The 58,710-nt window shown below is 54.2% G+C and overlaps 1 protein-coding gene across 1 annotated transcript; it reads left to right on the forward strand.

Annotated features, from left to right (window-relative positions):
- Positions 1-48,666: 48,666 nt before the first annotated feature.
- AMIGO1 (adhesion molecule with Ig like domain 1) lies at positions 48,667-56,139 on the forward strand. Its single transcript, XM_034767792.1, has one exon. It carries the CDS (start codon positions 49,523-49,525, stop codon positions 51,029-51,031), a length of 1,509 nt encoding a protein of 502 aa, XP_034623683.1. The 5' UTR covers positions 48,667-49,522; the 3' UTR covers positions 51,032-56,139.
- The last annotated feature ends 2,571 nt before the right edge of the window (positions 56,140-58,710 follow it).

Raw genomic sequence — 58,710 nt, forward strand, 5'->3', positions numbered from 1 at the left:
GGGGCGGGGCCAGGGCCCCATGGAGTGTCCTCCTTTTGGAGGCACAAAATATGGTAACCCTACTGGAGAGCCACACAGGCCAAGTGGGTTCGCCACTGGGGCTCACTGTGGGCAGCTCAGCTAGCTACAGGCAGGGCCGGCTGTAGGCATCAGCAAAGCAAGCAGGTGCTTGGGGCGGCAAATTTGCAGGGGCACAAGAATCCAGAGTGAGAGCTGAGAACCAACAGGGAGCCCTGGGAGCTGTAGTTCCTTGGTTAGCTCCCTGCCTATAGAGCCAGCCCTGGAGCAGGGAAAGAACTACATTTCCCAGCATTCCTTTGGCCACAATTAACAGGAAAGGGAGGGGGAAGGAATGTAGAACTGAAACCTCATGCTGCAGTTTGCTGTAAATGGTAGGAACAGAGCCAGCTCTATGTTTTTTGCCACCCCCCACCGCAGCCCTGGGCTCCTCCCGCACCCCTGTGTTGCCCCAGCCCTGGACTCTCCCCTGCCCACACCCCCTGCTGCCCCAGCTGTGGCCCCCACCTGCACCCCCCTGCAGCCCCAGCCCTGGGTTCTCCCCCCACCTGCATCTCCTGCCACCCCAGCCCTGGGCTCTCCCCCCACCCACACCCCCCTGCCGCCCCAGCCCTGGGCTCTTCCCCCGACACACACACACCCCGTGCCGCCCCAGCCCTGGGCTCTTCCCCCCACCTGCACCTCCTGTTACCCCAGCCTGGGTTCTTTCCCCCCCCCCCCCGCACCCCCTGCTGCCCCAGCCCTGGGCTCTCCCCCAAAGAAAGAATTGAGTGGACTAAATGGACATTGCACCTCTCTATCTGAAGCCTAGCAAGGCAGGTACGTGGATCCCACTAGAATTTAAAATGAAAAGTAAGGGAGGGGAGGCTCTACTAGACTGGGCAGCTTTAGATACAGTACCAGGCACGTAGGAGGATTTACACTTCTGAGCCATGGAAGCAGAAATTGACTTTTCTTTTCCAGATTTAGCTAATATTCAGAAAGGAAATCCAGCACCTGCCTTCCAGATTTGAACACCCTCAAAATTCAGGAGTGCTCAAGCTCAATTTGGGCAGCTGTTACTTCATTTCTCCCAAATCAAATATACTGATCCACTGTAACTTGCTGTAGGAAAAAGTAGAATAAATTGAGCAAGAAATGCTTCCCAGTGTGATTAGGACTGGAATTGCTATTTTCAACAGCCATTGCTTTTTTTTTATTATGATTATTATTTTTAAGTTTTAGTTTTATTTGTTTAAAAGGAAGACAGTGATATTGCATTGGCAAATTCCCCATAGAAACAAAGAATGGAAGAAAAGAATAATAAAGGCACCTCAACTTTTTCTCATTTGTGTAGGACAGTTTTATAATAGGCATCCAGATATCCTTCAATCACACAAGCTGAAAATTGTTCCACTTTACTGCAGTTCTGTAACCATATGGGAACCAATCCTGTCTGTGTTCTGTGCACATCCAAAATTCCTGCTGAATGACCCGCCCTGGGAGCGAGTTACCAGTGACCCAGGGCTGGGGCAGCAGGAGGGTGCGGGGGGGTGGGCAGCCAAAATTTTTTTTGCTTGGAGCAGCAAAAAACCTAGAGCCGGCCCTGGCTACAGGTCCCTGCTCTCCAGTGCTACCTACAATGGGAGGAAGGCCTGTAAGAACTGACTCAAGTGCTCCATGAGCTTCCAAATCTGCGGCGCACCCCTGGCCAATGCTGGGCCAGGGAGCGCTTTCTGCAGATACTAGATCATGGCTGTGTGATCATGGCTCAATCCCTGGGAAGGTTCCTTGCCACCCCTGCAGACACCGGCCTCCTTACTACTCCTGCTTCGGTGCCTGATCCCGCTCCCATTCCACGACGTGGAACCAGATGGGCTTCACAGGGCATGAGGAAGAGCCCAGGTTTATAGAGGTGGTACTAGCTAGTGATTAGAGCAGCAGAGCTGGGAGCGAGGACTCCTGGGTTCTATTCCCAGCTGTGGGAGGGAAGTGGGGTCTAGTGGTTAGAACAGTGGGGGCTGGGTGTCAGGACTCCTGGGTTCTATTCCTAGCTGTGGGAGGGGAGAGGGGACTAGTGGCTATAATAAAGGAAGGAGCTGGTAGTCAGGACACCATCCGACCTTGGGCAGTTCACTGCCCCACTCTTGGCCTCAGTTTCCCCATTTGGATATGGGGGTGATACTGATGTGATAAGAGGGTTAACTAGCTAATGGCCAGGATTCCCAGCCAGAAGGTGCCAGAGGAGGACACAGCGTTGGTGTTTATGGGGAGGGTACGTCACCATCGGCTATGCATATGGCTCTGAACCCTGTGCCAGCTGAGAACACCCACAGTCTGCACACATCCCCAGAGCAAGCGCTGCACCCCACCACCCCATCCTGCTCAGAAAAGCCAGCCAGGGAGAGAGACAGAAACAAGGCCCCTCAGGGTTCAGAGAGAGGGAACCTGCCCCTGCAATTTATCCAGAAACAAAACCTCTCCACCCAGTGCTCTGTGCAACCACCCACCAGGGGAGGGGTTTGAAACTGGGTTCTGCAGGGTCTCATTTCCCTGAGCCTGCCCCACACTCCGGCCACCTCTCAGAGCTTGATTCTCTGCCCCACTTCTACTCCCCTACCTGCAGCCCCCACTCCATTCCTCTGCATGATTCCCCCCATGCCACGCCTGTCCCTCCATCGCACCTCTACCATGTCACTGCTCTCTGGGCCCAATTCACTGTGCACCCCCCTCGCTGCTCCCCTGAGCCCATCCCTCCCCCTGGTTTCCATAGCTTCCATCCTGTTGCTGCCCACGGAGCACGCTGGCACCAGCACTGCAACTGATCATTAAATAACAAGCTGTGCGGCTGTTCTCAGGCACGGCTTTAAACAGAGCTCGGGAGCAGCTCTTGCAGTAATCAGATCTCGACGGGCCTGGCTCTCTGAAATGCCAAACACCTGGTGCTCCAGCTGGCCCTTAAGCCCCCTTGGCACCATTCCCACCCCACCGCTGCCTGTGTGCAAATGGGCAAGCACCGCAGCAAAGAAAGGGCTAGATCCTTAGCTGGTATAAATGGGCTAGGCTGCAGGTTGCGCTTACCTCAGGCAGCTCTGAGAAGGGTCTGGCATGTCCAGCTCCTAGGTGCAGGGGGCCACATGTAAATGGGCCAGATCCTTAGCTGGTGTAAATGGGAGTAGCTCCATTGCCATCAACAGAGCGGCACCCATTTACACCTGCTGAATATCTGGCCCAAAGTGTCTTCCTGCTGGGGGACCTTGGGTGAGTCACTTCACCGCTCTGTGCCTCAGTTTCCCTATCTGTATAATGAATCTGACCTCCTTTGTAAAGGGCCTGTAGGCTGATCAAAAATGCTATATAAAAGCTAGGCATTATTAGTGTTTCTCACTGATTGTAAAGTCACCCAAACTATTTCCATTAGGGAAGGATACAGTGTGGTCTGTTCTGAGGGAGTGTGGTCTAGTAACTAGAGCCCTAGTCCCAGCTTTGCCTCTGAGTGACTTCACTTCCCCTTTCTGTGCTTCAGTTTCACCAGGATAGCTGGGTTCTAGTCCTGGCTCTGCCCACTGGGTGATGCTCGACAAGGCTCTGGGCCTCAGTTTCCCCATCTGTGAAATGGGTATAGTGATACTGGCCTCCTTTGTAAAAGGCTTTGAGATCTATGGATAAGAAAGCTAAATAGGAGTTAGGTGGTGGTGGGCTAGAGAAGCAGAACTACTGTGAGCTTTGATTTGCACCCAGGATTTGCACCCTAGTTCCAAAGAGCAGGGAAAGGAAAGCAAATCCCTGTTCAGTGTGGTTTGGCCCATCTACATTAGTTGACTGTAGTTACACCACTACAGCGGGCTGCTGAAAGTGCAGACTTGAGCACACCCACTCTTGGACACACCATCTGCTGGTGGACAGGCTGGGCTTGGTCATCTCACAAGCATCAGGATAGGCCTAGCTCCAATCACCCCGTGCCGCTTCCTGGCTGAACCACCACAGGACAGTTAATTAATGATGGCCAGATACTGCCAGCTAACAATGGGCCAAGTGTCGGTATCAAACTCTGATTCAGACCATTTCCCAAAATAATCCTTTGTTCCTAGAGCATCTTTGACCCAAGGACATTAAGAAACATTCTGTACATTGGTGACTGTGGCCCCACACCTCTGGTGCTCCATCGGGATTGGTATCCCTGTTTTACAAATGGGGAAACTGAGGCACATGAAAGTGAGATGGCTTTCCCCGGGTTCTGTTCTCTACCTGTTCTTATACCACATTCGTCACTGCTGTGTCTGAGCATTACGTGACATGACGACCCAGCTGTCACGCACTTGTTTTCTCTCCTCTCCCCAGGGGGAGAAGTGTGGATTGAAGCATCTCCACTGGATAGGGTGCTGGGGTGGGGCGTTTGTTTTTTAGATACACTTGTTGCTCTGTATTGATGCAAGAAGAGGGAGGTCAGAGAAACATGCCTCACACTTGGAGCGGAGGTGGGGAGGTTTGGGATGGCCCTTTGTTCTGGGTGGTTCGTTCCACAGCCTGGGACTGGCCCCCAAGGAAGCTGTGTCTCCTGCACAGACGAGCTTTACCTCCATTGTGGAGAGTTCAGTTGGGCCAGAGGAGCAGAGTTGTCAACTGTGGTCTGTGTCCTGGAGCTGTAGATACTCTGGACCCAGGCCACGGAGCGCCTTGAACAGAGACCATGAACTGGATTTATATTCAATGGCACACCAGCGTAGGGAGCAGAGGACAGGTGTGATGTACTCACGGCAGCCCCAGGCTGCTGAGGAGATGCCTTGCAATGTTCTGTACCCGTTGGAGTTCCTCAAGCGCTGAAGGCTTCATGCCCAGGTCTGTCACACCGCTGTACTCCAGCCAAGAAGTAACGACAGCATGAATCATTGAGGTCGGTCGTCATCCACCAGGGGAGAGTGGGACAGTCTCCTAGCAGCTGGAGATGACAGAAAGCAGATGTTGCTACAGGAGAGCTCAGCGTCAGCAAGGAACCCTAGGGTCCCCCTACCTGGGGACCGAACTGATAATGGTGGCTGGGCCGACTGAGTCAGTGACAAGAACGGAGAACAGCTTCCTGAGGCTCGGTCCTGGCCTTTAACCACTAGACCACGCTCTCTCTCCCCACCCCCCAGAGAAGATTTTACAAATCTGACTGAATTCTTACCAGCAATCATTGACTGGAACATGTGTGAACCCAGCCTTCTCCTGCACTGTCACGGTTACATATCAGCTTTGAGAAACGGACGTCGGGGTTTGGTTGGTTCCTGCCACTATCCCATCAATAATTCAATATGTTCTCAGATCGGGCTCCAGAGCACAACCCCGGATCTGCTATTAATTCCTAGTGTCCCCCAGAGACACGCTGTAGTCAGGGCTGCCCTTCTGTTTGCTTGTTTCCTTTGAGAAGGTGCGGGGGGTGGGAGAGGGGATAGCCTCAGAGACTCAGCTACAGGCCTTAGCCACAAGGAACCTCCAGCAGCACAACGCCCCCTAGCAGCGAGTTGGGGCATGGACTTGATACCGACAGAGCAAAGAGCACTTCCCACAGAGTGGGTCATCAGCTCCAATTCCTACAGCACCATGCCCCTTTGCACCGTGCTGGGGCACGGAACTCACTGGTCACCAACACAGCTGTAATACAGTTCCTCAGAGGAAGTCTGTGCATGTTTGTGGATCTCTGTAACTCACACTCAGGGCTCAGTAATGCTGACGGAGGTAAGGTTACTAAATAGTTTCCATTCTAAGCCCCTAGTTTGGAATTTTCCAATGCTTCTGGGTTGAAATTTCCCAAAAAAGATCATGAGGGCTATGATGATTTGCACTGCAGTAGGTCCTACAGGACCCAATCAGGGTTCTTGGCCCCATTGTGCAAGGTGCTGTACATACATATAACAAAGAGATGGACCCAGCCTCAAAGAGCCTTTTATCCTTGAGTCATATTGAAGCCCTTGGTAGAAGCAGCATGGAGACATCACTTGTTATGGAAATTGTAAAGAATAAGAATCCCAGCGAGAAAGGAAGGATGGCCCAGTGGCTAGGGTGCTAGCCTAGGACACGGAGATGTAGGTTCAAGTCCCTGCTCTACCACAGACTGTGTGATGCTGGTAGGTCACTTAGTCCCAGGATCTCCACTGGCATTTACAGCAGGGGTCACACTCGGCTTCTCTATCCTGTTGGCAGAGGAGGTACAGAAGGCTAGGCCACCCTAGAGCAGTTCTTCTGGCTCAGCTGGAGGGGTAAGCACCAAGTCCGTGTGATCCAGGGAAAAGACATATACACGTGGATCTGGGGCACAAAGCCTGCCACTGCAGCTCCCCAAACTTCTATTATGAGAGCTCAAGGAGGCCTCTCCTGAGGGACACCATAATAGGTCCATTATCCTGTCTATGGACCCAGCCACTAGAGGGCAACATCTCTCTCTCTGGCACACCCACAACGTCAGTACAGTACATCTCCCTTGCTGTCAGCCCTCTCTCCCTGACATCTGCAGATAGAAGGCTCCTGTTCTAACTCCCACCCTCTCCCAGCATGGATCCACCTTTGGGAAATGGGCCCATGAATTATTCTGGGTGAGCAGAGGACATTTGTAAGCCTTGTAGCCCTCCTACAGACAATCCTCTTTCTTAGGTGCCTGGCTGGTGGGTCTGGCTCACATGTTCAAAGCATAACTGATTGCCAGGTTTGGGGTTGGGAAGGAATTTTCCCCAAGGTCCTGCCAATGTGACCTTCCTCTGCTTCCTAGGGCATGGATTATCTGCTGGGACCATCTGGGCATCTCTCAATTCCCTGCCATTGCAAGGGCCTTGGTGGCAGCTCGATCTCTCCTGCTCTCTGCCTGTGGCCAGGTTTGTCTCCTGAGAAGAGAAATGCTTTGGACTAACCCAAGTTACTGGGCTCCATAGAGGGGCACCTGGGCGCGATTCAATGGCTGGTGCTACACAGGAGCTCAGACTGGTCCCTTCTGGCCTAGCACTATGAAATCCCAACTGCCCTTCTCACCGCTGGGGTGGGGGGGTGATTATCTCAAAAGCAGTAGTACCTACTGGTGAGATCATAAGATCTGACAGCTCACTGAGTCTCCTCCGTCCCAGATCATAGCCCCGGTGCTGGAAAACCTAACCCTCACCTCATGAGAGCTGTCATCTTCATTCAAGCCAGCTCCCTGCTCAGAGGAGCAGTGTTGTCTCAGCTTCCCCCCATGTCCGTTGCCAGCACGCAGTAATCTGAAATGCAGAGAAGAACCTACCAGCTGTCTCCCTCCGCCCACCTGCACCACACTGCAGTCTCAGCCACCCATTCTCTCCAGGGAGATCACCGCCTGCCATCTGCTACAGCCAGCAGGGTTTCAAAAACCACCCACCCCCAGGAGTAGAATCCGGAGTGCACTGGGGTCCTCCGGCCAAACTCTGTGAGGCATCAACTCTCCAAGAGGAGTGCTGCACCGGCCCATGCCGCCAGCACACAGGGCTTTCCCTGGCTTCTTTGGGCACCTACCCCCAGCCATGGCCAGCAGGGTGGTTCTACCCCGCACTCGGAGAACCCCAGGAGAGCTGAACTCTCATGCAGTGGGGGGCAGGGCGTGCCGTTAAACATATATTCCAAGGAATGAACCATCTCCTTCAAATAGTCCATGCTGACCCTCATGTGTAGGGAGAGCTCCAAGGAGCCAGGTTACATGCTCACTAACACAGGAAGCTGACAAGCCGCCTAGGAGGGGCCAGATCCAAATCTCACAAGCGTGACATATCACCCACCCAACAGCAAAGCCAAGCACTGCATGGGCTGTGGTGAATAGCTCCGCGCTCCCCCTTAGATGGGGTCCCACCCGTCAGAGCAGCTGCAGGGAAAGATCCCCCTGCTGGAGCTGTTCTGCAGATACACAGAGGACTCAGGGTGAGAGGTGGGGCTCCCTGAAGCCAATGGGAGTTTTGTCCTGTTCAAACGGGGCCAGAATGTCCCCTCAGCCACCAGGGGGCTTGGTCGGGCATCTCTGGCCAGCTCTCACATCCACTAGCCGGTGAAGGAAGAGAAAGAAAAACAGCTAGCACCAGCCCTGAGCTGATGGCTGCCAACTCCGAGACCTGCACACACAAAGGCTCGGGCCCATTCTCCTCTCACCCCACAGGCAGGGCCGCCCAGATGAGGGGCAAAAGGGGCAGTTTGCCCCAGGCCCCTGTCTCATAGGGCTCCCAAACCCAACAGTGTTATGACCTGACACATGGGGCCATAGAAATGCTCAGGTTCAGCCCCATGGCCCTCGGAGCGGGGTGCTGCGACCCCGTGCACCATATCGCAAGGTCCGGGGTGGTGAGCCAGGCCCAGCCCTGTGGGACAGCAGCTGCCACTGCGGGGCGAGTGTGGGGCAGGCTCACTCTCCACCCCCACCACCCTGGGGCCTCCCCTAAGTGGTTTTTTTTTGGAAGAGTGGGGGGGTTGGGTTCAGATTTTGCCCTAGGCCTCCAAAACCTCTGTGCAGCCCCGTCCACAGAAACTCCATTGACTTCAACATAGCTACCCCGGACTACAGCACAGCCAGTGAGAGGGGACAGGTCACTCCTGACTTACACCACGGGGAGGGAAAGGGGAATCAGGCTCAGTGGGATCACTCCTGATTTACACCAGGGGGAGGGAAAGGGGAATCAGGCCCAGTGGGATCACTCCTGATTTAGACCCACATCAGTAGCATCGAACTCATTGACTTTAGTGACAGCACAAGTTGAACTGCGCTTGCCGCTCTTGGCTCCGAGTCCCTGCAGCCACGGCTCTGGCTCCCCGCACGTTGGCTGAAGCCCCGTCGTCCTCTATCCATGCAGCAGATTTCGGCTCCTTGCACACTGGCCAGGCCGTAGGGACTGGCCCTCCCTGCCTCTGGGTGATACACAGGGGCCGCACCAAGAACGGTTACATGCACCCTTTGGAGGGCCTGCGGCTGGCCGGGGTTTCAGAGCCAGGCTCTGCCGGCTGATGGGGAAGAACCATTAGGAATAAAACATGGTGAAGATGGCTCTGTGACAGAAGGAGAATGGTCTAATGCTTAGCGCGGGGGAGCCTGAGTATTTATGGGCTTACGCACACCCAGAGCCTTGCTTAGCCACTGGGAGTCAGAAAACCTCATTTCTGCCCTTGAGTCTGACCCATCCCATGCCTCAGTTTCCCCATCTGTCAAATGGGGTCAATGGGCATGGCTGCCCTCTGTAAAATGCTTTGCCATCTATCGGCAATAATAGCTCAGCATTACTGGTATTAAAATAGCTGAACACTCTCCACTGTGAGAGCTGGGTGATGAATGCAGAGCGCCCCGAAGGAGGAGGGAGATAGTGCTTGGTCCATCCGAACCACTCATATGAGCGGTGCTGACTGGGGCCCACCTTTCATAGTATATTACCTCCAAAAGCGACATTAAAAGAAGCCTAAGGGTGCAAAGCCAGGCATTCAAAGGTTAGGGAATGCCAGAATTCAGGTTGCCTGAGATTTTTCAAAGACTTATACCTCGGCCAGATTTGGGCAGATTTTCCCCAGGATGGCAAAAGGCGCATCCCTGACACAAAGGTGGCCCCCTTCCCTTGCAAAATCTCAAGTCTCCGCTCCAAAGCGGCGGGGGGGGGGGGGGGGCACTACAGCTTTCCAAAGAAAAGATCATTAGACATTTTTAAACACAGGCCAAGCAACGTAGCATCCCCTGGCCTGGTTCTGGGAAATGGCTGACCCAGTTAAAAAAAAAAGGAAAAACAACGAGGAGTACTTGAGGCACCTTAGAGACTAACAAATTTATTTGGGCATAAGCTTTCATGGGCTAAAACCCACTTCATCGGATGCATGGAGTGGAAAATACAGTAGGAAGATATATATATAGATATATCTATCTATCTATATATATCTATATAACAGTACATGAAAAGATGGGAGTTGCCTTACCAAGTAGGGGGTCAGTTCTAATGAGACAATTCAATTAAAGTGGGCTATTATCAACAGGATGAACAATCACTTTTGTAGTGGTAATCAGGGTGGCTCATTTCAAACAGTTGACAAGAAGGTGTGAGTAACAGTTGGGGGAAATTAATTTTTAGTTTTTGTAATGACCCATCCACTCCCAGTCTTTATTCAGGCCTAATTTGATGGTGTCCAATTTGCAAATTAATTCCAGTTCTGCAGTTTCTCATTGGAGTCTGTTTTTGAAGTTTTGTTGTTGAAGAATTGCCACTTTTAAGTCTGTCATTGAGTGTCCAGGGAGGTTGAAGTGTTCTCCGACTGGTTTTTGAATGTTATAATTCTTGACATCTGATTTGTGTCCATTTATTATTTTGCATAAAGACTGTCTGGTTTGGCCAATGTACATGGCAGAGGGGCATTGCTGGCACATGAGGGCATATACATTGGTAGATGTGCTGGTGTGGTGCGCTCAGAGGCTGCCTACCCCATGGTACAGACTAACACGGCTATTACGCTTAAAAAAAAGGGAAAGTTTCATCCTGAGGCCGACAGCCAGCATAGAAAATTGCAGCCCAAATCAGTTAAAGTTTGACCAACCCCTCCTAGACCACTCGCCTGTGGCATGATCAGTGCCCCTGCCTCTTTTCCCTGGGTCCAGCCCAGAGAGGAACAGTCTCTCTCTCGCTGCCCAAGTCCAAAGCCCGGCTTTAGGTGTAGTTTACTCCTGTACGTGAACAGTTCACAGAAACCTCAGGCTCAATCCATTCCCCCCAAACCGCAGCAGGTTCAGGGCAGTTTTCCATGCCCCCTGCTGGGACATCATTTCCGGTTCCCCACCCCTCTGGAGGGCGTTCGCAGCCCTGTTCCAGGGCACCAATCTCCAGGCCACTACCTGAGAGCTCCCAAATCCATTTCTCTCCCACAACCCTTCTCTGGGAGCCCTGGGTGAGGTCAGGTCCCAGCAGTGCTCCAATCCCTCAGGCCTCCCTTGGAGTCCTGCCCCTCTGCCCACATCCACCCTCCAACAGCCACTCTCTTATTTCAGGCTCAGTTTCCCCACACCTGGCTGGTTCCCCCACTCATTCCGTGGGGCCCTGCCTGAGCTTGCCTGTAACTCAGCAGTTGTTCCAGCCCTGGTGGCAGAGCCCTGCAAATCTGCAGGTATCCACTTATATCCGTGGACCATTTCTGTGGATAGCAGTGCGACTGCACATACAAATGTTGTATCTGCGCAGGGCTCCGACGGTAAGAGCCGGGTGGGCAGCTGTGAGGAACCGCAGCGCGGAGCCTCCACCTGCCCTGGGTGGAGATCTGGGGGGCAGGAGCTGTTCGGGCCCCCCACCCAGGGCAGGTGGAGGGTCCACCACGTGGCTCCCCACAGCTGCCTGTCTGGCTCTTACCGTGGCCAGGCTGCAGCTCCGAGCCAGCCCCCTCCCCCGATGGAGCCAGGTTGGGGAGAGCTGCACAGGCAGCTTTGGGGAGCCTGGGTCCCTCCACCTACCCTTGGCGGGGGACCTGGGGGGCAGGAGAGGACCCTCATCCTGCCCTGGGTGGGGGGCCTGAGCAGCCCCCGGGCAGGTCAACCCCCTCCCCCCCAGCCAGGCCAGCGTGGAGCCCAGCCGGGGAGCTGCGGGGGCCCCTCCACCTGCCTGCAGTGCATGCATGGGGGGGAGGGGGGGCTGAGAGCAGCCCTGGCCATGTCCCCACCTCCCAGGCTCCCCGCTAGGTAGAGGGCAGGTGGAGGGTCCACAACTCCAGGAGGGCTCCCCACAGCTGCCCACAAGGCTCTCCCCGACCGGGCTCCAGCGGGGGGTGCGGTACCTCAGAGCCTGAGCCCGGCCCCAGTGTAGAGCCCTGCAAAGCCGCGGCTCAGATGCGGATACACTTTTTTGTATCCACACAGGGCTCTACCTGGCAGGTCCTCCCCAGGAATGTTCTTCACCTCTTGCTCTTCCCAGTGGCTCTCAGCAGCAGCAGCAATCCCCAGCAGCCCTTCCCTGCACCTCTCACAGCTACCCCTTTCCTGATTTCCCCCATTCATATGACCAGGTGTCTTCTCTTCAGCTCCAGCTGAGAGGCAGCTGATGAGTCATGGGTACATTGGACTACCCCTCCACTCCCCTTAAAGGGGCCAGTCACCCTGGGACAAAGTGAAAACAAGATCTTGTAATGGGACGTGTCGGACAACCTTAATAAAAGGCAGGGCTGGTACCCCCCATGCCTCCCTCCCGCCCCCTCCTTGCCGGAATTCACTCATAGCTGCCTTAGCCCCGCTGTGCAATGGGAGCACCTGAACCTCAGCTGACAAAAGGCTCTTCCTTGAAAAGAATCTTTATCCACTGACTATCAGCCAAAAGCTCCAGCGTCCCTCCCCATGCAGATCTCTCCCCACTCCCCTGACACACTCTCACTTCAACATGTGGCCTCGCTCGCTTCCCTATCACAGTGTCAAGCCTCTGGGGTGTGATTGTCAAGTTGCAGGGATCCATCCATCAGCGTTGTTGTCAGTTCACCCAGGACAAGCGACCTTCCCCTGGACGCCGAGCTAGCCCCAGTGACACGCCCTGTGGTTCTTGCCTCCTAAACGTACCCTGGTTTGCACAGACAACAGCTTTCTCTGCTGGGCTACTCCGTGCCACTAACACTGCTGGGGCCAAGGAGCCATCTACATTCGGCTCCCAACAGTGCTAGCCCCAGGCGAGCTTCATGCTATTAGCAATGGGGAGGTTTTCAAGGTTTAACTCACCAGTTTGATCCCCTCCAGGTTGGTGACAATCGAACCCAATTGCTGGGATAGTTTGGATCCAGATCTGGTTCACCCAAACCCCTTGGCTAAATGGTCCAGGGATCACCACCTGATGGCCATTCAGAGGCTCATGTGAAGTGAGTTTTCTGGGTCTCCATCTAGTGCTTTGTGGACAGGTGTCCCAGTCACAAAGGGTACTACCTCCCTCCCTCCAAGGTATGACCCACGTCCAGGCTGCTTGGCCTTCTGTCCCGCTCTGGTGGTGGCAGGGCCATGTATCAAGCTGCTGAGCTTTATACAGGCTGGGCTGACAGAGGTGTATCTTTCAGCTCAGGTAGTGGCAGCTCATGTGTTTAGAACCAGAAGTCCCAGGTTCAGTTCTTACTGCTGTCAATGTACCTGGGCTGCGGCAGGGCAGAGGCAGTCTGAGTGCTGTTGTCACTGTTCACTGCCGCTGGTGCCAGCAACACTGTGATAAGCACTTTCCAACAGAACACCAGCCCTGGCCTCTGCTCCAAAGAGACTACAACCTAACCTAGACTCAGCTGCCATCTTGTCCTTGGAATGGTGATCCCTGGGGCAGGGTGAGCTCCACCAGCTGGAAATGCAAACTGAGAGTCAGGCGGGTGATCCTCCATCTCTTGGAGTCTATAATCTGCAATCGGACGGCTCTGCAAGCCCTGCTCTAGCTCGGCGACAAGCTCTGGGTTGGATGCAGGAACCCCTGGGGGCCGGGCTCTGGCCTGCACTATGCACTATGTCCTGTGCCTCCCTGAGAATCACAGCGTGGTGCTCACGGCAGCCTTGCAGGGGCCTGCCGCAGCCTTTAAAGGAGAGCTCCGTCTTTGCAGATCAAAGCAAGGCATGTTGCTTTAAGAGGTCCCCCCTCCCCCAGCTGCATCCCTCTATTAGCTTTGACCTTCATTCAGCATGCATCCTTGCCTTCCAAAAACAAGTCAGCATGAGCTGTCAGCCCGGGCTCAGGTCCCCACAGCCACCCCCATGGCCTTTTCTTCTCATTTATGCTACTTTGCGGCCTGTACCCGCGATGGGGGGAATTCCGGGCTGCAGATGCAGCAGGCTTGGGCCCAGGCATGATGCTCTGTTCCTTGGCTCTGCCCTCGCCCCCACAGCTTTGCTCTCTTGACAGCTTTCCTCACAGCTCTGCCAGCACTTCCCGCCTGGCCAGGTTGCCCAACCCCCCGGAGGCTGGGTTTCCCAGCAGCTGCAGCTGGTAGATCGTTTGAAGCCCAGGCATCCCCCCATCCCAGCTGGGAGCACAGTCCTTGCAGCTCTCTGAGGGAGGGCAGCCTAGCTCGGGGAATGGGGCCCAGCACAGCATTTCTGGGTGGGCAGCATGCTTAGCTTGGCTGAATTACTGTTTATTAGTTAGGGTTACCATATTCAAACATTTAAAAAAGAGGACACTCCACGGGGCCCCGGCTCAACCCCAACTCCGCCCTTCCCTGTCCCCAGCCCTGCCCCAACCCCACCCCTTCTCCGCCCCCATTCCAACCCCTTCCCCAAAGTCCCTGCCCCAACTTTGCCCCCTCCTCTGAGCACCCCGCATTCCCCCTCCTCCCTCCCGCTCTGATCTTGGTTGGGGGTTGCTAAGTGCTTCCCTGCTCCCCACTCGCCCCACAGCCCCTATGCCCTTGCCTGCCCTGCTTCTCCTCACCCTGCAGCCTCTGCACCCCCCCGCCCCTGCAGCCTCTGTGCCCCTCTGCTCCCCACTCGCCCTGCAGCCTCTGTGCCCCCCCGCTCCCCACTTGCCCTGCAGCCTCTGCACCCCCCGCCCCTGCAGCCTCTGTGCCCCCTGCTCCCCACTCGCCCTGCAGCCTCTGCGCCCCCTGCCCCTGCAGCCTCTATACACACACACACACCCTGCCACCTGCCCTGCTCCCCCCCCGCTCACCCGGGAGAGGGAGAAATGCAGGCTTCACGTGGAATCAAACACAGCCACACTGCTCTGTGGGGGAGGAGGGGAAGGGGGAGGGACTCTGGCTGCTAGAGGCCCTAGTGGCTGTGAGCGGTTTTCAATCAGGCCAGGCGTCCAATCAGCCGCGCCGCACTCTGCATGAGGGGAAGGGGGAAATCCCGGACATTTCTACTTGATTAGAAATCCCCCCCGGACGGCCATTTAACGCTGAAAAACCCGGACAGATGGTAACCCTATATTAGTAGTGCAGCAATCACACTCAGGAGGCCTCCGTAAGGGATCAGGGCCCTGTTGTGTCATGTGGCTCCCAGTTCCCCAAGACAAAAGAGAGGATCAGGGTAGGGGCAGTCGGGCCCTGTTTAGTTTCCCTTTCACGAGTGTGAACCCAGGGGAGCCCACCTCCCCGCTCTGAAGATCACAGCGGAAGTCACCTTTGACCTACTCTGCTGAGAAACAACATGCTCAGCCCCATGGCTTGCAGCAGCAGCTGGGGAAAGGTGAGGTGAGCAGAGCTGGGATGGACCCTAATGCCCCTTGCCAGGGCTGGAGACTCTATTTAATTAGCAGGGCTGGCTCCAGGCACCAGCGCAGCAAACTGGTGCTTGGGGAGGCACATCTGGGTCGGAGGGAAAGACCGGCCACAGAATTGCCACTGAAGAATGAAGCGGCGCAGTAGAATAGCCGCTGAAGTGCTGCTGATCGCGGCTTTTCTTTTCTTTCTTCTCTTCGCAGCTTGGGGCGGCAAAAAAGCGGTCCTGTTCATTAGAATCCAGTAACCGGCACTAATCAGCCCCTGAGCTCATTATGTCATAGCTGGGTGACATCTGGCTAGCTCACCCCCTCAGCTCTGGTGGCTCAAGTTCCTGTACTGGGCTTTGTCAGCGTCTCTTGTGGTGCTGGGTGTTTGCGCCTGGGCACAGTTGTGTGTTAACAATGCTGCGGCTACCTGGGAGGAAGAAGAGCAGTAGCCAGTGTGGCACAGCTGAGCCTTACTGCGGGCGGGTGGGTGCTGGTCTTCAGTGGCCAGACCTCCAGCTCTGCAGTCCCCTCCTGATAGTATGGCAAGGCTGTATTTTACCCTCTGGGCTAATAGGAGAGGGGATGTGGGAGTCAGGGAGAGAAGGGGTTAATGGGGAGGGGATGTGGCCTAGTGGTTAGAGCAGGGGACGTGGGAGTCAGGGCTGCAGGATTCACTCCCCTTGTGTGATCTTGGCCAAGTCCCAGGACTTTCCCATGCCTTAGATGGGCCCAGGACAACTCTCGGGGTGTTACCGGGTGGGGTGAATGTGGAGCACTGAGTTATTATTTCACAGAGCAGGTCTGACCCAAACACCGGATCTGAACGCCGCCCGTGGACATTAGCAGTGCCAGGTTCTGAGCCAGAGACTGCAGCTCGGGCCCATCTCTACCAATCTTGGCGGAGTGGAATCACCATTCATTGAATTCAGGGTTAATGCATATGCTACCACTCACCAGCCCCAGCCTTGCCCAGCAGAGAGACGAGCCTGGACTCCATCCTCCTGCTGGGAGCCGAGTGTGGAGCGCAGTCTCCTAGTCCATCCACTGGTAGCTGGCTTTACACTGCTACCTGGAGAGCCTCCTTGACACAGGGTGACCTGTCCACAGGACCCCTGGGTTCTCCATGTAAAACAAATCAGCCTGATGAGAGCAGGGGACACTGGAAGGAAAGAGCCCTCCCACCCTACACACTTGTTAAATGTTCACCATTCACCCTCTGGATGTGCTCTCTCCTGGCGTCGTCCTGGGCTCAGTCAGTAAGGGAGCATCTTCCCCTGCAGAGAAAACCCAGTCCTGCCTCTATGTTTATAGCAATTCTGGGCTCCATCTGCACTGATCAGCTGACGGATCCTCTTCCTAAGCGTCCTTCATCCCTCCTACGCCTTCCCTGGGAAGGCAAATGGAAGCCCAGCCCCTCGAGAAGGGATGAGTGGGTGGGAGCGGGGGAGGCATGGTAAATGTTAGCTGGGATGGATGATTGCTGATTGCTGTTGGGAAAGGAGAAAGGAAGCAGGCGAGAGGGTGGGGTGCTTGGCTTCAGCCATCACCTGCACAAGTGCTGAGCGCCCAGAGGGCACCCCAGCCATTCTGTTTGCCCAGCGTATGTCAGCAGGGAGACTGACAGCTGTGTTTGCTAAAGTGGCTCAGTGCCAGGGTGGATGTGCAGGCCCCACAACAAGAGAGTGAACAAAGTGGGGAGGAGAACGAACATTATCAAGAGCTGCTAGGGCTCCTTGGAACTCGCAGCATGGTCTGGTGGTTAGAGAAGAGGAACCGGCAGTCAGAAGTCAGGGAGGGAAGTGTTTTCTATTGGTTCAAGCAGGGCACAGGGGGTCAGCACCCCAGGATCTGTCCTCAGCTCTGTCACTGTGGGCTAGCTCCACAAAGGGATCAAGGCATCCACCTGCCTCTGCCAAACATTAAAATCCTCGCCCCCCCGTTCAGCTCCTGCCTCACCTCTCAGGGCTAATTTCTACAGCACCATCCACGACTTTCCAGCTGGTGGCGCACACCCAAAGCTGCTCAGAGCCTCACCTGGCGCAGGACCCTCAGGCCACACGTCCCCGCACCTGTGCGGCCTGACCCTGGGGGTGGTTTTGGAGGCCACCTCCTGAATCTGGCTCCACACCAGCAGGGCTGCAGGAGGAGGCTGTGCTTAGAGCACCCCCAGGGGATGCAGATGGCCTAGATTCAGCTCTCCCCTCTGCCCGACCCGGAGCAGGGACTTACATCCTGGTTTCCATCTAATCCCGGGATTATGGGGGGCTGCTGCTGCCTCCTTTTTTATATGTGATTTTGAGCAGGGGCTGACCCGCCTCGGCGCTGACTCCAAGAGCGGGTTCGCGACTGAGCATCCCAAGTAGAGATAGGTGCCTAACTCCCATTGGGGCAGGGCTTAGCCCCCCTCCCCCTCCTGGGCATGTCCTCTTGGCTGGCTTAGGCGGTTCTCCACTCAGCGGGCTGGCATCTGGGAATCCCTCCCATAGGTGCCAGGCTCTCCTCCATGTTGTACCGGGAGCCTGGGGACACCTATCGTTAGGCACAGCAATGCTCAGCCTGTGTCCCCACTGTGGCCTTGGGCAAATTACTTCACCTCCCTGAGTGTCAGCGTCCCCCCAGCAGAGAGATCCCGCCGGGGTGGTGAGGCTAGATTCCGGTGAGAGCCGAGGGAGGGAGGACAGAGTATCGGTACTGCGGGACAAGGGCAGAGCTGGGTCTGCAGGGCTGTCTTGCCAGCATGGCCTGTGTCTTTAAAGGGTTCACCCATCCTCCAAGGGTGGCAACAAGTGCCCACCAATCACACACCAGCTCTTCTCTGGGCAGCCGGGTGACGCTGTGGTGAGAGGGTGTGAGGAGTGCAGATCCGGGGTGGCCAGGAGGTGTGCCAGCATTGACCAACCTCCAGCCCCGTCCGCCCCCTGGGCCAGGCAGTCTTGAGCAGTCTCAGCCAGCAGTGCAGCATGTACTAACCAGCTCCTGCATGGGTCACTGGGCCGAGCCAGTGTCTGCACTCTGCAGGGAAAGCTCTGGCGCCTGGACAGTTCTTAACAGCTTCTAATTCTGATACAGCGCTTTTCATCATAGATCTCAGAGTCCTTCACAGGAGGGTCGGTACCATTGTCCCCATTTTATAGGAGGGTAAACTGAGGCATGGAGCAGGGAAGCGACTTGTCACCAGCAGGCCAGAGTCAGGAATAGAAGGCAGGGCTTTCACCTCCCAGTCCACTAGGTCACACCACCTCCCAATGAATTCAATGTACAATCACCCCAGCAGCATTCAGTACTAATATACACACTAAAGGTACCCCCGCTAGCCAGCGGCCTTCAGTACCCAGTGCTAACAATAGACCTCAGTCAGCAGACAATCAAAATGGAAAATCTTCTCATCCACATCATCCTTCCCAAAAATGGTAGGAGGCTGCTGGGTGACCTTGGGCAAGACACTGCCCTTCTCTCTCTACCTCAGTTTCCCCATCTCTAAAGTGGGGGGTAATGCTAGTGCTCTGTTTTGAGCTCTCCAGCTGAAAAATGCTATCTGAGAGCTAGGTGCTATTAATGAATCATGTTGGGAGAGCATCAGAGTTGGGCTGTTTTACACCAAGGGCTGGGGAGCAAGTTCCAGACTTTTGGTGGTGCCATGGGGGATGCACACCCACTTCCCTAGACAGCGCGGTCGCTCTGGTCGCTGCCGGTAGCCACCACAGCAGAACTGCCAAGAGCCAGATTCCAGAGCCTTCTGCAGCGCAGAAAATGAGAACTCGGGCTCTGCAGCCAAGGCAATGGGCTACGCTCAAATCTGCCTTTTTTGTGGAGAGACGCCAGCTGCTTCCAGCAGCCCTGATCTGTCTCCAGGAAGGCTCAAAGAAGTCAGAGCCGCAAAGTGTTCTTATCTCAGCAGCAACATCTGGATTTTGGTTTTTAACCCTGGAGTTTGTAGCAGCCACTCTCTGGTCTCCAGCTCTAAGGTCTAGGGACTCACATACTCTGCAGAGAACAAACCCATTGGACACAACACACCTCCAGAGAAGGGCAAAATGGTGCAGGAAAGAGCAGCATTGCCCACTGGCACAGTCACATCTCACATGGAAGAGGGCAATGGGGCTCCAGAGCAGGACAATCAGTCACATGGCGAGATCTCCTGTTGGTGTCAATCCCTGAGCCCACACTGACTTCAGGGCAAGGAGTGCAGCAAGACCAGCAATGTCAGGAGGTCTCTCTGCGCTGCACCATGCACCTTCTGCGACCTCTTCCAGATTCTCGATGTGCAGGTTACACCAGTGTAGGTTTCTTTACACCCCCCACCACACTGCTGAGTGGGCGTAAGTAGCTCTGGGGGATCTAGACTGGCTTAAGGTCATTACTAATTTTGACCTTTGTTTTCCCTATTTTTCGCCAGAGCCGTACCAGAAGCTGACTGGGATCACATGACTGAAAAGTAAGTTATTGAATTGAACAGCGTTAATGGCGGTGAGCCTGGGAGCCAGATATGGGCCCCTCCCCCCTGCACAGAGATACATAGGCACCTAAGTGACGGGTTTAAGCATCAGAACCCCACTGTGCTCCACAAAACTCCCTCTGAACCTTGTAGGTGCCTAAACTCACTTGTGCATGGCTGGCTCTCTCCAGGTGTTCAGATGCCTGTCTCCCACCTAAGCCCCAGGGCGAGCCACACTGGGGAAGATGGGCCTTCCGCTGCCTAATGCAGATCCCCGTGGGGTAGGCAGCCTCAGGGCACAGCCCCCAGAGCAGGGCTCAGGCAGTATCTGGCAGGAGGAGGTGCCACGCACCCACCCCACCCTTATAACTTTTAACCCAGTGGTTAGAGCCAATTTGGACAGTGATTTCCTGTCTCTCAAGGGATGGATGCCCTAACCAGTGAGCTATGGGATCTTCTGATGCAGGGTCCCTCAGTTTCTTCTGTTGACACCATTCCCCTGGGGATAAATAATGAAAGAGCCCTTGGAGCAGGTGGACTAGCCCCGGGTCTCCCCAACCACCATGCTACAGAGTCATTCCCACTTGTCTCTTCTCTGGCCCAATGCCTAGTTACATAGCTAGCCACAGTGGAACAGTCAGCAGGCCAGACAGAGCACCATAGGCAGTGACTCCGTGGGTGCTCTGGGGCTGGGGCACCCACGGAAAAAAAATAGTGGGTGCTCAGCACCCACTGGCAGCCCCATGGATCAGCTCCTCCCCCTTAGCGGTGATCAGCTGTTCAGCAGTCTACAGGAGGCACAAGGAAAGGGGTGGAGCCTGGGGCACAGCAGGGGTCCAGCACCCACAGGGAAATCACAAAGTCAGCCCCTCCGCAGAGCACACATGAGAATGGCTCATCCCAGTGGGTAGAGCAGCCATCTGAGAAGAGGGAAACCCAGGATCCAGCCTCCTTGAGTTAATCCACTATCATTATTTAGCCAGTGGAACAGGAGAGACTGAAGGAGCCCTACCTCCGAATATCCCCTAGCCCAGTGGCTAGCACACCTATCCCTAGAGGTCGGAGACCCTGGTGCCAATTGTTTCTTTCCCCCTAGCAGCATGGGAACTTGAACCTGGGTCGCCATCCTCCCAGTTGAGTGCTCTAACATGGGGCTAAGAGTTAGAAGGTAGGTGGCAGCAGCGGCTCCTCTGGTCATTTTGTGTAGAGCGAGGCAGGCGCCTAACTCACTGCAGGAAGAAATGACGTAGGTGCCTGGAGCAGCCTGAGCTGGGTGGCAGGTTCCCCTTTGTAGATTGTGTAAGCACAGCTAGGTGCTGTCCTGCAGCCCAGCCATAGGCACCTATCTCCTAAAGAGGGGCAGGGCTCTCCTTGGTAGAGCCCTGTGTGGATACAAATGTGTACCCGCGGATGTGGGTATCCGCAGACATAAATCGGTATCCACAGAACCAGACGGCTCTCCCGGGAACTGCAGTGGCGAAAGGAACAGAACATAGGGCTGCTGCTCCCAGGAGCCAGCGCCCAGAGCCAGCAGCTCCTCTGGTGCAGCTGTACTGGCCCCAGCCCCACCCCTGTCCCTTCCACGCAGTGTCTGCATCTTCTGTCTGGGGACGTGCACACTGCTTGAACACAAGAGTGCCGGTGAGCCTGGTGCTCCACTGCCTGCCCCAGTGGATGGGGTTGGTACAGCCACACTGGAGGAGCTGCCAGCGTGGGGCTGGGAGCAGCGGCCCTCTGTTCTGCTCCTTTCGCCACTGCAGTTCCCAGAAGAGTCCTGCAGTTCCACGGATACCGATTTATATCCACAGATATCCGCATTCGCGGGTATAAATTTGTATTCACGTAGTGCTCTACTTCTCGGTATCACCCACTGGCTACCTAAAGCAGCTCCCTGTCCCGTGGGTCCCATTCCAAGCGCCTAGCTCTCCCATTCATTGCTTCAGAGCCTGGGCACCTGACTCAAGGTCTGTGGATCGCAGTGTTGTTCTGGTGAATTTCTAGGTGCCTAAAAGTTAGATGTTGTGACCAGCAGGGCCGGCGCAACCCATTAGGCGACATAGGCGGTCGCCTAGGGCACTACAATTTGGGGGGCGGCGACCGCGGTGGTACCTTCCGCCGCCTCTGTGGGGGGGCGGCATTTGGGGTGGGACCTTCCGCTGCCTAGGGCAGCAGAAAAGCTGGTGGCGCTCCTGGTGACCAGTGCTGAATTTGGAATGAAAGAGGTGCCGAAGCTCAAGAAATTCTTTTACATTCATAACTGATGCAGCAAGCCCAGAGGTGCTGGGGAGGGCGGGGGGCTCAACCCTGGCACAAATTAAGTTCTGGTTGTGACACTTCTGGGAAGGCCTTGCTGCAACTCATCTCAGAAGGTCATCTAGTCCAACCCCCTGCTCAAAGCAGGACCAATCCCCAGACAGATTTTTGTCTCAGATTCCTAAGTGGCCCCTTCAAGGATTGGGCTCACAACCCTGGGTTTAGCAGGCCAATGCTCAAACTACTGAGCTATCCCTCCACCAACTGCTAGCTAATGCTCGTGGGGTCTCCTCTATTTCATGGAAGAACTCCTGGTCTGTGGCGGTCAGGTTGCTGGCACCTCTTTGATCTGTCCTCTCCTTCCAGCCTGGAAGCTTTGCAGCTGGGCCTGTCAACCTGGCTGGAGTTGTTGCTCCAACAGAGACTTAACCTCCGCCTACAAGGAACCCACCAGTGCTGCTTTAGTTCCTTTAGTGAAACCTCCAGGTCTTGTTTTAAATTCTTTTGTGTCATCTCCAGCTCCTATTTCAAGTCTGATGTGAAAGCCCATTGGCCATTTCTCATTTCTGCAAGCACCTCCATTAGGTGTTCCCCCTGGGCTCAACAGAACAACCAGCTCACAACCTCTCCCCGTGGAAACCGGGTCCTGCTCCTCACCTCAGCATGGCCCCTTTTTAATCTCACTGGGTCGTCAAAGTTTGGGGCCCTGAGGATGTGCCAACTGGAAGCAGCAATTGATGGAGTCTGGTACTGACTTTGCTGGAATCTGGTTTATTTACAAGGAACGTACCACAGCCCATGTCTCTGAACGCAGAAGAAATCAAGAACCAAAGGAGCCAACATCAGAGCCCAAAAGCTCTCTCTGGCTTTTTCCAGGGTCACACTGTGCTGATAGGCTCCTGCTGTGCTTTCCTGCCTCTCCCTCCCTGACTGGGCCTTTGTCTGTTCTCAGTTTCTGTGATCTCTCTTCACATACACACACACCCCTCTGCCCAAAGCAATACTAAGCCAAAAGCTCTTGGGCAGGTTCACTCCCACTTTTCATCTTCAGTGGGGTCTTATTCGGACCCGCATCACCTCAACGGTTTGATCTCGAGCTCTGCGCAAAACAAACGAAAAACCCCAAAATAAAAACAAAAAACACCTAGAAACTTGTTGAAAAAATGGCTATTTTTTTCTCCTGGGTTTCTCCTGGGTTCCACAACCCAAATGACACCCAAATTGAGTTCCTTCCCTGCACCCTTCCGAGGCACACCAAATTTCAAAGGAAATCTACTAAGTGCATCGATTTCAGAGGTTAGAAGAGGTTGAACTTTAACTAGAAGTTGTGATGCTGCCACGCTGCTATAAAATACACACTTTAGTAAGTTCAAACAGGAATAATTTCAGGGCAGTTCTCTGGCCTGCATGCCTCAGGAGATAATGCTAGATGATCACAATGTTCCCTTCTGACTCCAAAGACACCATCTGACTAGGAGTGGCAGTGTGAAACCTGAGGAAGAGCTCTTTGAAAGCTTGTCTCTTTCATGAGCAGAAGTTGGTCCAATAGAAGATATCACCTCACCCACTTTGTCTCGCTAAGAAAACCAAGTAAGTTACAGATTGGAACAAAAATTGGAACAAGAAAATCAAACATAAGGGTTGGCCTCTGAGAACAGGTCATGTCTACGCTTCAGAACAGAAGGAGTAGTTTGAGTTTTGGAAGCAAGTCAAGGGTTATGGCTGGTCCAACTCAAAAGAGAAAGGGCATAACTTTGCACCTTCAGCTCCCCAACGCATGCAAGTGACTCTCCATTAGGATTACTTCAGCCCTTGTGCTGTACCAAAGCATCATGTTCCTGATCGCTGAGGATCTGGATTAACAAGTGCTGGTGATCTGCTGATCTGGGGGGGAAATGGTCAGGGATGCAACCCCATGCTCTGGGTGTCCCTAGCCTGTGGTTGCCAGAAGCTGGGAATGGGCGACAGGGGATGGATCACTTGAAGTTGCTGTGTTCATTGCCTCTGAAGCACCTGGCACCAGGTCCCTGTCGGAAGACTAGATGAACCCTGACCCAATATGGCCGTTCTTATGTTAACTCAACATACTGAATATTCACATTGCATAGCACATAGGGGCCGAATCACAGATCGGGGCCTTCTCATGCCAGGCGCTGTTCACGTGTATAACAAAGAGATGGCCCCTGCCCCAAAGAGCTGACAGATAAGGGCATCATTATGAGTTAATGGTCTGAATTCAGCCAAGCTTCATGGAACCTGCAGGAGAAGGTGGGAGCTGGGGCATGCAGCTCTGACCAGGACTGCTCCCTGCTCAACAGCTCCAAGAGGAAAAGTGACAATACACTCATTCAATGAAACTCAAGCATTCTGTCATCAGAACAAACTCCCATTGGCTGATTCTGACGGGCATGTGGCTGATTAACCCTTCTGTGATTCCTCACCGTCAGCTGGCTCCACCTCACAACAGAGGATGAAGTTGAGAGGGACGGTCCTGATCCCAGGTGAACAATCCCTGATTAGGGGAAGAACTGCCGAGTCCTCACACTAGATGGGCCCCAGCGTGAACCATTTCTACAATGCTCCAGGCATCGGGCCCAGCTCTTCAAGGTGTCAGTGTAGCCCTGTTCACAGGCAGTGTCCTGAGCTTTGGTGTCTGCTCCCTGTGGGTGGAGGCAGTGTGCTCAGCTCCCAGCGTGGAGAGGGAGCTTGAACTGTGGTCAGCTGGCCAGGGCTGCGCTGGCTGCAGGAGAACTGCAGGTCTGCCCCTGCCACAGCACCGGCCACTGCAGCAGGGACAGGGCCTCGCTGCCTCTGCAGGGGTTGAGCGGCAGCAACGCAAAGCAAAAGGGGACTGTGTGGCTTGTTGTGACTCAGTCTAACCCCATCTCCTGCTGCCTGTGATCCCTGACTAGCCCCCACTGAACGGGGTTGTCCCGGGAGCTCTACTCACCACTGGAGCATGGGGATTAGCTCTGCCAGGTGCATGCTCCATTTCTCTCTCTCTCCCTTGGGACTCAACTGCTCCAGCTTCATGGCTTGGCCCACCAGCCAGCTCACCGTATTTTTCCCCTTCTGCCCAAAGTCTCTCCATACCCAACTGTCTCAGGCAATTTTCCAATTCACTGCCCCTCAATGGTGTCACTTCCCCAGTAGCTGGTAGGGGAACCCGGCCCTGCCGTCGTCTCCAGGTTCCAGCCCAGGGACCCTACAACCAGTGGCCAAGGTCTGCACTGTCCTGCACCTTGCTGCTGTTTCCATGGACTGCTTCCTACACTGCCTCTATCAGGCTGCTTCTCCACCCGCTCCAGGTATACTCTTCCCTTCAGCCCAGCTCCCTTCTCTCCAGAGCCTCAGAGAGAGGGACTGCAGCCCCCTTCTGCCCTCAGCTACCCGGCATTATACCAGCCAGCCTGTGTCTGTCCTGGTCAGTGTCATCATGAATTAGTCTTCATGCTTCCTGGCTCCTCCAGGTGCAGCCTAGGTGGTTAATTGGCCCACCTGGCCACCTTAACAGGGGCAGGTGCGGAGTGAACACAGACAAATGGCCGTGTTGTAAAGCTGCTGAAGCTTAGAGGGGCAGAACACAGATGGACACACACTTCCCCCCACAAACACGGGCACCACACACATAGCTACACCTTCTCCCACACACAGACAGGCCAAAAGACATGCACCCAAACTCCCACACAATGACAAACCCACCTACAGACAGAGCCAGGCCCTGCCCCTCTTGGAGAGGCTCTGGTAGAAGGGATCTTAGGCCAGAGAATGACCCTGAAAGAATCCCCAGAGCAGAGCTTTGAGAAAAACAGCCAGTCTGGATTGAACAATTTCCCAGGGATGACGAATCCACCATGAGTCTTGGAAAGTTGCTCCAGTAGTTAAGTAAAATTCACTGTTATTTCCGCCTTATTTCCAATCTGAATGTCTGTGGCTTCCACTTCCAACCACTGGATCTTGTTATGCCTTTGTCTGCCAGACTGTCCAGGACAGAGGGGCTAACTCAGCCTCGGTGCGCCCAGGGAGCCAGCCTGTAACTAGACTTAGAGATTTAACTGGATGCAGGGCTGGCTCCAGGCACCAGCTTAACAAGCAGGTGCTTGGGGCAGCCAAGGGAAAGGGGCGGCACCTGCGGCAATTCGGGGGCGGCAGGTCCCTCACTCCCTCTAGGAGCAAAGGACCTGCCGCTGAACTGCCGCTGCCGATCGCGGCTTTTTTTTTTTTTTTTTTTTTTGCTTGGGGCAGCAGAAATGCTGGAGCCAGCCCTGACTGGGTGAGTGACCTTTTGGAGCCACCCAGCTCCTTGGGGGCACAGGGGGTGGTAGACAGGGTCCCACTCCAGGGCCCCATGTACATATCCTCTTGTACTCTCTAGGGCTCAGACACCTCTGATCCCCAATGGGAGAGGAAAGTGGTGGTGGTCAATGGAAAGACATTCCTGAGGTGGAGACATTCCTGGGACAGAGAGAACTCTTGTCAGACTGTGTGTGGTGCAAGCCCATTAAATGGTGAGGTGATGAGTCACTTGAGTGAAGGTCTCAAATATGAAGCCATTTACCCTGCCTATGGCTCAGATCCCTGCACAGATTGGGGTGGCTAGTAGCTGGGGTCCTCCAAGATACCAGCACTGATGTCCTTTTGGGAAATGACTGTGGGTATGTCTACACTACGGGATTAATCCGAATTTAGATAATTCGGATTTGAGAAACAGGTTGTATAAAGTCGAAATGAGTGCGGCCACACTAGCACAGTAATTCGGTGGTGTGCGTCCAAGTACCGGGGCTAGCGTCGATTTCTGCACCGTTGCACTGTGGGTAGCAAATCCATAGCTATCCCATAGTTCCCGCAGTCTCCCGCGCCCATTGGGATTGTGGGTTAAGATCCCAGTGCCTGATGGGACAAAAAACATCGTCGCAGGTGGTTCTGGGTACAGTCTCACTTCCTCCCTCCCTCCCTCCCTGCATGAAAGCAACGGACGGCAGACAACCATTTTCGCGCCCTTTTTCCTGGGTGGGTGAACACTGCAGACTCCATACCACGGCAAGCATGGAGCCCGCTGAGGTCAAGACAGCACTCATGAATATTGCAAACACCTCGCGCGTTCTCGTGGAGTTTATGCTCAGCCAGGACCAGAAAAACGAGGAGAGGAGGCAGCGGCGGCGGCAGCATGATGAGGACATGGACACAGACACGGATACAGAATTCAGTGAAACCACAGGCCCCGGTGCTTTGGAGATCATGTTGTTAATGGGGCAGATTCTATCCATGGAACGCCGATTCTGGGCCCGGGAGACAAGCACAGACTGGTGGGACCGCATAGTGTTGCAGGTCTGGGACGATTCCCAGTGGCTGCGGAACTTTCGCATGCGTAAGGGCACTTTCATGGAACTTTGTGACTTGCTGTCCCCTGCCCTGAAACGCCAGAATACCAAGATGAGAGCAGCCCTCACAGTTGAGAAGCGCGTGGCGATAGCCCTGTGGAAGCTTGCAACGCCAGACAGCTACCGGTCAGTCGGGAATCAATTTGGAGTGGGCAAATCTACTGTGGGGGCTGCTGTGATGCAAGTAGCCAAAGCAATCACTCAGGTGCTGCTACGAAAGTTAGTGACTCTGGGAAATGTGCAGGCTATAGTGGATGGTTTTGCTGCAATGGGATTCCCTAACTGTGGTGGGGCAATAGACGGAACCCATATCCCTATCTTGGCACCGGAGCACCAAGCCACCGAGTACATAAACCGCAAGGGGTACTTTTCAATGGTGCTGCAAGCACTTGTGGATCACAAGGGACGTTTCACCAACATCAACGCGGGCTGGGCGGGAAGGGTTCATGACGCTCGCGTCTTCAGGAACACTACTCTGTTTAAAGGGCTGCAGCAAGGGACTTACTTTCCGGACCAGAAAATAACCGTTGGGGATGTTGAAATGCCCATAGTTATTCTTGGGGACCCAGCCTACCCCTTAATGCCATGGCTTATGAAGCCATACACAGGCAGCCTGGACAGGAGTCAGGAGCTGTTTAACTACAGGCTAAGCAAGTGCAGAATGGTGGTAGAATGTGCATTTGGCCGTTTAAAAGGCCGCTGGCGTTCATTATTGACTCGCTCTGACCTCAGCCAAAGAAATCTCCCCATTGTTATTTCTGCTTGCTGTGTGCTCCACAATCTCTGTGAAAGTAAGGGGGAGACCTTTATGGCGGGGTGGGAGGCTGAGGCAAATCGCCTGGCTGCTGATTACGCGCAGCCAGACACCAGGGCGATTAGAAGATCACACCATGAAGCGCTGTGCATCAGAGAAGCTTTGAAAACCAGTTTCATGGCTGGCCAGGCTACCGTGTGAAATATCTGTTTTTCTCCTTCATGAAAACCCGCCCCCTTTATTGACTGATTTTCTGTAAGGAACCCACCCTGCCCCTTCCCCCAGCTTTCTTTCAAACCAAATAAAGTCACTATCATTTAAAAATCATTTATTCTTTATTAATAGATTAGAAAAAGAGGGAGGGAACCCGGGTGGTATTTGGGAGGAGGATTGCTGGGAAGGAAAAAGCCACAAAGAAAAGGTTAAAAAAATGACAGCCTTTTGCTTGGGCTGTCTACTGGGGTGGAATGGGAAGGTGTACGGAGCCTCCCCCCCCGTGTTCTTACACGTCTGGGTGAGGAGGATACGGAACATGGGGAGGGGGGAGGGTGGAACAGGGGCTGAAGCGGCAGTCTGTTTTCCAGCAGCCGTTCCTGAACCTCCACCAGACGCCGGAGCAGCCCCAGCGTTGCATCCTTCATCCTCTGGTCTTCCTGCCGCCATCTCTCATCTCGATCGTCTCTCCTCTCCTCACGTTGGTCCCTCCTCTCCTCACGTTGGTCCCTCCTCTCCTCACGTTCACTGACTTCTTTCCTATACTTTGAAACTGTTTCCTTCCACTCATTCAGATGAGCTCTGTCACTCCTGCTGGATTGCATAATTTCAGAAAACATGTCCTCCCGCGTCTTCTTCTTACGACGCCTTATCTGTGATAACCTTCGGGATGGAGGAGGGAGGCTTGAGGAATTTGCAGCTGCTGTAGGGAGGGGAAAAAAGAGAGAATTGTTTTAAAAGCTACATTTTGCAGAACAATGCTTATACTCTTTCACGGTGACCAACACTGTTCACATTACATAGCACATGTGATTTCTGTGCAAGGTCGCATTTTGCCTCTTAATGCTGAGTGCCTGTGACTTTGCTGCTAGAGATCAATCACAGGTCTGGGCAACAGAGGTTCACGTTCCAGCAACAGAATTCGGCTTGCATGCGGCCATGGTAAGCTTCAGCGCCGTCCGTGCTTTCCAACATACCAAGCATAGCTTGTAGAGTGCTGCAGAAGCCTGGCCAATCTCGGCCAGTTGGGGGGGGGGGGCAGTGTGGTGGTGCTTGTCTGGGCCCCTTCAGGCAAGTAGAGTGCTGCGGTTTTTCTGTTAACATTCAGCAGCACCAGAAAACAAACTAACCCTGCAGGAAGATCCCTGCAGGCACCAAACTACCCCCCCCCCCCGCCGCCGCCCCCCCCCCTCTCCATGAATTCTCTGGGATGATCACGGTACCCTCCCCCCACCGCGTGGCTGGTAACAGGGAAGATCCCTGCTAGCCAAACGCGAAAAACTCAGGGCCAATTTCCCATCTGCGCTTGGCTAACTGCAGGGAAGGATTTATTTTCCGCCACAGGCAAACAGCCCAGTAGGAATGGCCACCTCTGTCCCCTTAATTAAGTTCCCGTATTTCAACCAGGTTACCAGGAGTGATATCACTCTCCTGAGGATTACACAACAAGATAAAGAACGGATGTTGCTTGAATGCCAGCAAACACCGGGACCATACGCTGCCAGGCTTTGTCAGGCAATGATACCAGATTACTTGCTGCAAGCATGGCGTGGTCAAGTGTCCTACCATGGAGGAGGGAATAAAGATGCACTGCCCAGAAACCTTCTGGCAAGGCTTTCGGAGTACCTCCAGGAGAGCTTCATTGAGATGTCCCTGGAGGATTTCCGCTCCATCCCCATACACGTTAACAGACTTTTCCAGTAGCTACAGACTTTTCCAGTAGCTGAACTGACCGCGAATGCAAAGTCAGGCAAAGTAATCATTAAAAACCGTTTGCTTTTAAAACAAGTTTTATATTTTAAAAGGTAAACTCACCTGAGGTCCCTTCCATGGGGTCAGAGTCTTGGGTACTGGCTTGGGAGGGTTGGGAGGGTACTTCAGTCAGGGTGAGAAAAAGATCCTGGCTGTTGGGGAGAAGGGAGTGCTGTGTGCTCTCTGCAAGCTCATCCTCCTCCTCCTCCTCCTCCTCCTCTACCCCCTCGGCAGAATCCTCAGGCGTCGAGACTATCCCCGACCCAGAATCCACGAACAAAGGTGGGGTAGTGGTGGCAGCCCCCCCTAGAATTGCATGCAGCTCGGCGTAGTAGCGGCATGTCCGTGGCTCTGACCCGGAGCGACCGTTTGCCTCCTTTGTTTTTTGATAGGCTTGTCTGAGCTCCTTGACCTTCACGCGGCACTGCTCAGAGTCCCTATTGTGGCCTCTCTCCATCATGCCCTTGGAGATTTTTTCAAAAGTTTTTGCATTTCGTCTTTTAGAACGAAGTTCTGCAAGCACTGAATCCTCTCCCCATACAGCGATCAGATCCAGTACCTCCCTCACGGTCCATGCTGGTGCTCTTTTTCGATTATCAGCCTGCATGGTTACCTGTGCTGATGAGGTATCTGTGGTCACCTGTGCTCTCCACGCTGGGCAAACAGGAAATGAAGTTCAAATGTTCGCGGGGCTTTTCCTGTCTACCTGGCCAGTGCATCCGAGTTCGGATTGCTGTCCAGAGCGGTCACAATGATGCACTGTGGGATAGCTCCCGGAGGCCAATACCATCGAATTGCGGCCACACTAACCCTAATTCGAATTGCTAAAATCGATTTTGGCGCTACTCCGCTCGTTGGGGTGGAGTACAGAAATCGATTTAAAGGGCCCTTTACATCGAATTAAATGGCGTCGTTGTGTGGACGGTTACAGGGTTAATTCGAATTAAAGCTGATAAATCCGAATTAAAGTCGTAGTGTAGACCAGGCCTGTATCTCTCTGAGTAATGGCCCAGGATTTGAATCCAGGGAGTCTGCAGGCTGAGGATACAGGTCATGTCAGAGAACATGCAAATGGCCAGGCTGGCGATTTTTCCCCTGGCTGGTAACCTAAAAGAAGAGCTGCTACGTTCAAGACACGTGACCCACCAGAGCCCGAGATATGCTGAGTTAGGATCATATGCTGAAGGGATAGGGTGACCATATATGTCCTGTTTTGGCTGGGACAGTCCCTTTTTTAAGCACTGTCCCGGCCGTCCTGACTTTTTTGACAAAAGTGGGTATCACAGACTCCCAGGTTGTGCCCACTCTTGGCCCCGTACGGTCCCTGGGAGGAATCCCCTTCAGTGAGACAGCCCTTCTTGGGGGTCCACTCTTTCTTGGGGGTTAAGCCCCTCCACCTCCTGGAACCGCACCTCTCTGAGCCTTAGCACGCCTGTCTCTCGCCGTGAGCCCCCTCAGGGAGTCCACTCACTCTGGACAAGGGTGACCAGATGTCCCGATTTTATAGGGACAGTCCCGATTTTTGGGTCTTTTTCTTATATAGGCTCCTATTACCCCCCACCCCCTGTCCCGATTTTTCACACTTGCTGTCTGGTCACTTGCACGCCCCTCTCCTGCCATAGAATCATAGAAGATTAGGGTTGGAAGAGACCTCAGGAGGTAATCTAGTCCAATCCCTGCTCAAAGCAGGACCAACACCAACTAAATCATCCCAGCCAGGGCTTTGTCAAGCTGGGCCTTAAAAACCTCTAAGGATGGAGATTCCACCACCTCCCTAGGCAACCCATTCCAGTGCTTCACCATCCTCCTAGTGAAATAGTTTTTCCTAATATCCAATCTAGACCTCCCCCACTGGAACTTGAGACCATTGCTCCTTGTTCTGTCATCTGCCACCACTGAGAACAGCTGAGTTCCATCCTCTTTGGAACCTTCCCTCAGGTAGTTGAAGGCTGCTATCAAATCCTGCCTCACTCTTCTCTTCTGCAGACTAAATAACCCCAGTTCCCTCAGCCTCTCCTCATAAGTCATGTGCCCCAGACTCCTAATCATTTTTGTTGCTCTCCACTGGACTCTCTCCAATTTGTCCACATCCCTTCTATAGTGGGGGGCCCAAAACTGGACACAATACTCCAGGTGTCCCCTCACCAGTGCCAAATAGAGGGGAATAATCACTTCCCTTGATCTGCTGGCAATGATCCTACTAACACAGCCCCAATATGCCGTTGGCCTTCTTGGCAACAAGAGCACACTGCTGACTCATATCCAGCTTCTCGTCCACTGTGACCCCTAGGTCCTTTTCTGCAGAACTGCTACCTAGCCATTCGGTCCCTAGTCTGTAGCAGTGCATGGGATTCTTCCATCCTAAGTGCAGGACTCTGCACTTGTCCTTGTTGAACCTCATCAGATTTCTTTTGGCCCAATCCTCTAATTTGTCTAGGACCCTCTGTATCCGATCCCTACCCTCCAGCGTATCTACCTCTCCCCCCAGTTTAGTGTCATCTTCAAACTTGCTGAGGGTGCAGTCCACACCATCCTCCGGATCATTAATGAAGATATTGAACAAAACCGGCCCCCAGGACCGACCCTTGGGGCACTCCGCTTGATACCGGCTGCCAACTAGACATCAAGCAGTTGATCACTACCCTTTGAGCCCGACGATCTAGCCAGTTTTCTATTTCTATCCACCTTATAGTTCATGCCCACACTGTCCTGCCCACACTGATTCCCTCCCAGCACTCTGTGTTCATGTGCCCTTGCAACACCACTTAATCACAGGGACTTTCACTCTCTGGACCCTGGCCAGAGGTAGCAGATCTTCCACCTACAGAATCCAAATGAAGGGGGAGATTATGGAGAGGGGGAGGAGAGAAACACAATAAATCTCCTCCCTTGTAATCTGTTATCTTGATCTCCTTTCACTTCTGCAGTTAATCTACTCGCTAATCTCCACCCACTGTGCTGGGGTCCCTCCCTGGCCCACCAGCCCCATGTGCTAAGTCTGTGTCCCCCCGCCAGCACCGCAGGAAAGGGAAACTAGGGAGTGATGTGGCTTTGGCACTGGGACAGCGACTGCTCCCAGATGAGCATGCAGAGATGGGGCAGCACCACTGGGCATGGGAGGGAGAAGGCAATAGATGGGTGCACGGGCGGTAGAATCTGGGCCTGGGTTTTAAAGTCCTGATGTTCAGACTTGGGGGCTGGATCCTTTCCTCCCCCCAGCACTCTATTAATTAGCTGCATGACGTCAGACCAGCCTGGTTCTTGGCTCTGAAATGCTGAATTCAGCTGAAGGGGCCAGGGAGGCAGGACACCCTTCCCACAGCTTCCCCCACCCCTAGCCTGGGATTCCACAGCCTGGGTTCTCCCTCTTTACTGAGGCCTCCCAGCCAACACAGGTACACTGGGGGCAAATTAACCCCTTATCTACCCTGTCCCGGGGTCTTTTGGCCAGGACAGGAGATGGGGGTGCCTCCGCTTTGAGTGGCCCCAGGGTGTAGGTGAAGGGAATGATACTAGCTCAGCTCCAAGCCTGGGTGATTTTGAGTGAGATGGCTGAGAATCCACCACCCTGCAGGCACCCTCCGCAACGCTGCGGCATCCCAGCTGCATGGCAGAGCCTCTAACTCCCGCCAGGCAGTGATCAGGGAAATCATTATTGCGCCGTTATTTATTCCAGGCACTAATCAGAAGCCCACAAATAACGTAATAGAGAGAAAAACAGAGGCCAGGTCCCAGGGGTGCTCGGTGCTTGGAATGTTTGCAGCCCATGCGCTTGCAGAACAGCGCAAAGGCAGAGTAAAGGAGATCCAGCCAGGGCTGGCTCTGAAGATAATATACACGATTGTACTCAGCCTTTGAAGATGACACTCCCTGTGCTTCCCCTCCAATGGGGAGGGATTCTCATCTCATTCTGTTCTGCTTCACTGCAGCCAAAGCACCACAGCCAAAGCCAGCTTTAGAAGAGAATGCCATTGATTCAGCTGTATAGAGGGGTGACCTTGGGCCAGAGACGCAGGGAAGAGAAGAAGGAAAGAGATTGTATAAACTAGAGGGAGAAAGAGATGGGGGGCAAGTGATGGATGAGTGGGCGGGAGGGTGAAGAGATTAAGAGAGGGAGGAAAAGGAAAATAGAAAGAGGGAGAAAGGAAGGAAGGAAGGAAAAGTAGCAGAGGGAAAGGAGGGAGGTGGAGACACTGATGAAGGAGAGAAGAGGGAAAAGTCAGGGAAGGAGAAACATAAACTCAAGGGAGAGAAAGAAGGAAGGAGAGGAGACTGCGCAGGGAGAAAGAGACAGGGAAAGGGACAGAGGGGTGATAATTGGAGAGAGGCTGGGGGACAGGAGATGCTGAGGTGATTCTTTCAGACACTGTGAGGCTGGGCATAAGGAGAGCTCTGAATTCAGCTGGGCACTACAGTACAAGTGCCAGTGATACCATTCATAGCCACACTTAGCACTTGCTGTCCACAGGGCTCCTAATGCTGCACCAGTGGTCCATCTAGTATCTCCAGCTAGTAATAGGGAAACTGAGGCACTGGGACGTGATGGGACCTGGCCAAGGTCACACAGCGAGCCTGAAATAGAGCCCAAATCTCCTGAGGCCTACCTCCATGTCCTATCCACTGGACCACACCGCTTCTATTTTGGGACTAGTTTAGCCTGAGGAACAAACATCACTCTGGGAACCCGCTGGGATGCAGCAGAAGTTGCAGAGCTGGAGCAGGGCCAGCCAAGGAGCTGATGGGACCAGCGCCAGGTGGAGACAGAGCTCTGGTGTGAAACCCAGCAGCCAGAAGGGGCAGGGACTAGCAGAGGATCTTTCTGTCCTAAAATGTCACACTGCGACTGCACCAGGTTAGCTCCACCAGTGGTGATAATAGTGAGATCCTTAGAGCCCACCAGTGTCTGCCATGCTCAGTTTTCTCTTCCTGCTCTCAGCAGGTCTGAAACCTTCTGGAATGGGTAATAAGGAAGAGTTGGGGGTTGCTGGGTTTGTGGGTGGTGAAGAAGAAGTTCAGGGGATCGTACGTTCTTTGCATTTTGTCTGGCGAGCTTCCCACCTTCATCCAAACATCTGATTCAGATTTTGATCCCTGTTTATTTGTCTTCATTTCCCTTCCCTCTAATTTTGGATCAAAAAATTGCACAAATGTTTGCATCTAAAAATATGCCTGGGAGCCAAGGATACAAGTAACTTACGTAAGACAGCAAGAGAGAGGGCTGATGCAAGGGAAGGTCATTCCTGGAACAAGCAGGTGGGGGAGGGGGAAGGACATGGCTTGCTGAGTGAAGGTTAAAGCCCTCTAGCTGTGCTCTCATGAGATTGCTGCTTGTTCTCAGACTCCCAGCATCTGGAGCCTGACGGTTTCTGTTGCATCCACACACATGGGCTGGACCTTCATTCCAAGCCAGCACAGCCTGGCTCTCTCAGGTGGGAGCTGGACTAGCTCCGCTGAGGTGCAGGGCAGGGTGGGGCCATGACTGGTGTCAGACATTATCATCTTCCTCCTTGCTGCCTGCCAGGCTGTTAGTTTGCTAGGCTGGGATGGCTGGAGGACCAGGCCAGGCTCTACATTGTCCAGAGCACAAGGGACCCAGGGCAGGACAATCAACTAGCCCCTCCTTGGGGTGGGTTCAGGGCGAGACGTTCACAACCCATGAAGGCTGATGGGTGCCCATAGTTCAGCTGTGGGGGTGGGGAAAGGAGTCACCACATGAGAGAGAGAGAGAGATGAATGTGGTGTATGGGGATAGATAGATAGATAGATAGATAATGGTGTGTGTGGGGAGAGAGATGCAGTGTATGGGGATGGATAGATAGAGAGTCAGACAGACAGATGGATAGTATGTCTTGTGCACCATATATGTCTGTGTAGGTGAGTGTTAGTGTGTATTTGTACTAATGGGTCTGCCTGTGTATGTGCCTATATATGTGGCCAGTCTCCACCCCTCACTTGTTAAATTTTCTAACAAGCCCCTTTGTGCCAGGATCGACTCAGGCTCAGGCTTTTTTGCTGCCCCAAGGAAAAATAAAATAAAAAAAGCCGTGATCAGCAGCACTTCTGCGGCAGCTCAACTGCGCCGCTTCATTCGTTGGCGGCAATTCCGCGACGGGTCCTTCGGTCCGAGAGGGACTGAGGGACCCACCGCCAAATTGCCGCCGAAGACCCGGACATGCTGCCCCTTCCCATTGGCCACTCCAAGCACCTGCTTTGTTCGCTGGTGCCTGGAGCCAGCCTTGCTTTGTGCTTCCCCCCAGGCTGCCCCTCCCACTGGGGTGGAGCTCCCTGTAAGCACCCACAAAACTCCTTCATTCTTCTCCTTCATGTCCCTACGCACACTCTCTTTTGCTGTGAGGGCTTCAAAACAACTTGACCACACCTAGGCATCTGGTGTGCTGAAAACACAGCCTGTCATGCTGGCCAATCCTGTCTCACTGTTTTCTTGTACGCCCCTTTTGGTTTGCCTGTGTCCAGCTGTTGTCTCTTATCTGATACTTAGGTTGTGCGCTCCCGGAGGCAGGGACCGTCTTTTTGTTCTGTGTTTGTACCGCGCCTGACACAATGGATACTGGGACATGAGCGGGGCTCCTAGACCAGTGGGGCCACAAATAGGTTTCAGGAGGTCCGTCAAGCAGGGCCACCATTAGACTTGCTGGGGACCAGGGCAGAAAGCTGAAGCCCCACCACCTGGGGCTGAAGCCAAAGCCTGAGCAACTTAGCTCTGCGGTGCCCCCTGTGGTGTGGGGCCCAGGCAATTGTTCTGCTTGCTATCCCCTAACAGTGACCCTGGCTTTTAGATGCAGAAAAACAGTTGTTGTGGCACAGATGTGCTGTGGAATTTTTGTAGCATGTTGCGGGGGGGCCTCAGAAAGAAAAAGGTTGAGAACCTCTGTCCTAGACACTACTGTAATAATAATAAATGCACTCTGTGTGCGTGTCATTTATGTAGTGGGTGTGTTTACTGTTTATATCTGTGGGTGTATGTTCTGTGTGTATGATGGATGGATGTAAGCGTTATGCATGCATATATATGTGTGTGTGTGTGTGTGTGTATATATATAATCTGTATAGGTGTATTGCCTGTCTGTACATATGGTGTAGCTGTGTGCATGTCTGTGAGTATATTGTGGCTGCATAGATGTGTGAGGTGTATCAGTATTTGTGTGTAATTACTCCTGGGGGAATTCTGTGCCACTGCACGTGTGCAGAATTCATGTCCACTGCAGATTTCTTTGCTTCCTCGCAGAAAAATTGCTTTCTGACAAGGAAGCAAAGGGAAGCTGCAAGAGCAGTCCCACTCCCTAGCTGCGCAGGTACATCATTTCAGGCACCTGGGGCAGCTGACAGAGAGGTAAATCACCATGGGGCTGGGGACGCTCCAGCCAGTGGCTCCTACCCTAAGCTGGGATCAGCTGCTAGTCCCAGCTGGGGTGGAAGCAGGAGAGGACGGGACTTCCTCTTCCCCTGCAAGGAGTGGCTGGGACTGTCATACCCATCCCCAGAAACCTCCCCCAGCTGCAGGGAGCTCAGCATCCTCCCCTGCTTCCTGTCTCTATCACTCCTCAACTACAGGGGGAGGGGTCACTGTACAGGGAGCTGATCCCTCATCTGCCCAACCCCCATGCATCCAGACCTCCCATACCCAGACACCCCTGCCAAGCCACACCCAGAACTCCCCTAGCCCTCCTTATCTGAACCCCACCCCACTGAACCTCAACACTTGCCTCCAGACCTCCACCCCGCACCCAAACCAACACTTACTGAGCTCCCTGCACTCAAATCCTCACCCTGATGCCCCACCCCCTGCGCCACCCTGAGCCCCCACATCCAGATCCCCATGCCACTGATCCCAACTAGCTGCACCTTGGCCCCCACTCCACCAAGCCCCACTCTCTAGCAGCCAGACCCTTCCACTGAGCCCAACCAGCTTCACCTGGAAGCCCCTGCAGAGTCCAATTGCCCCTGCACCTGGAACCTCCCCAACAAACCTCTGTGCATCCAGATCCCCCAACACTGAGCTGCCTGCACCCAGATTGTCCCACACAGAATCCTCTCACCCCACACCTGAATCCCCTTCACACTGAGCCCCTCCACACTTGGATTCTGCCTGGTTGAGCCTACCTGCCCTACACCTGGTGCGCCTGGCACACAGGGGCAGGGCTCCAGGGTGTTTCTGGGGTAGGCCCAGGCCTTGTGCTTTGTCAGGGTTGGGTGCAGTCTCACCGCTGAGTCTGTGTCCTGGGGCAGGAGAGGCTGCAGGGTGATCTTCCACCTTTGTGCAGCCAATGGCCTGTGCTCCCCACTGCCATGCTGGAGCCTCTGCATTTATTTATAGACAACTAAAACTTGCAGAATTTTAAAATATTGTGCGCAGAATTTTTTATTTTTTGGCACAGAATGCCCTCAGGAGTAGTGTATACATATATAGTGGGTATGGGTGTGTGTAATGGGGGGTGTATATTTGTGGTGCAGGTATGTATTTTGTGTGCATATGTATGTGGTGTGAGGCTGTGTGCATATATATGTCGGGGGGGGGTCCTTCCTTCCCTCCCAGGGTCTTTCCTTCCCTCCCTCTCCACTTTCCCCACGCACAGCAAAGGGCACAATTCTCTCCCTCTTTTGCCCACAACCCCTGCCTTCCTACGGTTCCATCATGCCCCCGGGGCTCCTTAGACATTCCTTCAGTCCGTTGCCCAGGTAGCCCTCCAGCAGCAGCTGCTGCTGTCACTGCCTGGTGCATTTATCCCTGTACCCGCTTCCACTGGCCAGAATTTAACACCTGACACTGTAGCCAAGGGAGGGCAGTACAAGGAGAGAGGGGCTGTTTTTAGCGGCATTTCCCTGTATCCGGCCTGCATTTCATTGGCAGTGTGACATTGGCAGACCACATCATGCCAGAGTGTTTTCAGTTCAATTCACTTGTGTATAAATCAAAGTGATTGTTAAATGTATCAGAGTGTATTTGGGGTGTTAACTTCATGAAAGCTTATGGGATGTTACTGGCATTGTTTTTACTTAACCTGTTATAAAGTAATGGCAAACATTTCCATTATGTGTACGCCAATAACTAACTAACCCCTCAGGGAAGCCATGTGGAATGCCAGTGAGGGATTTTAACAGAAAAGTGCTAATTTCAAAGCCAGTGGTTATTGTGTGTGATGATCGGAGGCAGAGGTGAAAGTAAGTTGGTCCGGTCCGGTCCGGTCCGGCATACTGGCAAGAGCTGGTGCGCCGTACTGGACCGGCTTCCCCAGGCCAGCGATTTAAAGGGCTTGGGGCTCCCAGCAGTGTCCAGAGCCCCGGGCCTTTTAAATTGCTGCCCGAGCCCTGCTGCCAGAGCCTTGGAGTAGCGGTAGCGGGGCTTCAGGGGTGATTTAAAGGGCCCAGGGTGCTGCCGGATTTAAAGGCCCTGCCTCTTCCACTTGAGGCAATACCCCTTCCAGTTGAGGCCCCGCACCCAGCTCAGGACTCCGGCATACCGGTAAGTCCTTTAAGTTACTCTCATCCCTGATCAGAGGTCAAAGACTCCAAGTGCATTCCTCACTCTCCATCATCAGAGGAAGAGTCCACGTAAGTAAAGACACAGTCGGCTTGTTTTCTGTGAGAAAAAGCTATAAATATGGATTCAAGGAAAGATCTTTCATCTCTGGCCTGTTTGGACTCTCACAGGGAAGTGCACCAGAGGCAAAGCGGAGATCCCCAGCGACAATCTGGGTACCCAAAAAAGACTTTGGGGAAATTGGCAGTTTATTACATCACTGCCACCATTTGGAATTACAAACTGTGATTCATCTGTGCATATATTTTACCTACTTTAACCTCTCAGTAACTCATTTCCTTTTCTTAGCTAATAAACCTTTAGTTAGTTTACTATACAATTGACTGCCAGCATTGTCTTTGGTGTAAGATCTAGAGTACCACCAACTGATCTGGAGTAAGTGACTGGTCTCTTGGGTCTGGGATCAGTCTGATGTGTGATTTTTGGTGCAAGTGACTTGTCGCGGGGCAAGTACCACCCCATCATTCTTGCAGGGGGTGGTCCGGGCATGGTAGCCCTGTGATTGAATCAATATGGCTGCCCTTAGCCTCAAGGCTGCGTGGCCGGATGTTTGGAGTTAATAGGACTCCCCTTGGCTGCAGGGAAGCGCGGACCAATGGCCAGAGTCCATAGGAGGGGGCAACCCATAGGAGAGTCCACCTGCCAAAGAGGGATGGCCAGGGTAGGAGGACCCAGACCCTTCCTGCTCTATCGGGTCCCAGCCCAGGGATAGGGAATGGGTTTGCCACTAAGTCGGTGGGGAATCCGCCTGAAACACACCGACTGCTGCTGGGATTCTGGCTAGTCCCTCCCTGAGCTACTTCTTACCGTGACTCCTATAGTTGAAGTCTGGGCATCTTTGGAGTCCCCGGGCTCCTCGGGCAGTGCTGCTCCTGGTGACGGCGATCTCCCTGAGGCGTCTGCCGGTGTCTGGGCACCTGGCTGGGTCTCGGCACCTCCTGCTCCCGCGGTCCAGGATTCCTGCTGCTTCTTGGCTGGAGCCAGCGAGGTGCTTCCTCCCTCCTCTGTGTCAGTCCTGACCTACGTTCCCTTGAAGCGGCGCAGCCGCATGGCCACACAGCAGCATATTTAGCGCCGCACAGGCACACAGGGCTGCATGGGGAGAGATTCCTCTCCTCCTGCCCTGGACCCAACCCAGCCTGGCCCAGACCTGCCATGGCCGGGGAAGAGGTGCCCCTCCCCCAGCCCCAACCCAGCCCCGGCCCAGACCTGCCACGGCAATTGGAGAGGCACCCCTCCCCTCCCCCAGCTCAGGTGCTGCTGTGGGGAGAGAGAGCTGGGGGGAGTCCTCTCTCCCTGCCATAGCCCCGGGGCAGCCTGCACCCCAAACCCCTCATCTCCAGCCCCACCCCAGAGCCCGCACCCCCAGCCTGACCCCTCACCCCCCTGTACCCCAACCCTCTGCCTCATCCCAAGCCCCCTCCCACCCTCCGAACCCCTCAGCCCCATCCCCACCATATGAACTTTGTTATGTGCACCAATATGGAGCTGATGTGTCACACATCACCTCCATATCGGTGCACATAACAAAATTCATTCAGATATCCTTTCAGCAACAGCAGTTTCACATGGCTACAATGTAGCCATGGTGGCATGTCAAATGGACATCCATCTTGAATGGTCCCTTGCAGGTCTTTGTGCTGCAGCAAGAGTTAGTATGGGACAAGTGCTTAAATCCCTCAAAACTGCATCTTCCAACTTCATTTGTGGTTGGCCTCATGATCTACTTTCTTCAACCTCCGCTCTATAAGCTTTCTGTAAAGGCGTACCTTCCTCAGCACACTGGACATAACTCCAACACTGCAATCATCTTGCTTTCAACTGATGCAAGACTGCAACTTGCCGGGATCGTCCATGTATTTTCTAGTTCATGACAAAAGCAAACCAATGGATGTTAAGAATATGCTGTAACTTTTGACACTGAAAGCTGTTTAGTTTCCTTCTTTGGCTATTTTTGGTTCTGCTCCATAGAACTGTTTTCATCGTTACTGTATTGCACATGTGTGTCTTTTGTCACACAGACATCCTGCCACCCAAACAAAGGCCTTTGAAAACACTGAAATGCTACTGATGCAAGACTGATCCGACAAACCTCCTGCTGTCCACCAACTAGCCAAACAGATAAAACTATTCACCATTCAATGCCTTTGATATCTGCATGCAGTGCTGGCAGGTTGTTCTGTCCCATTTTACAGCAGGCGTGCATAGCTTGCATTTTATCACCATTGATCTTAAGTTACAGAGATTCTACAGTTTTTCACAGCTCATCCAGCATTAGCTGTAGTTTGTCAGTGGCTCTCCCAGTGAGGCAAAATCATCCGCATGTTTGAGATCCTCTAAATTTGATGAATCTTTATATTTCACACCACCTACTTTGGCCTCCATCAGCTTTCTCACTGGTTAGTCTATTAGAACATTCAATAATGAAGGTGAGAAAATGCACCCCGGCGTACTCCTGATTCTACTGAAAACCAGTCTGGAAGCTGTGGACGCTGACTCCGCTCAGCATACCACGATACAGTTTCTTCACTAGGCACACTGAGTCCTAAGGCACTCCATACTGAGGTACCAGTATCCAGAGGGCAGACTGATACACTGAGTCAAAAGCAGCTCCTCTCTCAGGAGGAACTTTACTGGCCTGATTCTTCTTGTATTGATCCTGCTGTAAATCAGGAGTAACTCCTCTCTCTATTAGGTGACTCACCATAGGCACAAACTTTCCCTTTTCCCTGAGGGTTCTCCATCCCCACTCCATTCCAAAGCCCTGCCCCCCCCCCACCCCTCCCCAAGACCCCACTTCTTCCTGCCCCTGCTCTGCCCCCTCCCCAAGGCCCCTGCCTGCCCACCATTCGTTGCTCTCCATCCTCCCCCAAGCCACCAAACAGCTGATTGGTGGCGGCACCAAACAGCTGTGTCTGGTGGGTGTTGAGCACCCACTATTTTTTTGACATGGGTGCTCCAGCCCTGGAGCACCCATGGAGTCTGTACCTATGTGACCCACCAGTCGCAAACCTGGGTCTGCAGGGTTTATAGGAGCAGCCGTGCTCCAACCCTCCATCTGACAGCCTGCATACCTGGAACACCTGAAGCCCAGCTCCTGTTTGAGGCTCCGCCCCTGCAGTCCTATTGGTGGAGTCCCAGAGCAGATGATTGGCCTACTAGCCCTACTTAAGCCAACAGCAGGAACAGGAAGCTGTCCACACTGTTCTGGAGTGTGTGCCCCATGCCCAATTTCCTGGCATCTGATTTGTTGTTCTCACCTCCAGTTTGTCTCCTGTTTCTGACCTCCTGGTACCCTGACCCAGCTGACTCCTGTCTCACGACCACGGCCTCTGGCTACTAGGTCTGTCTGCCCAGAACCCCACTGTGACACTTACAGTGTCTGAGCATTTCACAGTCCTGAATATATATATCCTCACATACCCCTGTGGGGCAGGGCTGGGCTGTTAGTCTCATTGTACAGATGGAAACTGAGGCAAGAGAAGCTAAGAGTATTGTCCAAGGTAACACAGTAAGCCTATGGCAGAGTTGTAACTTGAACTCACATCCACCATGTACCAGTCTAGTACCCTACTCATTGGGCCATCCTTGTGCTATTTCACAGTCCCCAGTCATGTGCCAGGCCCCTCATGATACAAGGCCCCCTGCAATTCCACTGGGTGGTCTTCTCCTTTCATCCCCTGGTGTAAATGAGGGTCACCCATTGGGTGACACCAGTGTACAGTTGGTGTTAGTGAGATCAGAACTAGACCTCTTGGTTCCACCTTAGGAGAAGTGTGGCTTGGAAGATGGGGCAGGGGCAGAGCCTGATTCAGTTTGAGCCCCAGGGTCAGGGTGAGGGCTCTCTGTTCATGGCACACGTCCGCAGCTGCCCCTGGTTTGCTTGTTAGCACACTGCCTGCTACTGCAAGTGCTGGTGCGACCTTCCAGTCATTAGAGCCAGGAGGATTGCAAGGCTGAACTGGGAGCACACACAAGCCAGGCTTCAGCAATTATTTTTAATGTGGTTCAACTCTCCATGCTCTTTAGCAGGGTATCCACTTCAATTATCCATCAGTTGGTGCTCATTTAAGAGGATTATTTCACTGCATGCACCATCACCGCACTGGGCAGCACACACTTGCATTTATCTACTTAACAGCTTTAGCCAGTCCTGGGTCAGCCAATTGCCATCTCTTGCTGTCAGCCCTGCATGATTCGGTCTCTTTTAATTCCTTAATCAGACATTCTGGAGCTAAAGTCTTCCAAGGACATCAAAAATTTGCGTAGACTGCCATTCCAGGAAGAAGCCTGCCACAGATACATGCCAATGCCTCCTTATCACGTCTTTGGGAGCCCAGGGGTCACTAGGGCAAGGATAATTATTATATAGATCGTCATGACCCTCCATAGGCACCAACTTTTCCTTTTCTCTGGGGGTGCTCCACCCCCACTCCACCCCAAGGCTGTGCCCCATTCCGCCCCCGCCCTTGTTCCACCTCTTCCCACCCTGGCTCTGCCCCCTCCCCAAGGGACCAGGGTACAGTGACGTTCGGAGTTAGCATTTAAATGCACAGAAGTTACGGTATTAGAGGCTCATGGTCACACCAGGCATCTCTCAGCACACCCCTCCCCCCAATTGGGATATCTCAGCCAAGATTGTCCAAGTAACTAGTGATTTTGGGGGCATCAATTTTTGGATGCCCAACTTGAGATGCCTTAAGGGGCCTGGTTTTCAGACAGTGCTGAGCACCTGCCTTCTGAACACCAGCCCTTTCCTGTGTCTCAAGATCCATCCATCCATCCATCCCTCTCCCTCTCCCCCCACATCCACCCATTTATCTATTGCACAGTGTGGCAGAGTTACCGTTGCTGTGACAATCTCACATTCATTCATTTACTCGGATGTCAAAGGTGTTACTCCAGCTTTACACTAGGGTAAGTGACAGTAGAATTTGGTCCAGGAACTTCGCAATTCCTGGCTTTTGCGCATTAAAATAATTTACAAAATAATCACTGTTATTGTCATTTTTGCATTGGTTTCAAAGAGAGAAAAGAAAGCTGATGAATGACATAGTGAAGGGAACCCATGTAGCATAGACATAGACAGAGATTCAGATAGAGCCAAGTTGGAGTGCATGTGAATTCCCAGCTGGGTGAGAGGGAGCATGGGCCACTGGTTAGTGCTCAGGATTAAGAGTCAGGAAACGCGTGGTCTATTCCCAATTCTAACTCTCTGTGACCTTCGGTAGGTCACTTCCTAAATCTGTATCTGTTTCCCCATCTGTGTAATGGTAATAATACTACTGATGCACCTGTGATGCTTAGAGAGCAGAAAGAGAGTCAGGAGTCCTGCGTTCTATTCAGTTTCTGCCGCATGCTCCACATGTCACCTTGGACAAAGCATTCTCCCCCCACCCACATTCCCATGCACCTGTGAAATGGGATAGTTGACGTAAACTCTTCGGGGCAGGGACCGTCTCTTCCTCCGTGTCTGTGCTTCAAGGTACTCTGGTAATACAAATGATAAATAATAATTGTCACAATTCCCTGCAATGTCCCTTCCTGGGCTGCCGGGGGAGGGGGCCAAGTGGGTCAATTTGCCCCAGGCCCCACAGTGGCCCCCACGAGAATATAATATTCTATAGTATTGCAACATTTTTTTATGGAAGGGGGCCCCGAAATTGCTTTGCCCCAGGCCCCCTGAATCCTCTGGGCAGCCCTGGTCCCTTCTCCAAGCATGCACAAACCTCAGTCACTCTCTGACCTGCAGAGGGGGCATGTGTGACGTTCCCCTCTGGTGTTATCCGGACTGGTGATCTGCTAGGTCACTCCAATCCTTGACTCTGGGAGCCAGCCTTACCCTGCTCTGCTGTGAGAACCCCCACTCCTGGGCTGTTCACACACAGCCTCTGGCATTTAAGCTGCTCCTTGGATTGTGCAGCCGAATGACACTAGCCAATATCTCCGGTCCCAGACACAACCCTAGGAACCTCCATCTTGCAGTGTCCAGTTATGCCCACTGAACACTGCAAGCTTATATGAGTTTGTCAATTTAATAAAGAAATTGATATGTACCAGGCTTGTTATCCCAAATGGCATCTCTGACACGCTTCAAACCAAACGCACTGCTTCCAGTAGAATAAACAAACAGATTTATTAACTATAAAGATAGATTTTAAGTGATTATAAGCCAAAGTATAACAAATCAGATTTGGTCAAATAAAATAAAAACAAAACGCATTCTAAGCTGATCTTAACACTTTCAGTGTCTTTACAAACTTGGATGCTTCTCACCACAGGCTGGCTGGTTGCTTTTCAGCCAGGCTCTCCACTTTGATCAGCGATTCAGTCGCTTGGTGGTGGTGATGTCTGTAGATGTAGGTGGAAGAGAGAGGAAGAGCATGGCAAACATCTCTCCCTTTTATCATGTCCTTTCTTCCCTCTTGGCTTTGCCCCCCCACTTCAGAGTCAGGTAAGCATTACCTCATTGCAGTCCCAAACTGACCAAAGGAAGGGCGGTGACTCACTCGAGAGTCTAACAGATTATTTTGTTGCTGCCTAGGCCAACGTCCTTTGTTCCTGTGAGGCTGGGCTGGGTTTGTCCCATACCTATCCTGATGAGGTGTGAACTGCCTCTCTGCTTTTGGAGAGTTTTTGCCTGGGTTTATTTTAAGCCATGAGGATACATTTTCAGCCTCATAACTATATACATGAAATTATAACCTATAACGTTACTGCAACAATTACTATAACATCACTATAACAACAATGATCATGAGCCTTCCAAAGACACATGACAAACTTTGCATTGGATACCACATAATCATTTTACAAGGATGAACATGGGAGTGCTGGGCGTTCCCCCGAGGTACAGAGTGTCACAGAATGAACTACAAACATTGGATTTATGATCCAGTATGGCAGGAGGCAGGATACTGGACTAGATAGCCAGCCCAGTTTCACATGCGAATTTGCATCCACCCAAGAAGACCAGACCAGACTTTTCAGAATGTCAAAGAAAGACTTGGCCTCGGCTGAAGATTCGGGCTGGTTCTTGTTTTCTCTGACCCTGTTCAGCCACCCCTGAGCCTTGCACAGATATTTATATCATTCTGCTCCATCCAATTCTATCTGGATTCAATGGGTCAGATTGTGCCCTCAACTGCTCATCAAAGTCAAAGGGGTTTCCACTGCTGTCCCTGAGAGAGTTTAGCCCAACATGTCTCCATTGACTCACCCATGATTTGTAGCCATTCTTCCCAAGCTCTCTGCTGAGAGGGAGAGAGGATTAATGCTGTGTTTGTGGGCATCTGTGTTGGGAAAGATCCAGTCCCATAAGTGACATGAAAATTTAAAGGCACTAATAATTTATGACCTTTAGCAATTTCCTTGATGTCTCAGTTAAAAGTAACTTTGGAAACCACAACTAAGATGAAAAGTTGGCTGCTTCCATGGCTTGCCTTTGGGTAGTAGAAAAGAAGTGAATATTGCATGTCTGTCTCCCCTCCAGCCTGCAGAGCAAACTGCAGAGCACACACACTGGGCTACACGAGGCCCCAAGGGGCAGGAGACCACCACAAAGGCACCGGAGATAACACAAAGGCAAACCTCAAAGTATTCTAAGGGTTGGGACTTGTAAGAACCCAAATGTTTACAGGCTTTTTGAGCTCTCTGGGTCTGCACACAGCACTGGGGTGGCTATGCTACTATCCTGCCTCCTGCTGTAAGGAGTCAGACCAATGGTCCATCTAGTCTCCTCCATATGCAGACTGGCCTCATCCAGTATCTTGCCTATTGCAATAACTGATGCTTCAAAAGAGGGTAAAATATGCGGGGGTGGGGGGGACTATGTCCATTTTGGATGCACAGATACTGCAGGGGGAAGAGGGTGATGTGAACCCGGCCCTGAAAAATTGGTGCTGTTCCCGGGCATTGGGGTCCTACTGCCCATGTGGGATCTACAATGGGAATAAACCCTATAATGCCTACCCCTCAGTCTGGGCCAGCCTTCTAGTACCAGCGTAATGGAGCCCTGCTACCAGGAACCTCCCCCTCCCCGCAGTTTGCACTTAAAGCTACATAAGCAAACAAAAGTTTCAGAACTAGGGCTGGATTGTTTTTCCCAGGAGAAATTTCAACCAAACCAAAAATATATTTGTTTTTGTCAATAAAAATTATTTGATATTTTTCTGACTTTTTAAAAAAACTAAAATATTTTGGTTTAAAATAGAAATATTTCAGGTTTTGGATAAAAATTATCTTTTTTTCCAAAATGGACATTTTTGTGAAAATGTTTTTAATCCGAAAAGCCATTTTCTGTTGCAATTTTTTCTCCAGTGGGGAATTCTCCATTAGCTCGATTACAATCCCATCTAGACGCATGCACACACCCCTCTGGCCCATCTCCTTACCTGGTGCCCACCCCCTCCCCACCCTTTCCCACCATCTTCCCCTTGTTCTCCTGCTCTCCATGTGCTATTGTGCCATGTCTAATCTAGACGGGAAGGTGCTGTGAATCTGCCAGCGCGTTAGACTAAAGAATAAGATCTGGCTCAATCAATAGTATCTGGCATTGTGAATGCTTATCCCTGGGCACAATGCGGCCTGTCGCTGGCAGTTGGGTGACCACGCATCTCTTATTTTTAAGATGCATGAAATGTATTCAGACTGGTAAGTACATTAGGTTGACGCTGGTGACAACGGCAATGTGTACTGTCTCGAGGGCAGTAGATATGTACAAGTGAGAGAAAAATTCATGCTCTGCGAAGGGACCCTTATTTTTCGTGTGGTTTTCCCTTATTTCCCTCCAACACAGGAGGCCACCCACCCTCCCGGGCTGTAAGCACTGCATGTCCAGGAGCCAGCCCAGAGTTTGCACTGTGATTTCCCTTTTGAATACTCTTCTAATTATAAACTATAGAGGGGCCTGATTCAGCAGCGTGCTGAGCAGCCTCCGTCCCGCAAGGAGATCACAGCCCGTGCCTGGCCCTATTTCCCCCCCGCCGCCCATTGCTCCTGCAGCAGCAGGGCTGGATGTCCCTGCTGGCAGCCAGCACGACACAGGTTAAAAGCCAGCGACGATTCATTGGGCTAGTGCGGCGCAGCCCCAGCCAATGCCTGGCCGCGGTGCGCCGGGAGCGGCTGGTGACTGGTTCGCACCGCCCCCCCGAATAATACAATCATAATAATGCTAATAAGGCGCCTGTGCCCGTCAAGGCGGAGGAGGATCCGAGAACCGGAACCTTTGCGAAGCCAGGCGGGCGCGGAGCATCCAGGAGCAGCCCCCAGCCCCCCCCCAGCCGGGTCAGAGCCAGGGTTGCTGCAGCGTCGGGGCTTCCCTGGCTCGCTCCCTCCCAGGGCTTCCCGGCCGGCCGCTGCGCAAGGAGCCCGGCCCCGCTCCCGGCTGCGGCGGGTGGCGATGAGCGCGGCTCGGGACGGGCAGCGCTGGTCCGGCCACCCGGCCAGCCAGCCCCCCGCGCGGTGACAGCCTCCCCCCGGCATCCGGGGCCGGCGCTCCCCGCGCTCGCTGCGCCCCAGGCTCCTTCCCCCGCTGCGCGGCGCCGTCCGAGGAGCAGGCCGGGGGCTGCCCTCGCAGGGCGGCGCGGGGGGCTCGCTCGGCCCCGGTCCCGGGAGACGCGAGGATGGGCTGAGCACCGCGGGGGCCTCTCCCCGGACTTGGGGGACCCGCGGCCCGGCCCACACCCGTCCTGCTAGTAGAGGGAGCGGTGGCGCCGCCTGCCCGGCCCGGGGCTCGGCGCAGAGCAGCGAGGCGGGAAGAGACGGACTCCGCAGGGCCAGGCTTAGCTCCCGCCCGGCCCGATCCCCCGCCCGCAGCGGTGATTCCGGGCGCGCTGCAGCCGGGCAGCCCATGGCAAAGAGCAGGTGGATGCGAGCATGACTCGGGTGATTAATATTCCAGCAGCGTGCCAAGCTTTCCTCGCTCGCTGCACCAGATCCTAGCAGCCTCCGAGCCAGCACCAGCATCGCCGCTGCACCAATGGTTCCCGGCCCTGCGGCTCTCTGCGCCTGGCACCTGGCCCTGCCTCGCTGAACGTTACCATGTGGCTTTGGTACTTAGCGCCTGGTCAACGCCTGGGGCTGAGCTGCGGGAGAGTCTGGCTCCTGGTCCTCTTGCTGCTGGGTTGTGACCTTGCCCGGGAAGGGGGGTCGGTCCTGAACTGCCCCCCAAAATGCGTGTGTGCTAGCAACATCATCAGCTGCTCCAAGCTGGGCCTCGGAATCATCCCCACTAAGCTGCCTCGCTTCACAGCCATCCTGGACCTCAGCCACAACAACCTGACCCGCCTGCGGGCGGACTGGACCCCCGCCCGCCTCCCCCACCTCCACTCCCTGCTGCTCAACCACAACGCCCTGGGATTCATCTCCACCGAGGCCTTCTGCCACGTCCCGCACCTGCGGTACCTGGACCTCTCCTCCAACAGCATCAAGGCGCTGGAGGAGTTCCTCTTCAGCCAGCTGCAGGAGCTGGAGGTGCTGCTGCTCTACAACAACCAGATTGCCCAGATGGACCGCAGCGCTTTCGATGACATGGCCAGGCTGCAGAAACTCTACCTGAGCCAGAACCAAATCTCCCGCTTCCCCATGGAGCTGGTGAAGGACCGGGCCAAGCTGCCCGACCTAGCCCTGCTGGACCTTTCTGCCAACAAAATCAAGGGCCTGCCAGTCGCGGCCCTGAAAGGCCTCCCTGCCTGGATGAAAAACGGCCTCTACCTCCACAGCAACCCGCTGAGCTGTGACTGCGGGCTGTACGAGCTCTTCACGCACTGGCACGCACGCCAGCTCAGCTCGGTGGTGGACTTCCGGGAGGAGCTGGTGTGCAGCCTGCCCCTGGCCAAGCGCAGTGTCAGCATCTTCACCCTCAACAGCCAGGACTCCCTCAACTGCAGCGAGTTCAAGGAGCAGATGCTGGAGGCCTACCTGGGGGACACGGTGACCATCGACTGCGACACCAAGGTCCGGGGGGCGACCACCAGGGAGTGGGTGACCCCAAACAACAGGCGCTTCCCGGAGGAGACCACCAACAGCACCATGACAGTGCTGGGCAATGGCAGCCTGCAGATCCGCCTCATCCGGGTGGAGGACATGGGCACGTACACCTGCTATGCAGTCAGCCAGGCCTTCAATGAGACCCTCTACGTGGACGTGATGGTCCACAACTTCACCCAGCACGGAACTCACGACACGCTGAACACTGCCTACACCACACTGGTGGGCTGCATCCTCAGCGTCATTCTGGTGCTCATCTACCTGTACCTGACACCGTGCCGCTGCTGCTGCCGTGGCAACGAGAAGCTGGCCGCCCAACCAGAGGACAGCATCAACTCCTCCATGCTCAGCACCACGCCCAACCACAACCCCGAGGTGGCCGTTCGCAAGGGAAGCCTCAGCCACCTCGCGGCTTCCGGCCCCATGCAAGGCCAGAACGGTAAGGTCAAACCCAACAGCACGCCAGAGCAGGCGGCCAGAAGGGCCCAGAAGGCCCCCAGGAAAATGTCAGACCCGGACTCTGTCAGCTCTGTCTTCTCGGACACGCCCATCGTAGTGTAGGTGTACGGAAGACACGGAGAGGTGGGAATGTTGGAGAGCGAGTGGACAAGGACAGGTAGTGACCCTCCCCTAGAGTGCAGCTGGCCAGCGGGGCAGGGGCTGGGCCCAGCAGTGGGGTGATGGGTCTCCATGCACATGGCACAACGCTGCTGCCAGGCGGTGCCTCCCGCTGTGCAGCACTGATCCTGCCAGCACCCCAATGAACATTGTCCTCCCATCAGCAGAGCCCAAGCGGCAAGCAGAGCCCGGCAGTCCACTCCCTGCAGCCGCCCCCAGCCCTTGACGAGGAACTCCAGCCAGAGCTTTGCAGAGTCCCACCAAGAAATGAAACATGCAGCAGGGATATGGCGCCAGTGCCCCGCAGAGCTGAGAAGGTGGGGCAGGGGATTGCTGCTGAAAGAGCCCATGCTGCAATGCTGGGGCAATCCTTCCTTACTGTTCAAGGGACATCCCAGGTCTGTTTCTGACTACCTTGGCACGAAACCATGCTCATCTCTGAGGTGTCCCAGCACCACAACCTTGGCCTGTATCCGCCATTTGAAGGTCACCTTCTGCTTTATAGCTTGGCCACTGAAAGCCTTGACATCTGTTGGGGACCAGCGTGTGGGAGCAGGGGGTCTCTCTTCTGCTACCAAACAGCCTCTTGCTAGATACCCCCTTTTAGAACTAAGGCAACCCAAAGATTTTCAGCTCCATCAGGATGAAAGCAGGAATTGATCCCCCCAGGGCCTGTAAGATGGCATGCCAGCTGCCCCTCCTGCAGCGGGAACTCAGGACACAGTGGGGCATGATCAACACCAGCTGGTCCCCCAGTGAGCTCTCTGGCTGACAGCCTAATGATCAGATTCCCATTCCTAATTACAATGATACATCAAGGCACAAGCTGGGTTTCCGGGACAGCTATTCGCATTGCAGAACATCAGCAACCCCTTGGCGGGCTGTGCCGTGGCTGCCAGGGAGGCACTGCGCCTCTACCCGTTCTGTACGACGCTCGTGTGGGCTGTCCCAGCGAGCCAAGGGGCTGCGTGCTCCAGGGATGTTAGGAAGGGGAGCTGGTAATGGAGTCTGCTGAAGGCAGCAGGCAGAGCACAGGAGCCCTGCAGGGAAGTGGGGTTGGGAACTGTGATCAGACGTAGCAGCACTTCCGAGCAGACATGGGGGGTGGGGCCCCCAAAATATGCTCCTGCTCCTTCTACATCCCCCCCCCTTAAGCCTCCCCCACCCCCATGATCCAGGTGGCTTTTCTCTCTGCCCAGCTACAAATTGATTCCATCCTATATTTCCTTTTCCCTTTTCCTGTCACCTGGGAGAGTCTGGGCCCTTCCCAGGGAGCGGGAAGGGGATAGGCACAGAGAAGGAGTGGGGGCAGAAGAGCAGACTGTCCCCTTGCAGTGGTCCCTTTGCCTGCCCCCATATGAGGGGGACAGAGATGTGGTCTTGACATGGACATCCCAGCTCTGAGCCTGCTAGCAACAAACTCACCCAGCACAGGCCAGCTGGAGGTAGGGTTTGGTCTGTGCACCAGGTGCAGCTAGAGGACTCTGCGTTAAGCAGGCGCTATCCGTAGAGGAGATAGCATTCCCCCTTTCCCTCAGACGAGGGGGGGTCCCAGAGGGAGGGTGCTGCTGGACATGAAGGTAGGGGGAGCTAATCAGATGCCCATGGCTGTCTGGATGTTACCTTGTGGGGATCCCACCCAGCCTACAGCTGGTTCTCAAGCCGTCCGTTCTACTAGTGGCTCTCTTAGCTTCAGGGAGCAGGGGGTGAACAAAGGTGGGCAAGAGCAGCCCAGAGAGATTGGGGTAGAGGGAAGCCCGCACTGATCTCTCTGGCCATGAATAGCATCATCAGCAAAGAGTGGCGAGCTCCATGGTACATTGCTGTGGACTCTCCCTGGAGCCCTAGATATCTTCTTCACTGCCCCAGCTGGCATCGCCCTGGGGGTTGTCCGAGCCTGCGAGGGGCCCAAGGTGATGGCTGGCACAAGCAGAAGGAGCACGAGGCACCATCTCCTCCATCACACTCATCAGCCCGAGAACGGGGCTCAGCTCTGGGACTCATCTAAATGCTTTTCCTGGCATGTTATTGTGAAGCATGAGTCCTCCAAGAGAAGCATGCGATCCAGGTGAGACCAGCCTGCAAGCCACACAGCGGGGAGCTCGGGGGGAGGGGGCAGAGCAAGGGGAGGGTATGTGTGAAAGGGATTGTGCCGGGAGGGGAGCGGGGAGGAGGAAGGGGCGATTTGGCCCTGATGGGCTGGTTGTGTGCGACTGAGATTCAATCCTGGCACCTGTGGAACCACAAGGCTGCTTAGCTGCCCCTCCCCCCCCACCCGTGCAGTCACTTCCCCTCCGCATCCCCCCAAAAAGCCCTGCTATCTTGCAGCCTCATTGTGAGCTCCCCGAATACCACAGCCACCTGGGTGCTAGGCAGGGAGCGCCCCGGGCAGGCTGAGGCAGCTGCAGGAACGGGGGGAGGGAACAGGGAGACCTGACTCAGGGGAGGTCAGTGCCCTCCACACACTGGTTCCCATGTCTGCCTGGCCCTCCCTGGAGTGACACGCGTACGCTGTCGCACACAGCTTTTCCCCTCTCCCCCCTCCCCCCGTACAATCGCATCTGTGCAAGGGCATCCAGCCCAGTTCATGTGCTCAGCGGGCGGACCTGTGGGCTGGTGTGTGGCTTGGCACACAGGGCTGAGCAGCTGTGCTGTGTGCATGGGGCTATTGTGAGCGTGGAGCTCGAAGGGGGCCGAGTGACTCTGCCGGCTTGTGTCTGGGAGAGGTCAGAGATGGGGAGTGAGACTGAGCACATGGGTACCTTGCTAGGGGTGTGTGCATGCCTCCGTGTGGATGAGTGCACAAGTGTGCATGGGGGTGTTGCATACCTGTGTGTGTATGGATGCATGTGTGTGCTTGAGAGCACACACAAGTATGCATGGGGGTGTACGTGTGTGTGCACATTCTCACTCACACTCACACACACACACACACACACCCCACTCAAAGACCTAGCCTCCAAACACTGCTGCTCCCCTCCCAGCTTGCCTGCCAGAAGCTGTGGGCGCCTCTGCATGTGACAGGAAGCAAAGGGGATGAGATCCCCTAAGGCCCGGGGAGCACAGCCCACTGCCCAGACCTATGGCCGGAGCTGCCAGGAAGAGCTATGCCTAGCTCTCCAGCAGCCCCTTCAGGAGTCAGGCTGCCCAAGAGAGCAGTTCAGGGCTGCAGGGCGAGTGAGGCTGCTGGCTGGGCTCGTGTCTTGCACTGCCCCCTGACTTGCTGAGAGCCCTATCCATGGGCCAGGACACAACTCAGCCCCATGGAGAGACCCCCATGTAGGGGCTGTGCCACTGCCCAGTTGGGAGACGCCAGGGACAGCAGGGTTAGAGAACTGAAAAGCTCCCTGTGGTGCTGCTCCCGGGAACAGAAAGGCAGGGGCAGAAGCAGAGAGCGGGAGCCCTGGGTTCCGTGCGCCAGCTTGTGTGCTGGGCTGTCCCACAGGCTGTGTGCTGTGGCCTTGCGAGGGGATGTGGGAGGGTGTTGCCTTACTAGAATGTGCATTAGGGAGCCATTGGTGAGCCCCAGCAGGGCCCGATAGGCAAACCCTAGATGCTTGATGGTGCAGCCTGCTCTGAGCTCCTCACCATGGCTGTGTGCCTTGACAGGGCCATGCAGAAGGATGCAGAAGGGAAGAAAGGACTGCTCTGGGCAGTCAGATCTCCAGTGCCCTGTATCCTATTCCCCTCCCCCTGAGCTGGCCAGTCCACCAGATCAGAGCCAGTGCCCCAGAGAGGGAAAAGGCCCAAGAGCCTATTCCCCACCCCCAAGCCAGCCAGTGTCTGTTGCATCTGACCAGAAGATTGTGTCCCCATAGCCTGAGCTCCAACCTCAGTAGCCCCTTGGTGGGCAGCTAGAGCCTTGCCTGCTTTCATGGCACCGGATGACACTGTGCATCATCAATCGTTCCTAAGGCCTTTCCTCCCTTTAGTCCTGCGCAGGCAGAAGGGGAAGCCCCCCACTCTCTTTCCCATTGTAAATAAACAAGTGGCTGGAAGATTCACCCACTGGCCGCACAACTACCTGCACAGGAAGAGGGGCCTGGGGAACAGGTCTGGGCAACCCCCCGGCCTGTGTCTGCCACACAGGGAAGGCTGACAGGATCCTACTGGAAACAGGCAAATGCAGCCCACCAAGAGCATGGGAGAGCTCTCCTCCCCCCATCCCTGCCACATTCCAGGAGATATAGCCCCCAAAAAGACAGGACTGAGATCACGGCATGCAAGACTGGCCACCCTTGCGCTTGCTAATCAATGGGCAGATTCTAGAAGGTGCTGAGCACCTTCAACTCCATCGCCCAACACCATGAAGGATCAGGCCCCTGATCTGGATGCCTCTCTCTGCTAGTGCCCGACAGCTGATGCTAGAGAGGCAGAACACCCCTTCCCCATGTCCAGGGGTCCACCCTGTGAGGGTATTGATGGAGGGGCACCCCTCCCCCAAGCATCCTCGCAGCTCTGCCTCAATACACCGCTTGATACCAGGAACAGGGGCTTGGGGGCAGCCAGGAACGGAGTGGTGATGCTGGGTCACCTCTCAGAGGAAGGAAGCTGGAGAGGGAAACCCACAGGGCAGGGCGGGGGCCCAGCATGCTGAACAGAGAGCCTGTACCCTAAAGGGGTCCCTGGCAGTGGACAGGAGCCCCCAGGAGGGTTAAGGGAGAGCAGAGAGGGGGCAGGAGGAGCTCTGGTTCCACGGGGTGGGGGTGGGGGAAGTGTGTGTCTGTGTGTCTATGTCTGTGAGTGCGCAGAGGGAGGTGTCCCAGTTAACCGCTGTGTCTGGGGAGCCTCCAGGCTAGGTCAGAGGTGGCTGCTCTGCTCCCACCAGGCTAGGGCCAGACAGCTCCAAGCAGAGCCTGGCCACTCCTGCCCCACTCTGTGGGCTTGCAGGCCCCATGAATGTTATTCTGCCCTGCACGGGATGTGCATTCTGTTCTCCATTTCAGCCAGAGCCGCCAGGCCCGCAGAGCACACGGGCTGCAGCTCTCTCTGGTAGGCTGTGCTCTGACGCATAGACATAGGCGAAAATAAACATGTTTTAAGGTTCTGCATTCGCAGGCTCCTCTGGTTTTTCACTGGCCTGGTGAGTAATGACAGGATGTTTCCAGGAGGTGGAGAGAGGCCTGAGACAACGGACATGCTCACCTAGACAGGGCTATGGTGGGGACTTCAGCCATCAGGGCAGCTCTAGAATGAAGGTGGCGCCTTGGTGGAACGGGGCCTGGGGTTAGGTGCCCCAGGTCAGGTCATGGTTCCCAGCAGGGCTGCTTTGGGGCATCCCACTGTAGACAAGGCTGCGGCTGGGAGGGAGGAAGGCCAGCAGCAGCAGGACTCCAGCTGGTACAGGCATGCGCTGCTGTAGGTGGCTCTCTAGCTCACCTTGGCAGGCACTAGGGTTTCCGCAGCACCCACGTGTTCCCAGTGGGGAATGAACAATGGGAGAGATCAATGTCCAAGTTGGCCATCAATGTTGGGAGCGTTGGCCATCTCGGGCAGGGTAAGCTGCGGTGAGTAAGCCATGCTGGGAAGCCGCCAGAGGACAGTGCTGTGGGGTTATTGAGGGGGAATGTGACCCAGCCCCAGTGGGAAGCAGTCACAACAGTCATTCAGTGACAGCGTGGCTAGGTGTAGATGTGGCGGTCTAACATGGCATTTGGTGATCTGGCACTGCTGGGGGCTGGTGTGGAGGATACAAACTCCATGATAGACCCCTGGTGTCAGTGACACAGGGTAACCAACCATTAAAGGTCTGACCTGGTGCCAAAGGCCCGTGGGCTGAAAGGATTCACTGGGAAGGGGAGCAAACCGTTTAGCAGTTTTAACCCTTCTGCCAGGTGCTGTCTGGAGCAAAAAGGACCGGGTTCTATTTTCTAGGGGTTCCTTTTAAAGACTTAAATAGCACTGACTTCAGCCCCCACCCAGAAACCTGGGAGACTGTCTATACCCCCCTGGGAGTCCTTGATGGGCAATGCTTCCCTGCCTGCAAACGCTGAGTCCAGGGGTCTAAAACAAATAGAACTTTATGGGGGTGGGGAGTAGGGGACAACTGGCTGAACTTGGGAAAACCAGCAATTAACAAACTCTAGCAGGTAAGCCTCCCCCACCCTTTAACAAGAGTCTCACCCTTACTCCTCTGGCCGCTGTGACTGGCTGATGTGTTTCCCCAGCTCCCTGCTCACCATTAGCTGCCCTGGAGAAGTCCAAGGATGCTAGCAGGCTGATGCAGCCTGGGATGCTCTGGGGGCACTGTCTCCTGACCTGGATGGGGTGATTTGGGCAGGGAGGCTGCTGCTTTCTGTACAGCCAGAGCCACCTCAGCATTGCACCAGCTGCTGTCTCGCATCTCAGCTCAGCTCTCTAGAAAAGAATCCATGTCTCCAGCCCTCGATGCAGTCCTCCCCCGAGGCAGGCACTCTGCACACTGCCCCACTGTCTCTCTCCCTTTAGCTCTCTGCCCATACTGCAGTCCTGGGCAGGGTGACTCCAGGCACGCTTGCTGCTGCTCTCTTGTCCTCACATCTCCCAGCAGTGTCAGTTGCATTCTATTGCCCTCAAACTCACAACGTACCTGGATTTCCACCAAAACACCCCAAATTGCCACATAACTTAAATGCCAGCAAGGCTGGGCCCATTCAGTCCATTCCCGCTGCTCTCCACTAGAGGCTGACAGAAAGCTCCCTCCCCCACAGCGCCCCTGCCCAGCTGGAGTGTGTGGGTCATTTGGGGCTGCTCTACTACTACTCACCAACAGGGGTCAATAGTGAGCACTCGGCTCTCTGAGGCTTCAGGCCACAGGGTTTATTGTGGTACTTGCCTCTCTTCAAACATGGTCTCACCAGAGTAAGGAGCAGGGTCGGCTGACACACACACACCACACACAGGTCCCAAACACTCACCACATGCACACTGCACAAACATCAACCCTGCAAACACCTCACACACCCCAAGCCATGCACACCCCAGCCTCGTTGGCTACTGGCAGATGCCCAAGAGAGAGGCACAGAACAAGCACGGTGGTTCTGCAATCCCACCTTCCTGTCCTACCGTGTGTAAAGGTACCTTATACACACACACACCCCTGTACAAAGTGCAGCTCTGCCGGCCCAGAAGATCTGGTGCATAAGGGCTGGCCTAGATGGAAGCCAAAGCAGAATTTGGCCGTAGGCTTGCAGAATCTAACTTGAACCTTTAAAAGTGAAAGGCAAATGCAGCAAAACTGATGACTGCATCATACAGACTGAGAGCTATGCCTGCCGGAGGGCTAGACATGACTGGGTGGGGGCTGGGAGTGTGATGCATGGAAGGACCCCGCTGCTTCTGTCTGCACGTTTCTGAGAGGGCTATGCATTCATCACAAAGGTGCCAACAGGCCCGTCAGGGTAAATGTTCCCCTTTCCCACTGCGCTGACAGGAGTGATTGATCTGAGCTGACAGCAGCTCGGCCCATTCAAAGGGCGGCTCGTGCTCGTGGCTGGGAGACGCCAGCGGCTCAGGAGACAGCGTGTGGTGCTGGAAGGTAAAATCTTTTCTAGTCATTAATGCCAAGAAATGTCAAAGGCGATGGAGTCACTGGTGCCGACTGACGGGAGCACTGTGTATGGAGAAAACACTGCAGCCTGCTG

This window comes from Trachemys scripta, chromosome 4 (assembly GCF_013100865.1).
Source record: "Trachemys scripta elegans isolate TJP31775 chromosome 4, CAS_Tse_1.0, whole genome shotgun sequence".
NCBI lineage: Eukaryota > Metazoa > Chordata > Testudines > Emydidae > Trachemys > Trachemys scripta.

Excerpts from the sequence above, each read along its gene's own strand:
- AMIGO1 (XM_034767792.1), top strand. The coding sequence starts at position 49,523 with ATGTGGCTTTGGTACTTAGCGCCTGGTCAACGCCTGGGGCTGAGCTGC.